Here is a 72,089-nt window from a genome sequence, read left to right as displayed (position 1 = left end):
AGACACAGCAACTGAAAAGAAAGTGATAAATTAAGAAAGGTGCAAAATTAACTAAACACACACACACTTAAGGGGCAGTGAAGTGCACGTGAGGGCCTAACACTGCTGAATCCCAACTCCCAAGGCTGCCGCTCACGTCAGGGGTGCTGGATCCCTCAAGAAAAGACACAAAGCACAAGAGTACATCAATTCATTGAATAAGATTCATTGAGATAATAAAAACACAAATACTCTTGGGAGATTAGGAATTGGAGCAACAATGTAAACAAAAGCATCAAAACCAACAACTATAACAAACCAAAATAAGGGAAACAGAACAGTACAACAAAACAGCAGTGGCGGACAATCTATAAAAGAACAAAGCACATGTTACAGAAATGTTGCCATAAATATAGTCTTTGTAAAAAAAACATGATCGCGCATACCTTATGTCCCTCGGACGGCGCAGCCCCTCACACACTCAATACCGCTGGTGTTGTCACCGTCACGGGCAAAGCTACAGTCTGCTGGAGTAATGTGTAAAAGTCGAACACCCAGAGCCTAACATGACACTAACTCGATAATTGTGGAGACTTACCGGAAACGTCTCGGTTGAACGGGAAAGAACTATCGGGTATCAGCTGTATAAATATTCTTTACCAAGTGAAGGGAATGCGGAAGTGGGCGGTACCTCTGTGGCGCAATACTACGGTGGCCGAAAAGTGTTTTATCTCTATGGTCGGCTACATTCTACCCCATGTTCTGAAATTGGCGGCCCGACAATTGACTAAAACCAAGGTCTAAAGTAGGCTAAGGTAGAACTGCTTGTGCTAGGTAACTGGGAAGCTTTAGCCCCACTTGCTCTATTCCCTACTGCCACTGGCAAATGGTGAGGGTTAGAGTGTCTACCAGCCGTATCACGTGCAGATCTCCTTGCCACATCAGGACTGGGGGCTGGGCCAGCGATTGTCACATGGGGAAACTCTGCAGGAGTTGCAACAGCTGGAGTTGCAGTCAATGTTGAAGGACGAGCCATTGAGGCAATCCTGGGCAGGGTCTGCCTTCTAAGAGGATGAGGGGCTCTTTCCTCAACAGCAGGATGAACCACAACCACCAGGTCTCCTTCCTCTTCATCCTCGATACTTCTTGTCCGTGAACTAGGGGCTCTTTCCTCCACAGCAGGAGGACAACCAGTAACAGGCTTAAGCATAGAGCGATGAACTCGAAGTACCTCGGTTGGCCTCTCTTGTGGTGCAACAGCATACACTGCACCTCCTGGCTCAGGAGGTCTCACCACCTGAAAGACTCGAGGGGCCCAAGCATCTTGGATTTTGTTCCTTCCTCTATGGGAATGATCCCGCAGGTAGACAGGCTGTCCCGCTGGTAACAAATCCTCCTGGGCTTGTTTATTTGCTCTCTCCTTTCGCTGGGCTGCTGCATGTCTCATCCTGTCACGGGCACCATCGACTGCTACCTGGAGCCGTCGTTGATGCTCCCGGACCCAGTCACAGACCTCTCCTGCCGTAGGCTCTTCCACACGACCTAATAGGAAATCTACTGGAAGCTGGGGTTCCCGGCCAAACATCAAAAAGAAGGGGGATTGACCTGTGGTTTGATGTGGAGTAGTATTATAGCTAAACACGACCTGTTGGAGATGTTCTGGCCATCGGCTCCTCTGTTCAATGGTCAGGATGCGTAAAAGGTTGTGCAGAGTTCTATTAAAACGTTCACATTGTCCATTACCTTGTGGATGGTAGGGGGTGGTTCTGGACTTTTTAATGACGTAGAAATCATACAGTTGCTGGACGACTGTGCTCTCAAAACTGCGAAACTGGTCAGAGTGCAGTCGAGCTCGGACACCATACTTGTCGAACCACTCCTTAACAAGCACCTCCGCCACTGTAGCAGCTCACTGGTCACAAGTAGGGATGACCTGGGTAAATTTAGAGAACACATCAGTCATTACCAAGACTTGTTCTCTACCATCCCTAGCAGGCTCTAAGAAAGATAAATCTATAGCCAGTATTTTGTTAGGTCTTGAGGCTAGCAAATGGCCCATGGGGGCTTTGACTTGTGGCTGTGTATTTTTAGCAACACTGCATCTCTCACACAGTTGACACCAGTCTTTGATTGTTCATCTCTTACCTGGCCAGTAGCATCTCTGTCGAATCAGCTCAGTAGTGCGCTCGATACCTTGATGGCCATGGTGGTTGTGCAGCTGCTGAAACACTTCCTCCCTCAAGCACTCGGGAAGAACCAGCTGGTCAACACGCTCTCCCCCATCAGGCCGCTGGTATGTCCTATACAGGAGGTCCTGTTTCATCATGAGGCGGTCCCACTGGCGAAACAACCCAAGGGCTGCAGGGGGAAGACTCATCTTTTCCATCCGCCTTGGCATCCGCTGCTGTCTCCAGAAAGGAAGGACTGTGCATATGGTGGGGTCAGCACCCTGCAGTGCAACCAGGTCAACAGTTGACCTCTCAGGAACGGCAGAGATAGTGGATTGGGCTGCAAGCACAGGGTTATTCACAGCTGCTTGTCGCACAGCCTTTGGAACTGGGGTTCCTGGTCCGACTACCACTGTCGTTTGAGGGGCATTGCCTGGACAGGGCATCAGCATTTTGGTTGGTGCGTCCTGGGCGGTACCGCACGGTGTAGTCAAATACCGCCAGCTCAGCTACCCAGCGATGCTCTGTGGCCCCCAATTCTGCAGTCCCTAAATGGCTGAGGGGGTTATTATCAGTCCAAACTACGCATTTATGACCCAGCAGGTACTCACAGAACTTTTGTGTCATGGCCCACTTCATGCCCAAAAACTCCAATTTCATGGAGCTATAGTTTTTCTCAGCTGGGTGTAGGCTGCAGCTGGCGTATGCAATGTGTTTGACTTTCCCTTCCTGCTCCTGGGATAAGACAGCTCCCAATCCGTCATGGCTGGCATCCACTTCTAAAATAAAGTTTAAAGTCAGCATAGGTGAGTACAGGTGAGGATATCAGCATTGCCTTGAGGTCCTTAAAGCCGTTTTCACACTGAGCTGTCCATGCATCACTCAGATCAACATCCCGACCGCGGGAATTATTTTTCCTCTTCCCTGTCAGCTCCGCCACTAACTTGTGGAGAGGTGAGCCAACTTGGTAAACCCCTCAACAAAGTGCCTATAATAGCTGGCAAAAAAACGAGGAAAGACCTTAGCTGTGACACAGTACCTGGTTTGGGCCAGTCAGCCACAGATGTCTCCAGTACCGATAAAAATAATTCAGCCCTGGGGCCTGTTTAATACCGGGGCTGGGTACCCATCCCTATGCAGAAGTATTATTTTAAGCAACACATTAAGTCGACGAAACACTTGAGTCAAATGTAATTAAAGTCAGATCCACTCGTGTCTTAGACGGGGGGCAGTGATATCATAAACCTGTTAATGTACGCATTCAAACACCTTTTTTTGTACAAACAATATTCACCTTGCAGGTGCAACTATGTGGCTTTTATCCTGGATAAAGTGTTTAAGTCATGGATATTTAAAGTTTAACTTATTCATATTTGTCTAATATTATAGTTTACTTTTCATTCAGGAAGTATGACGCTGCGCTGTCAGTACACTTCTCCATGTTTGTGATTGGTCAAATGTTGCTAACCTCGCCCCTTTCATGTGAACGCTCACTCAGCCGGACAGAGGAACCCTGGCTTGAGTTACCGAGTTGATAACCAGCATCGTAGGACCGCTTAGCAAGATCGCGTTTGTTTTGGGTTAGTTAAGCCAAATAACTCAAACATATCATGGGTATGTTGAACTGGATTCGTAGTACAGGCCTCAGGTGTAGGTGGCTTTCGGTATATTTATATTTTTGGTTGCTGTCTTTTGTTGCTCCTTTAATTGTGTATTTGTGCTGCTGATCTCTTTTTACTGTTTTCGCCAGTTGCTAGCCTCATGGCCTCATCTGCTCGATTTTGCTTCACGGTCCCTTTCTCTCTCTGCTGAGTGTTTTATTACTCTTTTATTTGAATACCCAACATGCTTCCCCTCTATGAACAGGCTATTTACCTCCCCAGGCAATCCTTATAAAAAACATTGTGCTTTTTAATCTGTGTGCCTGTATGCTTTAAAGTTTCTAAATGTCTCTCAATGAAAACAAGAGCTGAATTAACATCTGCCACTTTTCTCTAGACAGGTGTTATAGCCCACACAGATGCACAGTCAGGTCTTCTACTGTGCAGCGCCAAGCTACATATTCAACAAGAGTGCTGCTGTTATTCGATTGCCAGCTGAAAGATGTAATCATATTCCACATAGCATCTTGTATTTTTCTGAGCTCTTGTTGTTCTGCACTAATAACAAAGGCAGAAGCAGCTCTTGCTACACCTATTTCACCAGTGAGGGAAACAATCCTGCATTGAATGTTCCTGTTACACAAAAGTCATAAAATCACAGGTTGCCAAATGATTTCTTGTCATGGCTGAAAAGAAGACGAGACAGGGCCACAGTTTGAGTTTTAGAAAAAGGAATTGCACAATAGAACAGCAGGTATGAGATGGAAACATCTGAAATATTGTAGGGCAAAATTATTTAACGATACAAAACACAGCAAAACTGTGTGTAGGTAGTTTAAGAGTTGAACTGTTAAATCCCCAGAATACAAACTCACCAAGAATAAAGGTTATACTTTTAAAATCATGTCAGATTACATCAGTAAAAACCTGGGTCAATAATTTTATAATAACAATGTAAAAGAAATCTCTCGCCATGACAAACCTACATATGTGTAAAACCAGGGCTTTGAAAGCAGTGTGGGCATAATTGAATATGTAGTACTTTTATGTTGCAATATAATTGTAACCGTGATCTCACCAGCATTGTATCTTATGCCCCGTCCCTAGCTGAACAAAAACCGACCAACAAGAAAACAGACGAAGGTGAGACAACACTGAATGATGGATTGGAAAAAAGAGTGATCTTCAGTTTAGATTATAAATTATTTAACACATTACAATACATGATAACGATAACATCATAAAGTATCTACGGCTCAGGAAGAAAGCCCACAAGATTATCAAAGACCCCCACCACCCCAGCAACAAACTTTTCTGTCTGCTGCCGTCTGGCAGGCGGTACCGCAGCATCAGGACTAAAACCACCAGACTCAGAGACAGTTTCATCCCACAGACTATTAACCTGTTAAGCCCTGAGCCTGTTTTTCAGCTCTCAGGCTCGAAAATGACATTCCCAGAACAAATTGCTATATCTTCCCTTTTAAAAAGGGGTCAATTAATAATCTTTTTTCTCAAAGCAATGATAGACCTGTGAGTTGGATTTAGAAAAGTCAGAATCAATATAGATCGTTTTTATTTTAAAGTAAATTCAGATTGAACATAGTAAAAAAGTCAATTATAGTGTCTGTCCAAAAAAAAAACATTACTTATAGTGAAAACCACCCTTGAATGATGGGATAGTAGACTAAAAACTTTAGGAATCCAAAAACTTTAGGAATCCAAACTATATAACATATAATAAGTACCCTGTATCAAGATTTATGCAAAACAAGTGAAATTTGACCTTTTTAGAGAGATTTAGAAAAAAAAACCCACTTCTGGGGTCATTTGGGTGCATTTTCCATTTCTCTGACCGCTGCCGGGAAAGTCAGGGGGCCGGGCTCGAGTGCGAAGACCGCGGCACTCAGAGGGCCAGGCTCGAGGGCGAAGACCGCGGCCGGGAAACTCAGGGGGCCGGGCACAAGGACGGGCAGGAGCTGGTGGAACCCCTGGCGGGTCAGACGTAGACGAGACCCTGGACGGAACATGGGCTGGTGTCAGTGGGACCCGAAACAGGACAGGACACGGTGTTGGCAGGAAACCCGGCGGAGCAGGTGTCGGCGGGACCCCCAACGGGACAGGAAACAGAACTGGCAGGACCCCCAGCGGAACCTCCAATGGCACAGGACATAGGGTTGGCAGGACCCCCGGCAGGAGAGTAGTCGGCGGGACCTCCAACGGCACAGGACACAGGGTTGGCAGGACCCCCGGAAGAAGAGCAGTCGGCGGGACCCCCAATGGGACAGGACACAGGGTTGGCAGGAGCCCCGGCAGAAGAGTAGTCGGCGGGACCCCCAACGGGACAGGACATAGGGTTGGCAGGACCCCCGGCAGGAGAGTAGTCAGCGGAACCTCCAACGGCACAGGAAATAGGGTTGGCAGGACCCCCAACGGAACCTCCAATGGCACTTGAGTAGGGACTAGAAAAGGGACTTGAGTAGGGACTGGAGAGGGGACTTGAGATTGAACTCGAGAGGGAACTCGAGAGGGGACTCGAGAGGGAACTCGAGAGGAGACTAGAAAGGTGACTGGAGAGGGGACTGGAGAGGGGACTGGAGAGGGGACCAGAGAGGGGACTTGAGAAGGAACTTGAGAGGAGACTTGAGACGGTTGGTTCGCCGACAGAACACGGAGGGCTGGATTCGGCTGGAATGCCGACAGGACACAGGGAGCTGGCGTCGGCCGGTACGCCGACAGGACACGGGGAGCTGGCGTCGGCCGGAGAGCCAACAGGAGGGCACATGGAAGCATGGCTTGGTGGGCCGGTACTGGTGCACGGATCCATGGCTTTGTGGGCCGGTTCTGGAGCTGGAACCATGGCTGCTGGGGACGGAACTGGGGCCGGAACCATGGCTGCTGGGGCCAGAACTGGGACTGGAACCATGGCTGTGTGGGCCGGTTCTGGAGCCGGAACCATGGCTGTGTGGGCCGGTACTGGAGCAGGAACCATGGCTACTGGTCACGGAACCGGAACACGGAACCATGGCTGTGTGGGATAGTACTGGAGCACGGTACCATGGCTGTGTGGGCCGGCACTGGAGCATGGAACCATGGTTGCTGGGGCCTGTACTGGAGCCCAAAGCATGGCTTCTGGGGCTCGGGCTGCTAGCCTGGACCTGCAACTCCTTCTCTTAGGAACCTTTTGGAGGCTCAGTGGACCTTCAAAAGCCAGACGAGTACCCGAGAACGACTCCTGGACAGGAGCAGGAAATGGGGAAGAAGCAGGGGTTGACTCCAGACAGAACACACCGAGACGTATGGTGTCAGGTTGGGAATTGGGAGGCAGGGGGCTAGTATGCATGGGGCTAACAGGCCGGGAATCACATGTCTGGAGGAAGACCATAATCCAGCCAGGTAAAAACGTCACTAAAAATGGTTTCTCTGTTGCCAACCGGTGCACCTCTACCAGAGCGGCCCTCTTCTGCCGAACACTGGACGCTCCCTTCCACCAATCAAAGCAGCAAGCCAAAAAAAAGGTAAAATTACTTAATTCCACCTCAAATGGATTATCTGCTGGGTCCATTTCTGGTTGGTTCATTTTGTTTCAATCAGGAGAGAAGTTGATGTATGAAATACATATTTATTACTGGGACACGTCATATGAATGAAATAATGATTGCCAGAATTGAGACAGGAGAATGGAATGGTGTTTGGCGATTAGGCCCCGGTTTTCAGGATTATCCTTCAGGAGGGGAAGAACCGCTCCGAAGAAACCCCACGGGGTCTAGACACTGGTGGTGGTGATAAGTAGGTGGGACCGGTCTGGAGGGAGAAGGATTAGCTTGGTCCTGTAGGACAGTGGTTCCCAACCTTTTTTGTCTTGTGTACCCCCTGAGCCTTTTGTCATACCATGAGTACCCCCTCACTCATACGTGCTGATGATCCTTCACAAGTAGAACGTAACTGATTATTGAATGAAAATAACTTTATTTCATCTCCTTAATTTGAACATCTAATTCTCAGGCATTTTCTTAATTTTAACTTAAATCACTCAATAAAAATGAATATGTTGCCTTGAAAATAAATAATATAATCAGATAAATACATATGAAATCAAAATAATCAACTTATCTTTGCTATATATCTTGTAACATTTAGGCTTAAACCTGGAGCCCCTTTGAATAAGTCCCCTTTAAACAGGCATTTAAACTTTAATTCGGGAACAAAACACTTAGCAAAATAATATCCAGAATCAGTATAGGCCTAGCAGTTTCTTTTCACCAGTCATGTGAGCTTTAATGAGACACTTGAGCTTGCTTGTCGTTCATAAGCTTTGATAGTTCTGGAGGCAGTGTGGAAACAGCTGTGACCAGGCTGGTCTCCACATCCAGTCTGTTCCTCTGCTTGGTTTTGATGTGTGTTAAAGCTGAGAAGGTCACCTCACACAAATAAGTAGAACCAAACGGCAAACGTTCAATCAGTGCATGTTTTCCCAGTTCAGGATATTCCTTCTCCACATCACACCAAAACTCAGTCAATGACTTCTCAGCATATGCCATCTTCAGACCACGGTCAGATGATAATTCCATCAGAGGCTCCTGCAGCATTGCTGGAAGGCTGTTGCTGCTCTCACTCAGAATGAATGGGTTCCTCACCCAATCCAGTCTTTCTGACTTATTTTCAATGTCCTGAAAATAATGGCTGAAATCAGTGCAGAGTTTGGACAGGTGTGCTTGCACCAGTTTGACCACTGGACCCCTGGCAACAGCAGTTGTGGCAAGATGGGCATTGAGTAGTGGGAAACAGCTCACGTCTCCCCATACTTGTCAACCCTCCCGATTTTCGCGGGAGACTCCAGATTTCATTGCCCTCTCCCGGTTTCCTCCCGGGGTTATATTTCTCCCGATTTCTGACCAAATCAGATTTACACACGACTGTTTCCACTCGGACTTTAATACAGCTACACCATTGTTTGGTTTCCATGGTAACACGTCTCTTTAGTAGCGCGCGCAACTCAAAGTCTGAGCGGGTGAGGCAGATATTCACAGAAAACAGAACAAGAATCGACAACTACTCTACTCTCTGCTCACTCCTTTCCTGTAAAATACAGATCCAGCCCACACATATGCTCCATCAAGGACGGTGCTACAGGCCGCAAGGCAGTGCACTTACAACTACAATAAGCATGTTATGTTAATCTAACAGCTCCGGCGATCGACTAGCACCCCCCCCCCCCAATTTTGCATTTTGAAATGGTCCCGATTTCTGAGGTCTAAAGGTTGGCAAATATGCCGTCTCCCTCATCACATTTCCTCTCCCATAGTTAGAGCTTTTTTGTGAATCCTTGAACTTTGTCATACAATTTCAGGATATGTGACTGCTTGCCCTGAAGTGATAGGTTGAGCTCGTTGAGTTTGGTAAACACATCAGCAAGATATGCCATGAGCGCCACCCACTTGTCATCCTCAAGCTGCCCAGCAAGAGGATGCAGATGCTCCCTCAAGAACACAAAAACTTCATTGCGAAGTTCATAAAGTCTCATTAGCGTTTTCCCACGAGACAGCCAGCGCACGTCTGTGTGAAGCAATAGCTGATCGTGCTCTGTGCCGTTCTCATGACAAAGAGTTTCGAACAGCCTGTGATTCAATGGCCGAGATTGGATGAAGTTTATCATCTTCACAGCATCATCCATAACAGCACTTAAATCAGGGCTCATCCTCTTGCTAGCTAGTGCTTCACGATGAATAATACAATGCATCCATTTAATGTCGGGATTTACCTTTCTTACGTGCCCAAAAAGTCCCTTTACACGCTCCGTCATCGCAGCTGCTCCATCAGTACAGATGTGGCTGCAGGTTTTCCACTGCAAATGATGTTCTCTGAAGAAGCTGTCAATAACCTGGAACAATTCTTCCCCAGTTGTCTTTCCTGGCAGCGTTTTGCAAAATAAAAGACGCTCGTTTATGTCCGACGCATCTTTGTAACGCACGAAGGACAGGAGCTGCGCTTCTCCACTCACGTCTGTCATTTCATCCAGCTGCAAAGCGAACTGACCGGCTAGTTTTATTTTGTTCACCACTTGTCCAATTATATTAACAGACATATCATTGATCCGACGGGATACGGTGTTATTCGACAGGGGAACTTTCTTGAGTGCTTCGGCTGCTTTCTTGTCTATCATAATTTCGGCCAACGCAGTCGCTGCAGGGAGAATGAGCTCCTCAACAATAGAGTGAGGTTTTTATTTATTTAGCCACAAGCAGAGACACGGCGTAAGATGCCTCGAGTGCTTTCATTGACACATTCGTGGCTTTCATCATTACTGTCTGGCTCGACTTAAAGATTCCGACAGCTTTCGTCTGTAAAATTCTTCACTTTTATCGACACTTCCCGAGTGTTTGGTGCTCTGGTGTCTCTGTAAATGCGCTGGCTTCATCGCACTATTAGCCAGGACTTCACCGCAAAAGAAGCACTGAGGCTGCGGTGGGTCCGCAGAAGTAGAAATTAATCCAAATAATATATATGTTTCACTGTACTGCCTTGGTTTCAGTTTGGCCTCTTTCTTACGTTTCTCTGCGGGCTCCTCCTGGCCTGAATCCAGAGCAAGCGGACGTTTCAGCCATTTATCCATAGCGCAGACCTACCAGTATTTTTCTGGCTGCAGGTAAGCAGCTTTTTTCATTGTGGGATTTTGGCGCGGTTTTGCAACAGACTATTGTCTCCCTAGGGAAACTAATCGCGCACTATCATTTTTGACGGGATTTTTTTTTTTTGTACTTGTCACCTTGGAATTCCACGTACCCCCTGCAGTTCCCTCGCGTACCACTAGGGGTACGCGTACCCCCGGTTGGGAAACACTGCTGTAGGAGACGGGAGGCGAGAGGGGTGGAGGAGGGTTGCGTATTGTCACCTGAAATGACAGCTGACAAGAGGGAAGAGCAGATATAAAGGGATTAGCGGGTGCAACGATAGGCTTGTGAGAATGGAGAGAGGAGTGATTGGTTAGCTGGGGAGTGACGCCCCCGATCACTTAATGAGGGAGGAGAGGGTAAAGAAGTGATGTGTAATATGGATGCAGAGCTTGGTCTTCCTGCTTGAACTTGCGCTAAGCTTCATTTCAATCAGGAGAGACGTTGATGTATGAAATACATATTTATTACTGGGACACGTCATATGAATGAAATAATGATTGCCAGAATTGAGACAGGAGAATGGAATGGTGTTTGGCGATTATGCCCCGGTTTGCAGGATTATCATTCAGAAGGGGAAGAACCGCTCCGAAGAAACCCCCAAAGAAGTGAAGTATGACATACTGAGATGTAATGAGTTTCTTAACTTGTTGGCTGACTGCGGTGATCTATGGATGAAATGAGAGATTAACATGTGGATTAAACAATCGGCCGGAATCACTGCCGGGTTTACTGTACATCATAAGATGCTTGACCCGAGAGCCGACGGCCGGAATCAGTGCCGGGCTTACCTACTACCACTAAACACGGCCGGAATTGCTGCCGGGATACTGTATATCATAAGATGCTGACCCGGAGGTCGACGGCCGGAATCAGTGCCGGGTTTACGTACTACCACTAAACAACGGCCGGAATCGCTGCCGGGCTTACTGTACATCCTAAGATGCTGACCCGAAAGTCGACGGCCGGAATCAGCGCCGGGCTTACGTGAACACTACCACTAAACAAACGGCCGGAATCACTGCCGGGCTTACTGTACATCATAAGATGCTGACCCGGAGGTCGACGGCCGAAATCAGTGCCGGGCTTACGTGAACACTACCACTAAACATTGCCGACACGAAGGTCGATGACCCGCGATGCGAGGTTAAACATTACATAATGAACACTTACCACTAGGATGCATAAATACCAGGTTTAGGGTTAGAGAGATCTTTGGATGGCCAGCACGGCGCTGATGTCCGGGCGAGTGTAGGATGTGAAGGCAGAGGAGGACCGCCGTCCAGTTGTTGTAGGGAAGAGGAAGAAATACCTTGATTGGCGGCAGGGTTGCTGCACCTATCCTGAACGAAGCCCTGAAATGCTATTAAGACACCACCACCAGTTATATGCATGTTTACCATAGGTAAACTGGAGAGATCTTGGATTGCCGGCACGAGCCGATGCCCGGGCGAAGAGGGAGATGTAGACAATGTAATGCAGCTGTTAGCATGAGTACAGTGATGCATGAATATCATAACCTGGCTTATCGCAAGCCATGTGAGCATGAAACCAAATATAAATGAAGTGCAATATGCAGGGTTAGGGTACAGGAGGCATAGAGTGAGGGATCATTGTCCACAAGTTAATTGATCTCAGATGGCGTCGTGGTCGCGGACGGATACAAAATAAATAATAATAATAAGACTAAATGGGTCGCGAAATATACTTTGGCGGCTGTTAATATACCTGGGCGGCCCACCCAAGTAAAGTCTAAGTGTGGGAAACCCTGATGTACGTTTCTAGGAGGCAGACCACAAAGATGCTCTTGTAGCTGCGTGTTTTATATTGTTGCTACCCATTTACCACTTAACTGACTAAAGGGCTCTCAAATCCTGATGGAAAATAATAATAAGAAACATTCAAAAGCAATGTTTTCATCTAGAAGGTAAAAGCAATTCAAGTGCAGTATAATTTTAGGAGAAACCAGAACTTAATGTCGTTTTGAGTCTGGTACAGGCAAAATAGGATAAACAATATATATAAAAAAGCAATTCTAACATATACAAGTTTCTGAATCAATAACCATTGATAAAATAACAGGAACATTTTTAACGGATCTCATTAATGATACGAAATAAACAGAAATAAAATAGTTTATCAAGTTTAAACTGTTCAGTTTTTTTGAGTAAAGCGGTGAGGGAGTTTAATACAGAGTTTTTTTTTTTTTATACCATTAGCTTGTGGCCAATAACCTTAGTCAGATATTACGCTTTATGAATTGCAGGATATGAGACAAATGAAGAATCACACTTGTGGGACTGCTGAACTTGTCATATGGCTAGAAAGAAAACTTCAATAGGATAGCGATATTTCTTTGTTTCTTTTGGAGTACTAAAGAAGAGAGAATTGTCTATCAATAACTTAGCCGTAACAATTCATTATGCTAAAGGGTAATTGCTGCGAGTTTTTATAAGAGACTCTCTACTCCTTATAGAGGAGGGAGATTTATTAATGCAAGTTCAACAACTAAAATCAATTTGCATCTTTTCAGCATTTGGACCTTGCCTACATCATTTTACCAATGATTGGAAACCTTCCCATCACAGCTTTGATTCACTTTTCAGCATGCAGAACTTTGTTTTGTTCAGCTGCAGTACTAAATTACCCAGGGATGTATTTTCAACACCAGTATAACGAAGTTCTCTGTGATTCTCATTTAGTTAAGTCAATCTTCTGCTTAACTGCTCTAGAGGACTGTGTAGTGAATTACTGAAAAATGATTGGCAGCACAGTGAATGCTGCAGGCTTGATTTTTTGTGTCTGAAATTCCACAATGTTTAGTTTTTATTGAGTCGGATTGATGGCTCCCGTGGAGCTCGATAAGTCCAACATGGCCTTGCTTGAGGGGTGCAGGCAGCAACAGAAGAGGCATCCAACAGACTTTTAATTATGTCAATACCCCTGCCTTTGTACTTTGGCAGGCACTTTCTCTCTTCCTCTTTTTTCAGTTTCTCTTTTCAAACTCTCAAATGCTTGTAAACATGAACATTTCTATTAGGTATTCATACTTTCAGTCCGTTTATGTTGGTCATGAGAAATGTGACACTGATTCAATTAAAACATGACCTTTAAGAGGCCACAGCACTCTGAAAGTTCACAAAATGTGTCAATGTAGACAATGGCATTACATTGTAAACAAAAGTTTATTAAAGAAAATCAATGCATGTTTTTTTTGCCATTACAATTACGAGAACAATACAAATCTGTTAAAAAACACGGTCACCTTGATTTTATAATGAGCCCCCAGCATTCGGGTAAAACTATATATATATATATATATATATATATATATATATATATATATATAAACAAGGTTAAACATTTACTTTTCAATCATACACAACCACATTTCTTATTAATTAAAATATTAGAAGAATCAGAGAGGCAGTTAAAACAGGCGGAGAGAGGGTAAATAAACCGATTTATCATGATTTCATAAACCTAGAGAAGGGGAGCATGAATGCCTCTCACGTATATCCATGTGCTCTGTCCCTGCTCTGTTGGCTCTGCAGCACACCCAATATGCTGTTTACCATATAATGAGCTTGTTGTGGTCAGAACATTTTCTTGGATCAGTGAGGTGGAGATCAGAGGAGAGAGGGTTGTTGTGAGCTGTGGGTTTGGCAAGTACTGTATATAATATAAAGAATGTGTCTGGAATAATGATTGTGCAGTTGAAGATCTTAAGGTATTGTGAAGTGACACTGTTTTAGAAAACAGGACTTTATAGAAATGATTTACTAAGTCAGATTTTTTCATCAATGAAGTCAAGTGAGAAGGCACACATGTAAAATGTAAAAGGTTAATTTTTAAAGGTTCTGGTAGGTGGATTTAGTTTTGATCCAGATGGACCTTCCTACGCGAGCATGTGTGCTTCTGCCTGCTCATATTCTGCTCACAGTTGTTTTCTGATCCGACACCTTTAAGGCTGAGGGTTAGTTAGAAAATAAACTTTTCAGCACAATTCAGCACTCACATGAACCTGATACAATTTTGTTATAAAATAGAGGTGTTTCAATAAAGTTCCTGGGACTTTAAGACAATTGGCGCCCATGGCGTCTTACGACCACGCAGCCTGTGAGACAGACCAAACTACCTCTCGGGTTGAGTGCTAATCCAGGACTTTAGGATTTTCCACTACCAAGCACTACCTGGCTTATGTCGGATCCCAAGCAAAACAGACTCAGCCAGTGAATTGTTTGTTCACATCAATAATGCTTGGTGGACAACCTGATGTTCCCTTTTTCAATGTTAAAGATGTTGGCCATATTATCTGCCCAGAGAATTCATCATTGACTTTGTTTGTTTACATGTTTCTTGTTGAAAATTAAAAACATGAACTTCAGAAATGCACCACTACAGTCCCACCGTTTGTTATGTTCTGTTTTGTAATGCTGGATAAACGTTTCACTTGTAACGCTTTCATCCAGATTCGCCACACAGCAGCTTACAGGCCAACTGTCCCGATAATGTTTGTTGGAGTAACCAAACAAAACAAATCAACCCACAACAATTCAACAAGCAGCTCCATCAGACCCGCAGGATTGAATAAAATGAGAGTACAGAGAGACATTCAACCAGTGTACATTGAATGCATAAGATCCCTTTAGGATTTCACCTGGAGATCCAAAATGATCCAAACTACTTAAATAACATACGCTAAAAAGGCAGCTGGTTAAAAATGTTTCTTCTCTGTACTCCACATAGTAGACCTTTCATCATCAGCACAAATATGATCATACACTTACCTACAACCACTCGGTGAAATGTGAAGCTCTACTACCAAGTTATTGAATGAATATGAAAGAATAATACCAGAATCTAAGAATAAAGATAATTGAATGATTGATTATGAGGAATCCAAAGAAAAAGCTTGTATTTGTGTGAAATTGTTCATGTTGTTACAGAAAATGTATTTCTCATATCAGCTTTTCAACAATTACTGTACCTATTAAGAGATGTATGATCAATCTTTCTTCATTCATACCAGTGGCGAACCGTCAGGGCCTTCAAGGTATTCAGAGAATACACTGGAACACTCAGATAAAACAAACAAAAAATCGATTTAATTATATAAATAAAATGTGGTAACACTTTATATTAAGGTAAACAAATGTACCATCAACTAGTTGTTAATTAACATGCATATTAGCAGTATATTGGCTCTTTATTAGTCATTATAAAACACTTATTAATGCCTTATTCTGCATGACCATATTCTACAAGTAATAGGCCATTAGTTGAGAGTTTTTCCTCAATGACCCTCTAATTAGTGCTTATTTATTGCAAGTAAGGACGTTGTTGTACATGAGTTTGGGTCTTAATATGCTCTGCTCAATATGGGCCTAATAAGGCAGTAGTACCACAAGATTAGTAATTCTCCCATAATTACACTTAACAAATATGATCTATTCTTATGTAACAAAACATGAAACAATAAGTGTTAATTGTGTCTAAATAACTCAAAATTAGGTATTTATATCTATATGTTTTGGGGTATTGACAGTTCAGCTACCAATAGCAAGGTGATATTGACCTGTATGTTTAATATTTGTACATTTATATGTTTGTAAAATGTTTACTGAAGATTATACAGGAAACCGGGTAGGCCTACAGGAAGTAGGAGAAAGTGAACTGAATAGTATAGTAGTAGACATCCATGAGTAGACTGCCACTAATTTTCCCTTTGCAACCTGAAGAGTAAAAGGGTCAAGGCGCGGCGGCAGCGGAGGGTATGTGTTTGTCTACAGAAGGTCCAGTTGTGATAGACACGGTTCGTTACTGGTATACATACAGGGCCACCCCTCCCTACAGGCCAATCACGCAGGCTGCATGGGGCCCCGCCTTGCGCAGGGGGCCCCGCTCAGAGAGCCTCAGCTGCTGTGCGCAGTTCTCCGCTCAGTTCTCCGCGCACCACCCGCGAGAGTGAGAGGTGAAAAGGGGAGCACGTCTGTAACCCGACACCGTTGCAATGAATCGACATCTGACCAATCACAGCTTTGATAAGGCCACTAGTGCAGGTGAAGAGATGTCGGTGAAAAGACAGTTTCAGTCCGAGAGGGAAAAAAACAAAACATGAAGAAACTAGAGCAGGGATCACCAACTACATTTGTCCAAGGGCCAAAATGTATCCAATAGACACTATCGCAGGCCAGCGATTTTTTTTTTTTTGCGAGAGGAGGCCAGCCGAAATTTGCTTCCCTTGGTGAAAAAAAATGGAGGGGTTGACCAATCAGATGAGGCTCACGTCATGCCCCTGCCAACCTGTGATTGGTCAGGGCCATGCCAAGGGAAGCCAGAGGCGGCTGGCTTCCCTTGCCTCACAATCCAATCAAATCGCATCAACTTAGTGTTGCAGTGACGCGACCCAAAAAGCGGAAGTAAGCTGCGCTCGGTTTCCCTCGACAAAATAGCAATGGGATTTCTCCATAGGATTTTGGAAAATAGCTCGAAAAAAGGTCAGTGGAAAACGAACCTGTTAGGTAAATGCACGTTTTGTTCAGTCGGATAATATCCACATGTCTACCCTACTTTTATAATTTTCGAATCATAAATCTAATCGATAGAAGATAGATAGCGTCACTGCATCACTCTCACCGCCGTTAGAAAGTAGCAAGCAACTGAAACAAGTGCAATTATGGAGGGTGGAGATTTTGAGTATTTAATCAAAAATAATTGTACTAAACTTCCGCTGCAGCAGCAACAACAAATACAATCTGATGACAGGCCAATGCCCAAACTGGAGCTGTGTACAGCGAAGAACAAAGGAGCGAACCGGACGTAAAACGTTAAAGGTCTCCTGATTTAGTTTGTGAATGAATGCTTATTAGAGTTTCTGCTGGAGAGTGCGTGCGGACCTGTCGGTCAGATAACAGGCGTGTGTAAGTCCTGCATCTGTATGATACAAATGTGTGTAAAATGATACCGGGCGCTGTAATCACTCATCTGGTTACGTTATTACATTGACCACCACACCCCCCCCCCCCAACAACCCCAAAAGAAAGGACGTATTATTGGCTTCCCCTTATTTTTTCCCCACGCCACGCTACTGAGCCTACTTAATTTTTGTATTCTGATTACGTAACTCCGTTACCTATATTCCGTTACAACCCAACCCTGCTTCTAGGCTACTGTCCCGCAGCTCCTGCCTCACTGTTGGACTCTGTCGCAGCGGGGCTGCTGCTGTGGAGCGCACAAAGCAGACTGTTCACAACGAAGGATCACTTCTTCTTCAAGGCAGGGGAGGTTTCGCAGTAGGCAGTCTACTGTCCCGCAGCTGCTGCCTCTCTGTTGGACTCTGGTACTGCACCTTACTCACGAGACGTTGTAAAAAAATAAATGGGCGGGGGGGCGAACGCAGTAACCACTCCGCCAACGCCAAAGTCACCCAAGTCGCGCGGGCCGGATGAGAATGTCTGGCGGGCCGGATGTGGCCCGCGGGCCTCCAGTTGGTGGTCACTGAACTAGAGCATCACTCGAAGGTGGGTTATTGTATGAGTCAAATGTACAACTTGCGAATGTTGTATAAGTCAAATTGCCAATTAATTAATTGCCATATTAAAACATCAGCTGCAATTCACGACATGAAGAAGGCAGTCTCTGCATAGTATAGGCTAATGGAGAAGCAGTTATTTCTTGCATTCTTTATCATTCATTCAAGTATGTTATGCCTTTTATCTGCTAATGTACAGGAGGAAGAGTGATAAACTGTCTGTCTAGTTGGCTTACATAACAATTCAAGTTTACAGCCTAAAAAACATGGAGCACTTTTTCCCCTTTTATTCATTTTTATGTCAATTTGCACATTTCATGGTGATGCTCAGCCTCTCCCCTTAACTCCTAACAGTCATCATCATGTCAACCACAACACAGAGAAATACTGATAGAAATGTGTGTTTAGTTGTTGACACATTGCTGACAGAGGGAACTACATTTGAATACAGATTTAAGAAATATCAGTTTTTGAGCATGTCATAAGCATGTTCTGTCTTGACTATATTAAAACTATATTATAATAAAATAATATAGTATTTATATTATTGAATTGATTATGATTATTATTATTAGCAGAAGTAGTTTATTTGCATTAATTATATTTTAATCTTTTTGAGGCTAGTATTTGGCAGGAAAGGCAGACGTATTCACCTGTAAATGCATACTGAACGACATACATGTACCATTTACCTCACTGTATAAAAAAGTAACTGTATTGATAATGATAATAAACAGGAATTTTATTTGCAAAGTAGCCTGTTTTCAAAACATTTTTTTTCACTCCTGTCGGTTGGGGGGCCCTCATCTCACAATGTCGCTTGGGGCCCCAAGTTGGCCATGGGCGGCCCTGTATACATATCACATTATGCTGTTGTGGAGCACAGAAAGCTATGAAAATAAATGTTTTATGCATACTTTTCTGAAATACCACATACATAACCACATCCCAGATATTCCAGGAGAGAGCTTTGTGTGTAAGCCAACTGTGTTTTCATTTAGAAGGCGTTGAGTAATTTCATGTTTAGTTGTTGAGGTGCATCTCTCACATAATAAAATACGTTAAAACAAAGAATTTATCTCTTTATCCTCCTTAGGATAAGAGGTGGGCTGCTTGGCTTTCTGCCAGAGCCCTGTTCAGACAACATCTCTGACATCACACATATGGATATAAAAAAACATATTCCGCATGTGGGATGAGTATACAAAGGATGTACTGTACAGAATGTAAATGGAGATCTGGGTGGAGATAATTTAGGAGAAAGTGTTGTTTACCCAATCGTAAATACTGTATCATGGGGCTTTTACAAATGATAATGCACTGGTTTCTCCTGTTTGCATATTGATAAAAGATAATGATGCATCATTTCATCCCTTTCATGCCGAAATGTATAAATCCTAAGGCAATTAGCTGGAACTTTAAATAACATCGAAATAAAGTGTGAAATATTGTATTGCTTTGTTGAAAATGTGTTGGATGCTATGTTTCATTGGCCTCTGATATCTCTCTTACTTATCAGTGATGTTGAGTACACTTTAACCCTTCTTTGTTTTTAGATCATGACATTTTAATTCACCTGTGGTCAACCTGAGGGAGAACATTGACGGAATTATAACGTGTAAAAGAAAAATTGGTAAAGCGCTGAAACATTCGTTCTCACCGGCACTGAATAAACTCCTCATTTGAAGTAATGAGTTGTGTGGTAGTACTGTGGGACGCATGTTGTCTCCAGTATCGGCATTCATTTTCAGCAGCTGACACTTTGATTCCCTCATCAGTATTAAAATGTCCTTTTCAAATTAATATGACTTTTTTAACTTTTTCCAATGTTTTTAAAAAGAAAGCATTTGCAAATCAGAACAAATTTATTTTTTCTTCAAATCACTTCTTTCTGATAGATAGATAGAATATGAGGGATGAAATACAGAGCACACAGCACACACAGTGACATTTGTTCTCTGCTTTTAACCCATCCTAGTACCAGGAGTCTAGTACTAGGAGCAGTGGGCAGCTATTGCACAGCGTCCGGGGAGCAATGATATCAATAGTGTAAGTGTTATTGGCCTGTGGTAAGTGGATCAATAGAGCAAAACACATTACAAAGCAGGATGCCATAGTGATTTACGATCATTGCTGAGGATTGATGACTTTTTTCATGGTTACAGCTGTGAATCTCACATCTGTCACCATATCTCAGGGTCCTCTGCACTGACATAACTTTAATATGTTCCTAAACCCACCATATAGGCAGCCAGGAGTTTTTTTAATATACTTTCGGCATATGAAATGTTCTGTTATTTTCTATTTTAACCTAAAGAGATGTATGCCCCATCTGCAGTTCTTGTCACATCTACTGTATAAATCGTGTTGCAGCCCATTGTTTTGAATTTATATCCTTCAACTTTACAGTTTTGGTTCAGTCTAACCACTCTTGTTGCCGCAGTCAAAAAACCTCTAAACACCCACTGTGCACTACCTGCACCGGACCAAAAGGCATGCAGTCACACAGTTGGAAAATAGCTGGTAAATATAGAGGAATTTCTGAAGAAATGTGCAGCTAGAGAGCCAGATATTTCCTTCAGGCCAAACAGAACAATAGGAAAGTGAATATGGTTGCACACAGACAGTTGAATGCAAATAGATGATAATGTTCCTCTATATCTGCTGCATGTGCAAATAGGGTTTTCTTTTAACCCCACTTTAAATATATTTGCCATGCTCATTTTATAGTTGAGCTTCAAATGTGCTATAAAACTGTTAGCAAGTTTTGGTTGCAAAAACACAACCAAAAGAATAAAAAATCAAGGCAAGGCAAGTTTATTTATATAGCACCTTTCAACACAAGATAGCTCTGCTCTGAAGCACATCCTGCTATCCTCAATTTGACTCTAAATGAGACAATTACTTACATAATAAAAACACATTTATTGTAGGAGACTTGAAACCAGCAAGACCATAAACTCGTCAGTAAAATGTGTACTGAGGTAATAAATCAAGTGAGATTAAGGGTCATTTTGTCATTTTCTATTCTTAGCTGTCAATCACATGTTGTTGTACTGCATGTACAGAGTGTAATATCCTCTTCAGGATTCACGTTGTTGCTCACATGGGACTTAACACCTTATAATCATGCAAGGCCATAATGCCAGCTCAGGAAGCCTCATGACTCCTATAGAGATGAAGTAATTCATATGCATTCACAGAGGGTCCTTTAAAGAGGTCAAGGGTTAAGTGACTGATGGGTTATATTAGTCAGATTTCATGACTCCCACAGTTACATGTCACAGATCCAATGATGCATATATGAGTTCATGCCAAACTCATCTCTAACGTTGTTAACCTTTGAAAGCAGAGGCTAAGCTGTGCTCCAAGATGAAAACTCATAGCCCTGAGCTGATCTGTCCCGCACACTTTATACTGAAACTGCCAGACACTGCAGACAAACCCATTCCCCAAATTGCCTCCTCTATCTGCTGTGCTGCCTTCTTTTTAAATGTGGCTCATGCCAGACGGCAGTCTATCTTTCTCCATCTCTTACACAGTAGGAAAACTGAATTATCAGAATTAAAGAATCGCGTCAGCACTCAGATGAATCAAAGTTAGACTCAAAGTGTATGCACAAAGAGGTAACCAGGGACTTTAACTGCGCAATGCTGCCTGAAGGAGTATTTCCATTCCTCGCTCACTACAGGTATGGGATAAGGTTTCCATGACAATGATGCACTTTTGAGGTAGAAAATAAGAAGGAGCTTTATTCAGATACTCATCAAAATTAGTTTTGTTGCTGCGTGCGAAGGGAGAGCAACTATTAATTTAAAATCATGATGACATGTAGCCTCAAAGGATTTTATGCTTTCCATTAGTTATCCTGAACAACTGATCCTGTAATAAACTCATACACGATGCCTTGCTTTATTTAACAATTGGAAATCAAATTGTTTAAAGCTCCTAGTTAGGAATCGGAAGAAAATGTAGACCTTTACTCTACAGTTCCCCTGAGCTCCCCAGTGTGCTTTAACATCTTTTAGCTCAATCTTTAAAGTTTACCTGCCCCGAAATCTAATGCTTTGGCTCATTTTCCTGTTTTCCGTCGCCATTTACTCTATTTGAAAAAAGCATAATATTTAAATGTTCTATTTACAGCTTTTCCTGCTACACCAAACCCCCCAATAAAATCACCTAATACTTTTTAACAAATTGGATTTACCGAGTTCACAACGTTTCCTTAGCAAAAGAGGAACTATGTGTTGTTATTTTTTTTGCAGGGATTCTAAACAATGATGCACTTTGTTATCCATTGCAAGCTACTGTAATGTGATCTTTTGGGAGAGGAAATTCTGCTGGAGTACTAAGAAAATGAGAAACAGAAAGAACGGGTAGCCGTTTTTTCAGGAAAACCATCTACCAGTATTATGGGGTAAGCGAGAAACTAAACATAATTAGTGAGAGAAACGGTGCGAAAGAGAGAAAGACGATAAGGATAAAGAGCGAGAGAAAAGCATCTTCAGTTTGCCATCAGGTGTAATTTCTGTAGGCTATGCTGCCAACATTTTCAAAAGATTAAGAATACAACAGGGAAGATAAATAGCTTGAACCTGTGTGTGTGTGTGTGTGTGTGTGTGTGTGTGTGTGTGTGTGTGTGTGTGTGTGTGTGTGTGTGTGTGTGTGTGTGTGTGTGTGTGTGTGTGTGTGTGTGTGTGTGTGTGTGAGATTGGATGATGGGAGACCAAGAAGAAAGATAAATGCGGGGAGATAGGAGAAGAGAGGGAGATACTCTGTTCATAGGTTGGGAAAAAGATGGAAAACACAAAAGGAAAAAGACACACAAAGAATCAGACTGAGCAGGAAGAAAAATGGAAGCAAAGTCTGGAGGCTAATAGTCGCCACATTAGCTGATCATCATCCACCTCGGCTGACCACACAAGTCCCTCCACGGGAGCGGTCATTAAACCCTCCCTACAGGTGTCTGGGTGAGTGATTTAAACCAGAATAAACAGAACAAGATTAATGGTGCGAAATAGCACACAAGGATTACAGAGCGGGTGGCACAACAGTGAACGTGTCAATGTAAAGGTTATTAATGTTTGGGAAGGTGCAGATAAGGTTTCTGTTGCTCTGCTGCCCATTGTTTTTCCTGTCAAATGTGCACTGGATGAAGCATGTAGATGTGTTTGTATGTGTAACCATGTGATTTATTAGGAATACAACCAACAGGATGAAGCCCGGTAAACAACAGGTAAATGATTTACATGCAGCCATTGTGGGGGAAACCTCGGAAGCAATCGGCAACAGGACTCAGAGAGACAAGAAGAGAGCTGGAGCTTAGATGGCAAACACTGACGGTTTATTTGGAGCTACGGCCGGAGAATTCACAAGACATGTCATGAGCCACGAGTTGACCACAAGTAGAGATGCCAAATCAATTCAGAGGGTTCTCCTCTCTGGTAGGAGGTTTTAATTAGTTTGCTGAGGGTAATCAACATTCTTCAATAGATAGTCTAAACAGCTGAGGAAACTGAAATCAACTTTAGTTGTCGGTTATGGCTCGGGCTCATCTACACCCCGAGAAGGATGTGTTCCAGATGTCCAAGGCAGGGCATCTGCGTCAGAGGGCGAAGGAGGACATGCAGCGCAAATTATTCCCTGACAGCCATGACTTTTTTTCGTTTATAAAAGCAGGAAACCCAAAGAAAGAAATCAGTTGATATGGGGAAATTAATCAAAACCCTTCATCATTGGTTCCTTCCACAAACTTTAAGTTTTACAGCAGTGGTCCAGCTCATGCCGATGTGTCCAAATCAATAGCAATTTTGGGATGTCGGTGTCTAGCCTGCAGCTCATTATATGGGCCAGCGTTATTTACTAGCTTTGGGCTGCCTCCTCCTCCATCCCTCCTTCTCGCCTCTTCCACTTGTTCTAGGATAGTATTTCATACAAATACTCCACTAAAACCTGCTCCCACTCGGTGTCACCAGGAGACAGTACCTCTAGAAACCAGAGCCAACCAGCCAGCAATACCAAATTAGACATGATACTGTCCAAATCATACAGCCACTTTTGTCCACTAACTAATATGTCAGTTACCAAAACATAAGGGATAGGAATCTCAAATATTTGCACTATTCATATAAACCAGTAGAGTAGCATAGTTGAAAGGGACACAATAAATTGGTTGTAGTAAAAGACATATGGCCACAAAACCAGCAGTGGCCCAAGCAAATATGAAAAAGCGGATCAACCAATCTCTTTTTTTTTTAATTGAGTCCAAGGTAGAGGAGTGCAGTCAGCATGCAGTTTAGTGAGACCTCATACAGCAGCAGGATCAGACTCCTGACTCAAAAAGCTTTTCAATCAGTTATAAAATACATCATCTAAATTAACATCATGAAATTAAAAACATCTGCTTGTTTTTCTTTTTGCCACTGCTTTTAATTGAACTATTCATATCTTAAACTGCACTGTAACTTTTATTCATCTATTTTTTCTTTTAATGTTTATTTTATTATCTTTTCTTTTTAATGACTGATTTTAAATGCCATTTTCTTAATGTCTTTCATTTCTTTAAAGCACTTTGAATTGCCTTGTGTTGAAAGGTGCATATAAATAAACTTGCCTTGCCTTGTTTGGAAAGGTACAGCATTGTGATACTTCTCTATGCTCCAAAATGATAATCATCTTTTTCTGGGTCCAGTCATTGTTTCCCCTGCAAATATGTTTTGATCATATTTCAGTAACTCAAAATTAAGAAGTTGAGAATGTAACTATCAACCTACTTAATTACAGCAAAGAACAGACTCGTTTTCAGGCTAGTTTAAATATGGTGTTCTTATCAAACACAATTAACTGCTGTAGTGCAACAACAATAGAATAAAACAAGTTTAAACTAGCTTCACTTCGACCAGCTACAAATTATACATCAACAATCCAATAATGTAACACAGGGGTCATTCTGCAATGAGTACTTTTATCAATTTTTGTGTGCATTGTGCTTATAATACTGTTTGTCTTATTACTTTGGTAATTGCATGCATTTACTGCGATTTATTTTTTGGGTACTTTCACTTTCATATGACTTAATTCTGTTTTCACTTAGATGCCAAGCGTCAGACACATTTCAAGAACCATGGAGATCCATTATCATCGAACATCCCCGTTTTCAAAATAAATAATCATTCAACTATACTTTGAAATCAGTTTTATTTAATGATGTGAAATAAATAATTATAATAATAATAATTATAAATTGTAAGTAGGGACCTATTACAGATGATTGTGGATAGCTGCTTTATAGCTAGATATCATTTTTGCATTTTTTAAATCAAAGATATTATCAGATATTAGATAAATCCTTAATGCCCATCAGTAGTAGGAGTACAAGCTTTTGTTTTAGCTCAGCAGCTCATTGCCTTAGCTTAGCGGCTCCGCATGATGGGTGCTGAACATCCAAACCTGAGGAGGGGTCGGCCTCCTTTGTGTTTACCTACAGCTGTTGAGATAGGGAACACCGGCGGCTCTGCAAAGAGTGGCGGGATTAGTGTGCGTCTGCTAAATGAGGCAGAACGGGGCTAATTCTATTTGAGCTTAAACACTTGAATCAACTTTACGGCCCAATTAGCTTCCTGAAATGAAGGGAAAAGGAGAGAAGGGGTGTGTCCCCAATGTCCCCTCTTGGTGGCACAATGTCACCAAGAGGGGTATAGATTCTAGAAGATGATCTCTCTGTTGCTGCACTAGTTTTAATTCAGCACCTTCGTTTTTGGCAATATTTGAGAATTACCTTCTCATTATTATGAAAGACGCATGCTCAAGAAATATATATATATTTTTAACAAATATTATATTTTTTAACAGAGAAATATTAAAGTGCTACTAACCATGTTTTGATGAGAGTCAACCTTCTCTGCACTTTGATGGTTGTGCTTGAAGCGTTAAAAAATACATTTGAATAACTCTTCTTGTTGGTTAATGATCTGATTAGAATCCTCCACTAAACATGATGTTAACAGTTTTAAGCAGAAACTATTTTCTTTCCACCATATCATTGCAGAGAAGGAAGCACACATTATTTATTCAAAAAGCGACTTACATACATCCAGTAGGGGAGACCGGGGCTGGTTGTCTCACGGGTTGGTTGTCACATTGCTTATTCCAGGCACACTAGGTGGCGCTGTGGTAAAATTTTGATATCAAACTGTTAACCTTTGATAGCTTAATCATTTGTACTAGGAATTTTGCTGAGCAGACACACAACATTGAGGTGAGGAGACAATTTTTAATTTTCATGGGTCAGAGTAAATTTTCATGTTTTTGTATTGAGATTTTGTAGGATATTAGTCATTCAAAAACAAAACACTCATTAAAAAGCCAAAGGTAGTAGCTTTATTTTGAGTCATATTTTAGCTATCAAGTTAAAGCCATGTGGCAGCTAGGTTAGCATCTTTGTCAAGAGGTCAGTTGGGGATGGTTGTCACATAGTTCGTGGGGTTCGCTCAAGTACTAGAATTAGGTTTTTTTTTCAACTTAGGATGTGCAGACAGTGATATCTTGTGTCTTTGTTGGTAGAATGGTCAGGAACTTCAAGAGAAAGACAGAGAGGGGCAGAACACCAGCAGACATTATGCTTTTGGCTGTGAGGCAGGTGAAGCTAGAAGGCAAAAGCATACGTAGGACAGCTAAATAATTCAATATTAACTACAGGACATTGACCCGTTACTGCCAGAAAATGTCAGATGAAGACATCCAGGGTGGCGCTACCACTCCCTCAGTGCCAGTTGGATATAGAAAAAATCGCCAGATTTTCAACAGTCACCAAGAACAGCAGCTGAGAGATTACATATTAAAGGCCTCTGAGATCTATTATGGTCTCTCTCCCAAAGAAGTGCGCTGTCTGGCTTACCAGTTTTCTGTGTCACAGCAAATTAAGATTCCACAGTCCTGGAGTGACACTAGTCAAGCCAGTGCTGACTGGTTCAGTGGCTTTCTCAAGCGCCATCCTTCTCTCTCCATCCGATCACCTGAGGCCACAAGCTTGGCACGAGCCTCAAGCTTCAATAGGGAGAATGTTGCCAAGTTCTTTGACAACTTGGAGAGGGTCATGCAGATGTACAAATTTGGGCCTAATGATATTTGGAACATGGACGAGACCGGTGTCACCACTGTACATAAGCCAAATAAAGTTGTGGCTCGGAAGGGCCACAAACAAGTGGGCAGCCTCACATCCGCCGAAAGGGGAACACTTGTCACAATCGCTGCAGCTGTTTCTGCCACTGGGAACAGCATCCCCCCTTTCTTTGTTTTCCCAAGAGTCAATTACCGAGATCACTTCCTTAAAAATGGGCCTGTTGGAAGTAGAGGTGTAGCAAACGTGTCTGGATGGATGAAGGAGGAGCATTTTGTGGATTTTCTGAAGCATTTTGTCAGCCACACGAAATGTTCAAAAGAGAAGCCCTCTCTGCTGCTTTTGGACAACCACGGATCACATCTCTCTGTGGATGGCCTTGACTATGCCAAAGAAAATGGTGTGGTCATCTTGTCCTTTCATCCACACTGCTCACACAAGCTTCAGCCACTTGACAGGTCAGTGTATGGACCTTTTAAGAAGCATGTCAGCTCTGCCTGTCACGCCTGGATGATGCAAAACCCAGGGAAGACCATGTCAATTTATGACATTCCAGGCATTGTCGCCATTGCCTACCCACTGGCTGCAACCCCTACCAACATCCAGTCAGGCTTCAGGGTTTCGGGCATTTACCCATTTAACAGGGATGTGTTTGAGGACTATGAGTTTGCCCCATCTTTCGTTACAGATCGGCCCCTAGCCCCTCCCACCACTGTGCAACAGCAGGACCTGTCCCCTCCCACCACCAGTCAACAGCAGCCACTGGCCCCTCCCACCACCAGTCAACAGCAGCCACTGGCCCCTCCCACCACCAGTCAACAGCAGCCACTGGCCCCTCCCACCACCAGTCAACAGCAGCCACTGTCCCCTCCCACCACCAGTCAACAGCAGCCACTGTCCCCTCCCACCACCAGTCAACAGCAGCCACTGGCCCCTCCCACCACCAGTCAACAGCAGCCACTGGCCCCTCCCACCACCAGTCAACAGCAGCCACTGGCCCCTCCCACCACCAGTCAACAGCAGCCACTGTCCCCTCCCACCACCAGTCAACAGCAGCCACTGTCCCCTCCCACCACCAGTCAACAGCAGCCACTGTCCCCTCCCACCACCAGTCAACAGCAGCCACTGGCCCCTCCCACCACCAGTCAACAGCAGCCACTGGCCCCTCCCACCACCAGTCAACAGCAGCCACTGGCCCCTCCCACCACCAGTCAACAGCAGCCACTGTCCCCTCCCACCACTAGTCAACAGCAGCCACTGTCCCCTCCCACCACCGGTCAACAGCAGCCACTGTCCCCTCTCACCACCAGTCAACAGCAGCCACTGTCCCCTCCCACCGCTACCTGTTCAACTATTTGGTCAAGCCCAGAAGATATCCGTCCATTTCCAAAGGCGGGCCAAAGGAAACTGGTCCAGCATAGGAGAAAAATACTCCTGTGAAAGCCCAAATTGAAAATGAGAAAAGGTCTGCTGCTGCTAGGAAGAAAATTGTTGTGACCAAAGATGCTCCTCAGCTGTCAAAAAGAAAAGCCCCTCTTAAAAAGAAGGCAGCCAAGAAGCTAAAGCTAGAAGAGGAGTCTGAGGAGGAGGAATGCTTCTGCCTGGTCTGCATTGAGCCATACAGCAATAGCAAGTCCAGGGAAGTATGGCTCAGATGTGTTCGCTGCCAAATGTGGGCCCACAAAGGTTGTACCCCTGGCAATCCATCGGCATACATCTGTCACAACTGTGATTCTTGTGACTCTGAATGAAGCACAGCCTGTCCTGCGCAGGGTTTCCTACTTTAGTTCAGTAGATTGTTGAGAATATTGTCTTGTAAACCTTTTAAGACTGTTGGTCTGCTTGTTTTTGTTTACTGTTATAACTTACATAATGAATAGCAAGTCCAGGGAAGTGTGGCTCAGATGTGTTCGCTGCCAAATGTGGGCCCACAAAGACTGTACCCCTGGATATCCAGGGGCATACATTTGTCACAACTGTGATTCTTGTGACTGAATGAAGCACAGCCTGCTAGTTTAGTTCAGTAGGTTGTTGAGAATATTGTATTGTAAACCTTTTAAGACTGTTGGTCTGTTTGTTTTTGTTTGCTGTTAGGCAACTTACATGCTAATAAAGAGGTTTTAGCACTGAAAATGATTTAATTTTATTTCTCAACACAGTAGACAATTCAAGTAACTGATCACCTCCTTTAATCCCATTGTTTAAACATAAGGGGCATTGATGACAACTATCATAGGGGTGGTATTCATATTAAAACTTATTTGCAGTTTCTAGCTTAAAAAACGAAAAAGTTACACATTTTTTAACATCCCTTTTTATCACTGAAATCCCGTTGAAACTCTATAGGGACAACCAACCCCATACCCTGTGACAACCAACCCCGTGATGGGGTTGATTGTCACATTGTGTCAGAGTGTCTTTGAGGGTTAATTGCTCCCTGTTACAATACATTCTAAAAGTAAAAATGATACACATTTAAAGCCAAGACCCCAATCTTTCATTTCATGTAGGAGTTACTGCTGAAAGAGTTTTTGAAGATGAGCAATTCATGCATGAGTAAAAATTGTGACAACCAACCCCGGTCTCTCCTACTGTGGACAACCCCCACAGGAGCAATTTAAGGTGAAGTGTCTTGCCCAGGGACACAACGACATGCTGACTGCAGTGGGACACATCCACTCATGCATTATTCTCACACACACACACACACACACACACACACACACACACACCAATGACAATCTGCTTGGGCTACACAGCAGCTTAATATATAGCACAATGTTTACGACATAAACTAAAAGGTGAGAGAAACCGTGTATTATATATTTTTATTTTGGCAAAACAGATTTAAAATAGATTGAAACATTTGTTTAGACACCTGTTTAGGACTATTATGGTAATAATTTCACCAGACCCAGCAATGAGGAATATGTTCAATAATCGTCCATAAAGAGCAGAAGGTTTAAGACTCAGTCTATGAACCATAAACCTTTGGTTTAAGCTCTTCCCCTCACTCATTTCCTGTCTGCACCCTACTGCGTGTAACAAAAGAATAAACAAGCCCCCAAACACTTATTTCTGGACAGAAGAGAAACTGCATCTGAAAAGTTGGGGTACAATTACTTCACTGCCACCTCTGCTGCAATTGTGAGCAGAAACGTTTTTCAGAAACTACTTTGTGAATGCATCAAGGAGTGTTTGATATCGGAAAATGTTTACATGTCTAAAAAAAAGTGTTGTATTGATTAGCTATGACGTAAATCAAAAGTAGAAAACATCATCAAAGAAACATTGTCAATGTTGTTACATTGCGGACTTGTTTTTCAATTCGGATAGGAACATTTGCATACAGTAGAAATTATAAAATTGAGCAATCAGAAAGAGCATTTGCATGACAATGTAGTCTGTCGTACAAAATATAAACCATTTAAAATTATTTTTTAAGAGGAAACAATTTGTTCTCAATGAGGTTTTCCACATGAAGCCTCATTGTCGATATTTGTGAACTAAAAGGCTCAATGTAATTGCAGTTAGAAGCACAATAGACAATTACAAAAGGTCTGCAGGTCAAAGCCACAGAGCCCATATAATGGACAACATTTTGTGTCACTTAAATATAATGTTAATTGTGCCATTTTTCTGTTCGCTGTTAGAACCACAAAACATATTTTTGAGCATCCGAGGAAGAAAACGGCAATAAATTGTATTTACCGTTATTCTCCCACACAGTGTCCCAGCTTCGGTTGTTCCACCTCAACATTTATGTTTGGGAATGGAGCCGGGCAGGTCAGCGAGGAAAAATAGTTTTCTGCAAAAGTGGTTTACCACATGAATGATAATTGAGTTGCCATGGTTGCTTGGTTACCCTCACTTGAAATAAGAGGTTGTGGAGGGACAGGATAGGGAGTTTTTAATTCTATTCAACTGGCGGCCCGCGGGCCAGATGCGGCCCAGAACCAACTCCTGAGTGGCCCAGCCTCCCGTAGCCAAATTCCTACACTAGTACAGACCATGAAAGCAACACTCCACGTTGCATAGAAACCACCAAACCACAACGCAGCACGTTTTTTGAAAGTGCATCTAGTGGTGCTAGTAACGGTGGTCCTATCATAGCAACTCTAAAACATGTTTCTCTCAACTCTGAAGCGTAAACAGAGACAAAACGTTCATTGATCTTGTGGAGCAGATCCAAGTCAAGCTGGGCCTTTTCGCGACCGACTTGAGCACGGGTCGGATGCTGCATTTTCCGACGCTCCCCAAACACATCACATCTCCGGCACAAATCACGGATGTGATGACAGATTTCATTACGAGGTTGAAAGAGAACTTTGCCGGTCGATTGAATGGACTTGCTCTGCCCACAGAGGTGATGATGGGCTTTGCCAGGGACCCCTTCACTGTTGCAATAGAGGGGGACGTATCAACCAGACCAAAGGAAGTGGTCCCCTGCATCGACAAGGGGAAATATACACTGGAACTTATTGACATGCAGCGCACTAACGGGCCAGCAAAGTTTTGGAGTGATGTCAAAAAACAGCAGTTCCCTAACGTTCAGAAAGTAGCGATCTGTGTGCTCAGTATGTTTGGATCAACATACACATGTGAATCAAGCTTTTCACACATGAACTCAATCAAAAGTAGCACTCGCTGCTCCCTGACTGACAGCACTCTTCACCAATGTCTTAGGATTGCATTGACATCCTATGAGCCAAAAATCACTGCTCTTGTTCAAAACAAAAAATGTCCCTTCTTCCATTGGTAAAAAGTCAGCGATGAAAAATCACAAATGAGGTGATAGTAAGCACCTAGTTTACTATAGTAGACGTGTAGTGTAGTATTCATTCATATAGTTACCCGTATCCCTTGTTATGGGTTTGTGCACTGAAGGGTTTGACAGTTCTTTCTGTAGTCATTTAAATGCACTTGTAATGTGTCTGGGACAAATGTGACCAAAACGTATGATTTTTTTATTATTACTTGAAAAGTGAAAAAATAGTATTGCTACAGTACTACCTCTTTGTGTTGCATTGGAGCTCTTTAGCTGTTTTTTTTGTATGTGAGGACATTCATTAAGACTGCTATTATTGTATTCAGTAAATGCACTTTGTGATGTGCCTGGTTCAAAAAACATAACCTGAATATTTGACTTCTAAAGCAAACAAATGTAATGCTACAACTGTGCACTTTTTTTCAGATTCTGTTAAATGAATGCTAATTTGTTGTGTTTTTATGCACTTTTTGACCTACCTTTGTTAGATGAACAATGAATAAAAATTGCATGTTTTTCATCGTAGTAATATGTGTTGGTTTAAAATGTGTCACTACCCGCTTTTTACAGGCCGCTGAATGTCTGGCCCAGCTGAATTTTGTAGTTATAAAATCTGGCCCAACTGAATGTGTAGTTGAATAGCCCTGCTCAAGAGGTTTGTCTGCTCTGCGGCCAAACGTGGTGCTTTGCATACGAACAGCCTCGCTTGGACTGAGTTCTCCTTCTATTCAAAAAAAGATATCAAATCAAAATACCCCGCTCCCTGTAGGCTGATATTTCAATATTTAAAAATCCCAGTTTACATTTACAGCTAGGAAAGTAGTGGCTGCAAGGAACACACACATCAATGACAGATGTTGCACTCCTTTGACAAATCAAACACACACAAGCAAAGTTTCAACCAGGCAGAAGGTGTTGAACTTTATTTCATGTAGGATGATGTAACAGCCTGAAGACTAAGTAAACTCTGAATGAACGTCATCATTTAACTATTCAGAGGTATTTATATTCCTCAACCTTCAAAGAACCATGAGTTTGTCTGCTTTTTCTCAATAATTGCAAAGTTCAATAACAACCAGATAGAGAGCAAAACATAAAATGCCAAGCACTGAAGAGAGAACAATGATTTTTGCTAGATATCTATCATGCTTTAGATTGTATTAATTAGTTAAAGAAAATACATTCAATATGGCCAGATTTTATTATTTACTGATCAGAAAGTCCCCAGTCAAAATATGACAGTGGATTGTCAATCATCATCACATTGTGAGGACTGGAGGTAGAGGAGTGCTGAGATGCAAAATAAAATGGCACAGAATAACAACACAGGCAAATGTATTGGTGCGACAGGTGTAGATTGAGAGATCTAGGGGTTTGAAAGTTCATTGGATGCACAAACTCTTCAGAACAATTAATTAATTTATATATAATTAATATTAATGTTACTAGTACAACTCTGGGAACATATCTCAAACTGTTTTGTCTATAGTCTCGAAAATATTAGAAATGCAGCACAGGAATGTTTGCTTTTCTTTAATTTGCCAAAAAATACTTGATAATGCTGCATTATGTCCTTGCAAAAACTCAAAACCAAGTTATGATTCCTGGGCAACTCTGCATTTTGTTGGCCTGAGCCTGAGTCAATGCAATAGTCTCAACACATGAAGACCAAATGATTATAGGTCTTCTGAACAGCCTGCAATCACAGGTTTTAGAAGACATTTTCAAATGGGGATGAGGCCACACTTTTGTTACACTTCTCCTTCATAATTTCATCTTTTGAAATCAGAAACAAAACGTTTTGGAAAATGTGATTGTTGAAAATGCAATTATTGCATTCTGCTTCCCTTGAGAGTCTACAGTCTTGATGTGCTGTTGGAAATGTTTCGTTTCTATGGTTCTTTCTTTTCTTTTTAATCAGCATAATAAAAATATTTGATTATCAATAGTAAGATTGTGTTGTGTCTCGTCAAATTTGTTAGGTATGTTTATGTATTATGTCTGTAATTTCATGTTTAGTCAGGTATTTATGTTTAGTCAGGTTTTCATGTTATTTCACGTCATTTCATGTCTGTCTATTTATGTAATTCATCTCTAGTCAAGTCCCTGTGTTTCATGTCATGTCTCGTTTTCCATTTCCTGTTTTATTTTGTACTTACCTCTTGTCTCTCATTTCAGCCCCTGTAACTTCCTCCCTTTGTGTGTTTTCCCGCCATCGTCAGCGTCCGCCCCGCCGCTGATTGTTTCCACCTGTTCCCACTCACCTCATTTATAAATAGTCCTGTTTCCCCCTCTCCCGTATCAGTTCCTCTTATTCGTTTCCAAGTATAGTCGTGCCAGGCTTCAGCACAGAGAGGATCGATTCAAGTCAAGTCAAGTTGTGATATCTTGCCATTCTTGTAAACGTAACATTAACCACTGAGGGTAAGAGTTAATCTTAAATTATCTTTTTGTTACATTTTGTTTTTCTTCCTTGTGAGCGTTTTTTGTTAAACCAGTTACCTACTCTGTTAAGAGGTATTTTTGTTCATCGATATTAAAGATATTTTTTGTTACATTCAAGACTGTGGGTGTTTCTCAATGTCGAGGACGCTTGCTTGGTAGCACATGTCTTCCGAGTCACTTGCTTCAGAAGCGAGGCAAGAATCCTTCCTAGCCTTGGAAAACGAAGAATTGTGGAACAGGCTTACAGGTTTGCGTCATATGCGAGGCCTTGCCTAAAATGGAGCCCGATTTCCGCCAAAGATTTGGAAATTGGTGAGTGCGCAAAGCATTGTGGGGACTTTAAGAGCGCGGAGTCTACACATGTGTAGCCTCGAAATGTCTCGCTACGAAGTACGCCGGCCACGGTAGAATTCCCAGTAGGCTGGACATTGGAACAGTCCTTCGGCGGCACTCGATGACGTAGTATGCTTGAAATAGTGGCTCTGGAGCAGCCTTCCTCGACATTGAGAAATACCCTGTATCTCTGGGTCGTGCATTTGGGTTCTCCAGTTTGTGTCGAGGTCGTGACAGATTGTTAGTAACCATTGACGTCAACTTTCAGGTAATAGCAAATTAGCAATACAATAATCGGCACCAACATCCCCTCTCATGTGCTTAACTGATCTTTAGCAACTGGATCCTCTGTAGAGTTAAAACATGATGATACCTTCGGGAAATTAGCAATTAATTTTTTTCCCCGTGCTTTATTTGCTTTTTTTTTTACTGTTCCACTTATCTGAATAAATGCGATTCACTTTTGTGCCACAATTCTCCTTTTAACATTAATTATTATCCGAAAGTTACAAAGATCAAATAATTACTTTTAGGGGTCTTTTGTGCCTTAATTACCTAAATTACCCATGTTCTTTGTTTATTTGATTTGACATTTTAGAGCACGCTTGGGGGCCTTGACCAGTGCAGGAAACATTTGCATAATAGAAAAGATCACCTCTGATTAGAAAAGGTTCAAACTCAGCTGACAAATGAAATTTGCACAGCAAAAATGTATTGTAGTCTTTTAACTCTACAAAAGATGATCATTTGCAATAATAGGTGTGTTGAGTTCTCCTCTTAGTGTTTAACTATTGGGGACATTGGCATCATCCATCTCCCTAATCAAATGCTGCAAATGTTGGGATTCTGTCATCTTTTCTGCATTTACTTATTTGGAAGGCAGCCAACCTACATTATGGTAAACAAATCTACTCTGAAAAGTGGCTGGTGAGCGTGTAATAGTCACCCTTTAAAGGATGAGGCTTTGTCTTATTGTCGACAATCAACATTGAACTGGTCATATGAAGAAGATGAAGATGAACGTCTATTTATCCCCCTTGGGGAGTATTCAGTTATATAACTAACTATTGTTTCTGTTAGTCAAATATAATGTTGTTGTTCAGTGACAATAAAACACAGTTTCACTGCCTGACATGTTCTTTTAATTAAAATGAACACAGTATAATGATTTAAGAATAATTTCAGTGGTGTTGCTGTTACTGTGACTCATAATGTGTGTTCATCCACATCTGAGAATAGTCCTAACAAATGCAACATCTACTCCTGTTTTTTTTTTTAAATGTATGTAACTCTCCAAAGTGGTTGAGGAAATAACAATACAAATCATGAATATGGTTGTTATCCATCAGTCATTAAAGATCCTGTGTTATAAAACAGAACAATATTGTCAAACCCAGCACCAACCAGATCCTGTCACATGTGGCTAAAAGTCTCTGCAGACAGCCTGAGTTAGGTAATGTGTTTTCTACCTTAAACCATTTTGGCAGCGATGAGATACCATTGGCTCATGAACGTCAGTATCCATTAGATTCTGATTGGTGAAAAGTTTTTTTTGTCATGAAAAGTTTTTACATGGATTTAGTATATAGTTTTGTTTTTGATCTACTTCAGTGAGTCGCATCTGCCTGTTGCGCAACTGCTCGTCTGACCATTAAGTAATGTAAACATTCAAAAGACTTAAAATCAATGCAGTCGCTTTTCTGTTTAAGAAAGAAAAACACTTTAAACAAAGGTACACAGACTATTCAGTATCACTCAAAATCCAACATTTTAAGTAACAAAAACTGAAAAAAGTTTGAATCACAAAAACTACATGGTCAAGCATAATCAATGAACAAATAGCATTTTAAAATAAAGTTAAGTTTAACCTGTTAGGCCCCAAGCCTGTTTTTTAGGTTACAGGCTCGAAAATGACATTCCTAGAACAAATGACCATATCTTCCCTTCTAAAAGGGTTACATTAATAATATTTTTTCTCAAAGTTATGATAAACCTTTGAGTTGGATGTAGAACAGTCAGAATCAATATAAATGTTTTTTATTTTAAAGAAAATTCAGATTGAACATGGTAAAAAACTGTAAATTATAGTGTCCGTCCAAAATATATTTTGTACTTATAGGGAAAACTAACCTTAGACGATGGGTTAGTAGACTAAAAGCTTTAGGAATCCAAAGTACAACACATAATAAGTACCCTGTATCAAGATTTATGTAAAACAAGTGCTATTTGACCTTTTTAGAGAGATTTAGCAAAAAAACCTCTTCTGGGGCCATTTGGGGGGATTTTCCATATCTCTGGCCCCCCTTGTTCGATTTTGACATGTGACATCTCTCTCCGACCGTTAGAGCCAATATAATACTAGGGAAATCGTCCTGCACACACTCATGTAAAAAAAAAAAAGGTGGCGTCCAGTGGCGGATTTAGGATTGTATGAGATCCGGGGCTTAGCCCAGGAGTTGTTGTTGGGGGGGGGGGTAAAGTGTTATTTTTTTACAAGTGGGGGGTGGACCGAACATCCTTTAGGGGTGTCGTCGTCGCCTCCTCTAGGGGGGTCCGGGGGTATGCTCCCCCGGGAAGATTTTTTTTTTAAATATTGAAGTTAAAAGCATCAATCTGGTGCAATTTGAGAGCAACATTAACCCTACCTTAATAATACCTTAAAGCGGACAAAAGGCACTGGAGAACACTTATTCATTAATTCCCTTTAATGAAGCAAACTAATGCCTTAACTCACTCAAACAGTCGTTTACTTATTTTGGTGAAACGAGTGTGCGTAGAGTTTTAAATGATGCGGATAGTCTCACCTTGATTCTGGCGCATTGCTTATCGTTTTATAGATCTATTCTCATTCACCATCTTTGTTTGTGACGTAAAGAGTGTAAGAGTCACGTTTCTGAATCGGACACTCTGAGTGGATGCAGTCACAGCCAATCGGAGTCTGATTCAGAGGGTTGCCTGTCAGTTCCGTTGCTATGGTTCCGTTGTTATGTGTACTGAAACAAGAGCCGGTATAATTCCAAGCGCGAAAACAAATAAAAAATTGGAATATGTTATTTTAGTGTCTTAAAAGTAGACTGAGGTATGAAGGGTTAACGTTACATCTTAGGATAATTTTTTTTCATGTTCTGTATACATCCTAACATATAAGGGTATACTTAGTGTGGTTACTCCATGTTTACTAGCTATACAATTAACGTTACATCATTCTTTTTCACTTCTTACTCAGTCAGCCAGAGTGCAGATATCACCATTAGATTGACAAACCTGAAACATCATTGTTGTCAGCTTCTGATACTGCTGCTGCTGCTGCTGCAGCTTTTGGCGCCTGCTTCGATGAAAATAACTTTCTAATATCCATAACTTTATAGGCTATTAGCTTAAAACTTGTCAGGCACTAGGAAGGATCACTTCTTCTTCAGGGCAGGGAAGGCTACACAGTACGCAGGCTAATGTCCCGCAGCGGCTGCCTCTCCGGTGGACTCCGGTACTGCACATTACTCCAGAGATGATTTCAACCAAAAAAAAGTTTTTTATTTATTTATTTTGTATTATTATTATTTTTTAAGTGAAACATTCGGGGCTTTTCAGAAAACATCCGGGGCTTGAGCCCAAGTAGCCACCCTAGCGCCGCCACTGGTGGTGTCTCTGCGCATGCTAGCTTGCAGCAGAGGGGAGAAATGTCCCTGCTCTGATATCAAGCAACAGAAAAACTGTTTTATTGCTTATGGATTATCAGAACATTTCAAAGGGGACGCAGTCACATTGGATATTAACCTATGGATTAACTACAGTATTGTTTTTATCGTTTTAATGCCATTGAAGACCAGTTTAGACCAGACAAAGACGAAGGTACGCCATGTTAGCGTTGTGGGCAACCTAGCGCCACTTGTTTTGATGTACGTTTTTGTTGATAACGTCGCGAGTTTGTATCTTTCAGTGTTGAGGTGGGCACCGTTAGATTCTGTGTCTCCTTGCGATCATAAACGATGTGTTGGATGTGCACCTAGGATACGTAATAAGGGAGCTAGGAGTGATTATCGGTGCAGTAATAGGTTATAATTTTTCGCTCAGGGGTCATTTAGATGCTTCTTATGAGACTTGTGTTATGTTTTGGTAAAAATGGTTTTTATCGTCAGTTAGCTGAGATTATTCCCCTTAATCTGGTATAAAACATTAATAGGTTCTTAAATATTAAGATCCCCTGAGACACAGTGTCGTGAAAAAAAAGAAAAAAAGTACCCGTCGGTGGGGACCTTGGGGCTTAACAGTTTAAGGGGTGAAGAGTTTGCAGCTTTGTAAGAGGCTTGAAGAAATAGAGTAGATGCATTTTTGTTTTGTTCCCTATCCACTGTAAGGCCACTCTGCAGGCATCCTATGACTTGAAAGACCCTGTTAGCTAGGAACATAAATACTGTGGTGGCCCTGAGAGGAAAACACTCCTACCTCAGACCATCTCTTTCTTATGTCTGTGAAGAAACACATGAATGTTGAAGGAATCTGATCACATCTTTTCTGCCTTTCCTGAGCTTAAAACTCTGCACCATCTGTGGCTGGATTGCAAGTGCAGGTGGGAGATTTCCCTGTAAATGCTAGTCAGTTGTCTGCAGACCTTTAGCGCGCTGCCAGGTCTCACTGTAGAGAATTTGGCTGGTTTATAACCTGCATATGTATGCTGTTCTGCTGTGAGACCGGACACCATCTGCGGAGTATCGGCTATCCTTCTGTTTGCTGTGTGTGTGTGTTTTCAGTGATGAGACTCTCAGTATGATGTAGAGTAGGAGGTAGGATTTGAATTGGCTGTATAATGGCTGTTAAATTCCCTACGGATGGCGGTATGGCATTCGTGATCTCATTATAAATGAGAGCAAAGTCCGCTTGTGTCGTATTTATATTGACTAAATGGGACATTTTATTCCCACTTCTGCATAAATTATATGAAGAAGTTTAGGTTGCAGAGAGGGGTGGTGGGCTTATGCATTTAAACAGGCATAGGCCTATATTCCTGAGTATTAAGCAGTAACAGAACACTTTTATTCCGACACCCAGGCTAGACGCCAGGATCAAGTGATTGAGGTAGGTTGATAACAATTCTAAATGGGAATATCATTGATTTAATTATGCAATAAGCTTAAAAAGCATATAAATAACAAAAAAAAAAACAACAAGATAGAGCAACTGTTTTATGATTAAAAAGTAATATTTATTAATAACCAGGGAATAAGAACGTAGCAATATCAGAGCGTAATTGACTAACAAACCAGCATGTTTGGTGCATAGAAACAGCTGAAGTCCACGAAACCAAACTAAGAAACCATGTTCCGTCTGTCTGTCTATCGATCATGAGTACCACGGACAGCGCAGCTCCAACACATGTACTACCGACTAGGGTTGGGTATCGTTTGAATTTCCACGATTCTGATTCCGATTCTACTTTTCAATTCCGGTTCTTAACGGTTCTCAATTCCGATTCTTTGAGGGGCAGGGTAAAAAATTGGTACATGTTTCTTCCACCAAAAAAATAACATTTATTCGAGAAACTTTTACACAGGTTAGTTTACAGTAATATTCACATTAATCAGTCTGTTTAAATTCACTGATATGTAACTGTAACCTGAGAACCACTGAAGCTACAACAGTGCAACAGTCCAACTTTTAAAGGGAAACCCCCCCCCCATTTAAAAAACAGTTCTTGTTGAGAAAAACAAGCATATCTGCCTTCTCAGGCATACCGGGAATAAATGTTTGAACATTTTTAAAGTAAAATGCTTCAATCTGGTGCACTTTAAGCAGAATTACTAGAGACTAGATCTAGGGGGTACAACTCTAAACACCCATATGAAAAAGATCGGTTTACATTTGAATAATTAAATAAGTATGTGAACATAACCAATAACTTACCATAGCCAATAACAAATACATGTAATGTATTTTATTTTTGTTGTTCATTCATATCTTATTTTATTTATGCATATTTTTTTATCTCCAGTTTAAAACGATATGTCTGGTTTACTGTCCTATAGTATACATTGGAATGATTTCAAACCTGTTTTATCCCAATAATTATAAAGGAGTGCCTTGGAAATATGTGTTTACATAAATTGTGATCAAAATGTTTGAGACCCACTGAGTGAACTATCTAAACACTCCTTTACCTCACTGAGCTGTAGTTATCAGCCTCTCAGTCTGACTGGAGAGGACTCTCCCTCCACATTATTGTAGAAACATCTTCTTCTAATATCCGTCAGAGCAGCTAGCACCAGATGCTAATAACAACAGCGCTGGTACCGGTGCACCCTCCCTTTATCCCTCGCTCGCTCCCACGCTCACTCGCACTTTGGCTGTGAGCTGCGGGTGCCAGATAAGCCAACATCCCCCATTTTCATCACTTACAGCGCTCATCGTACAGGGCAAATGAAAAGTGTAACCGGGATGAAAAGGGTGTTACATTTACTTCATTGTGAATGTTGTTACATCAAGGCCGAAAATTAGGATGAGCACCAACGGTCCAAACTTTTTTTTTCCTGCCAGAGTTGTCAGCGCAGCGCCTCCACAGATCTGGCTACGGAGAGTGGCGAGAAACATTTCCTCAGGCATCGAAAAGCGGAACCGAAATTTACATTTCTAAATGATGCCGTTGGAATCGAAATGTTGGAACCGGTTCTCGGTACCCAACCCTACTACCGACACACAACAAACTGTCCATTGTTCCAAAAAAACGTTGTAGATGTCAAAGTGATACAACAACAGTCATCATTTGGCTTGTTTAAAGGTCCCATGTCATGGACATTTCTACTGATCATAATTCCATTGTTGAGGTATACTAAAATATTGTGCAATTTTCCAAAATCACATTGGTTTCTCATACAGCATCCCTGTATAGTATGTGTATTCATTCTCTGTCCTAAACGGCTTGTTGGAGCTCCTGCCCCCCCCCCCTTTCCCTATGAGCCCAGTGGCCGAGACAGCGAGACACAGCGAAACCCAGCCCGAACACACACCCGCAGCCTGGCTGGGAGTTTGTGTGTGTGCTCACACACCGACTCACAGCCTCGCCGCGTCCCACCGTCTCAGGGAGGAGAAATCGGCGGAGCTGCAGCTGAGAAAAGATTGAGTGTGTGTGTGTGTGTGTGTGTGAGGAAATCCGCGGATTGGTCCATTTGGACCAATCCACGGCCTTAACGTAACGGCTCCACGGATTGGTCCATTTGGGTATGGGCACGTCACTGTACCCAGGAAGAAAAAGGGAAATCTCCAACTAGGCGTTCTGGGGCAGCATAGACAGGTATTTTCTGTGTTTTACTCGCTACAGGGTGTACTTTGAGGGTTTGTGACTCTGCAGACCGTTTACATGCATAAAAACCTTCATAACACACAAGGGGACGGGTAATAACCGGAAAAGCATGACATGGGACCTTTAAAGTACACGTTTTGGAAAGAAAACCCAGATCCAATTCAAGCTTTTATTTATGAAAAATAAAATAAGACTCCAAAAGTTTCCCCTAATAAAGTGAGTTAATTTAAAGGCATATAACCAGATTCTGTTATTAGTTTGATCAAAGGCTGACGTGAAGTACATATATACTCCCACATGCGTGGCCAGTATAGCTGGGCATTTCAAAATGTCAAGCAAACATACCATTCTTAGATTCTCAGATCCTTCTCATATTTATAAATGTACATATAAAATGGATATAGAAAGCACTGCGATCACTGTGACAGTCTGTCTGTTTTTGTCTCACCATCTGTAATTTTCGACCACATACCAGCTAAACTTCCTATGGATGCCTTGGCCCATGTAAAGACTTCATAGCTTTGCAGCGATCCATCAGGACATTAGAGATTAATCATACATGAATCGTGCATGAATCACTTAAACTAATGCATATATGAAATGAACAATCTCATTGTGGATTTCACAGACACTTAAACAAGACTTGATTCGACCTTAGAAACATTATTAGTGAAGGTCCAGGAACGCAGTGAGCACAGGTCATTGAGAAACCCGCTGATAGGCTCTGGATCAACCCTCATACGCAAGCATATAATGGACGTATATAAAAATACGTCATTGCATTGGAGAACATCTGAACAAAACTGGTTGAGAGCAGAAGCATTGCAGGTAATGGAGGTCACCCATTCTTAACCTGGCTCCCTATTACACATCCACTCAGCGGGCTATTTCAGCAGCTGCATGTATGGGGACAAACATCTACGCACAAAAACAGAACTTGAAATGGATATGTGAGGACTAAAGAGTGGATGATGGCTGTTTTTTTGATGGGCTGGGTCCATTATTTCTTCCATCATCTGTTGTTGTATGTCTGCAAAACTGTCTCCGTAATGGTGGGTGTTTTTATTTTTGTACTAGGGTCCTTTACTGTGGGTCTGGTACAGTCTAGTCAGCTAAGATGAAACCCAGCTTTGTTTGTCCTTTCGCATTATAAACAGCTCCTGTTGCATCTGAAAGAGCTATTTTGTTTTTAAAAAAGGAAAGATTCTGAGATTATTTGAGTGGTTTATGTTTAAGCCCGTGCCCTACGAATGCCAGATAATTCACATTACTACCAACTGATTTACAAAGCATAGTGTAGGATCTTGGTCTGAGTTGTGTGAACCACTATTGGTTTGCGCTTATTTCTGTGTATGTGAATACACAGCAAATACAAACTTCACAAGGGTAAAACAATTAACTAGTTTTATCATTAATTGATTTCAAAATAAATGTGCACATGATGTACGTACATTATAATGATTTTCTCCTCCAACAACCAAACTCTGAGGAGGATATAGCTGTTGTAACTTTAGTTATATTCAATACCTTAATGCTTGCATTTGTCATGTCATTTAATTCAGCCCCATCTAGAACAATTGCTGTGACAGTTTTCATATCTAAAATGTTGAAATGCAATTTACAAGATAACTCATAACTAACTATGTACTGGCTGAGTGGAGTGCATAAATGGCTTGAACAATGTAGACAGCTATCATCATGAGTATCCATGGTAGTAATAAAACAGAATCCTCCCACATGATCAAACAAGAGAAATCATGCTCAAATACACTGTCCCTTGCAAATATGAAGAGAAACCAAGTGCAGCAGACACACACACGCATGCAAACAATAGTCCCATTGAAGGTTGTCATTTGTTATGCAGCATTGACAGCATGAGTGATGGGCCCTGGGTGACGGATGCCGAGCCGGATCTGTAACCACCACCGTGTGATACCACTGTCAGCTGAGTAAAGGAGCATAAATCAACAGAAAGTCTGCACCGTGTGAACCAGAGACCACACAGGTTAATAGTGAGTTGCAGAGCAAAGTATCTGGACCATGACCGCACAGTGTGTTCATTTGTTTTAACTAGTAGACAGTCAACATTGACTGCCACATTAAATACAGAGTCTCTGTTATTGTGTGAAGAGAATCTGAAGTGAATGAAACAGGTGGAGAAACAATATTTTTTTCTTTAAGGAATCTGTGCTTTATAAATTGTAATCTCTCATGACCAATACAAAAGACTACCTGCTTGCCTGATTGCTCTACCTGCCTTACAATTTAGCTGTGACATTTTTAATGGCTTATCAATGACTGTCTGTGTATTGGTGTCTGAGTGTCATTTAAATAGGGAGCAGAAAAAAACGTTGCAGTAATGTTTAATATCAGTAAAAACAAGCGTAATATCTGTTCCACTCTCTGATGTGTAGGTCTTCAGAGATAAAAGGCTAGCGCATTATACATCATGTATGTATTAGTGTCACCAGTGTAGTGGGTTTATTTCATTTCCTTAGCTGCTATGCCCTGGCACTTGCACATGCACACACTTATGCACATACACAATCTGTGATACAGACCTCTCCAGACCTGCAGTGTGCCTCAGTAATTACACATCTGCCTCTTTTCGTGTAGCTACAGCTGATTTTTACAATCAATTAGACTATTCATTTTGCTTGTTTGTATCTGCTGATGGTGCTGGCATGCCTATCTGTTAAAGACAACAGGTCAGGGCCAGGAGCCCATAAAGCAGTGGTTCTCAACTGGTTTTAATGAACCACTCGAAACGGGTCCGCGCCCACCCGTTTCGAGTAGGTCGCAGATGTGCAAACTTTTATTTAGATGGCCTCATTTTCTAATGCTGAGCATGCAGTAGGCGTTGGACTGAAAGTACCGGAGACCATAAACGGTTTTGAAAACTTCTGTCACGTAGTGATCATCTTCTCAATAAAACATCTTTGCTGATGTTTTTTCAAGTCTCCTGGCACCTTCCCTGGTAGAGGCACGCCGCCTAACACTCCGGGTCCGACGACATCGAATAACGGCTACCGGCTTGCAGCTAACGGCCGTCGTCAACAGCTAACAGCTAACGGCTAACAACGACAGCTACCGGCTAACAACGGCTAACAGCTAACGACAATGGCTAACAGCTAACGACGACAGCTAATGGCTAGCAGCTACCGACGACTAACAGCTAATGGCTAACAACGACAGCTAACGGCTAGCAGCTAACAACGACTGACGGCTAACGGCTAGCAGCTAACGGCTGACTGCTTCCATATGTTAACATCTGACTGTTAACCCTTTTTTGGTTGTGCCGGAGAGGAGGTTCGACCAAGCCTGGTTGACCTCGTGTGGATCCTCTCACAATTTCGCCCATCTGTTTTTGATCGTGGACAGGACGACCTTTTTGAGCTTTTTCTGGACCCCGTCTCGCCTCGACAGTTTCAGACGTCGCCCATGCTTTCATCGGCCCATGGGTGGCGCGCTTCGGGACCCTGTCTTCTCTTCCCTCGCCAACAGCAGGGACGTGAACAGACATTTGGAGGGGCTATTGCTCTAAACTGGAAAAAGGGCCTCCCCCGAAAAAAAACATAAGACCTTTTGAAAATTATAACTTGTTTTTAATGTCAAAAGACCAAACGAGGCTTCTATAATTACCTTAAATAAACTCACAAATTAATGAAACCAGTTCAATACGCATTATTCTATTCTTATCATTCTTTATGAGCGCAGTGACGGTAAGGTATCTAATTACTTATTTATTTAGTATTTGTGACGGCCCCTAGGCCTTAGACTCATGTCCCTGGTTAGCCACTCCCCAAATCAGGAGAGATTGCTGACACCTGATTTGGGTTGAGTGCTCAGCTACAAGTATGGGTGCCTGAGCAATCAGTCTCGCTCTCCTCTTGGGTTGCTTGGCTCTACTGGACCTTGTTTGGTTGGTTGGTTGGTTGGATGGTTGGTTGGTTAGTTTGTTCTTTCTTTATATACTGATGCATGTTCACACACGCAAACACTACACACATTACACTATAAATCTTAATAAGTTGACTTAGGAAACAGATTGCCTCAACATTTCCAAGTAAAGTTAATCATTCATTTTTAAGTTGTTTCAACTTAAATTACTGAGTTCAGGCAACTTATATCATTACAGTAAACTTGAGTAGACCCAACTCAAGATCATTCATTACGATGACTATAAAAAGTTAGTTTAGACAACTTAAATATCTGAATTATGTTGAATTAGCACAACTCATAATAAAAAGTGAACATTACTTGTCAAAGCAGTTCACTTTACTAGGGTAATATAAGGAAACCGATTGCCTCAACATTTTCAAGTAAGCTGAACTTAAAATGTTAAGCTGTTGTAACAAACAAGACATTTCAATGGTAATGATATTCACATTTTATTTGTTTTGTTAAACATATTTTGAGAGGCTGACTCCTGTGCTTTCATCAGAAAAATTTACACATTTATACAAAAATGTATACAAACAGAGTGCCTCTGTGTGTACTACAACGCGGCCCTTGAAAAAGAATAATAATTACAAAAAAAATCTCTTTTCCAAAAGAGAAACGGTCCCACTGCATGGCAAGCCGATTTAGCTTTTATTCATTTCTGAAGGATATCAAAAAGTCAATTCTTACTAGTAAGAATGATAATTCTTGATATCAAAAATGCAATTCTTACTAGTAATAATGTTTATTTCTGATATCAAAAATTGAATTTTCACTAGTTAGAAAGCGAATTCTTGATATCAGAAATTAAATTGTAACTAGTTGTAATGTGTATTCTTGATATCAGAAATGAGATTTTAACTAGTGAGATTTGCTTTGTTTTTCTCATTCATTTCAAGGGGAGTTGGAATTTGAACTATAGTTCAAATCCCAATTTCTGATATCAGGAATTCAATTCTTACTAGTTACAATTACATTTGAACTACCGTACTTTTCGGACTATAAGCCGCGCCTTTTTTCCAATTTTTCGAGCCTGCGGCTTATATAACGGTGCGGCTAATCTATGGATTTTTACAGCTAACGGCCACTAGGGGACCTCCTAAATCTATGGATTTTAAAGGTTACAGTCCACTACCTTTAACTCTATGGGCTCTATGGCCGGTCCGCTCCCCCCACCTTTAAGCGGCGGGCTCCAGCAGGAAAAGCTGGAGGCCGGAAAAGAGTGAGACAGGTAGCGCGAAAAAGTAAAAGTGGAACCGAGAGTGGTACGAGAGACAGAACGAGAGCAAGACAGTTTGTGCAAAGGAAGTTTTCATGCACAAACCCTCATTATGGAAAACAAACGTAGAAATGCATATGATGCAGCTTTTAAGTTAAAGGCAGTCAATCTGGCAGTAAAAGAAGGAAATAGAGCTGCTGCACGTAGCCTTGGCATCAATGAGTCAATGGTGAGACGTTGGAGACACCAGCGGGAAGAACTGTCTCAATGCAAAAAGTCAAAAAAAGCTTTCAGAGGTAATAAAAGCAGATGGCCCGAACTTGAAGACTTTCTTGAAGATTGGGTGAACACACAGAGAGCAGGCGGCCGAGGTGTTTCCACCGTGCAGATTCGACTGAAGGCCAAAACCGTCGCCACCGAAATGAAAATTGAAAATTTTAGAGGTTGACCATCCTGGTGTTTCAGATTTATGAGACGAAAGGGACTGTCCATCAGGGCGCGGACGACTGTGTGTCAGCAACTCCCTCCCGACTACCAGGAAAAAATAACAAACTTCGGCGAATTCATACAAAGAAAGATAGAGGAATATTCCATCGGACCGGACCAGATCATAAATATGGATGAAGTGCCTTTGACGTTTGACCTGCCTCTCACTAGGACTGTTAACAAGAAAGGTGAATCGTCCATCACGTTGAGAACCACTGGCCACGAGAGAACGAATTTCACTTGTGTTCTTGGCTACACAGCATCTGGATTAAAGCTTCCGCCAATGGTGATTTTTAAGCGGATTACAATGCCAAAAGAAAAGATCCCGAACGGCATCTCCTTTAAAGTCAACAAGAAAGGGTGGATGATGGAAAGCGTAATGAAGGAGTGGCTGAATGAGTGCTACGTCAAGCGCCCTGGAGGATTCTTTCACCAAAAAAAAGCGTTGCTCGTTTTGGACAGCATGAGGGCCCATATAACAGATTCTGTGAAAGCAGCCATCAAGAGCACAAACTCAATTCCAGCTGTGATTCCTGGGGGCACAACGAAGCATCTGCAGCCACTCGACATCAGTGTCAATCGTGCGTTCAAAGTGGCACTACGCGTTCAGTGGGAGGCGTGGATGACTAGCGGCGATAAATAATTCACCAAAACTGGTCGCATGCGAAAAGCAACTTTCGCTCAAGTTTGCGAGTGGATCCTGACAGCGTGGAGGAGTGTCAAAACATCCACGATCACCAACGGGTTCCGAAAGGCTGGACTGCTGCGTGATGAAGAGGAGGACGCCGCCACAGCTGAGGCCCCTCAGAGGCTGTTCGATTCCGACAGTGAAGAAGAGGAGTTTGTTGGTTTTGAGAGCGACAACGAAGGAGAGAGGAGAGTGGCTGACGAAGCCACCCTGAGCCTGTTCGTTTCCGACACTGAAGATGAGGACTTTAGTGGTTTTAGTACGCAGGAATAAGACGAATATGAGGATTAATGAATTGACTTTTCTGGTTACAGCCGTGTACTACTGCACCTTAGCCTAAAAGATGAAGACGAGGATTAATGACTTTTCTGGTAGGCTGATTACCGTATATGTTAAGCAGCCGTGTTACTGCAACTTTAGGCTTACGCGCTTACTGTCGTGTTACAGGCACTTTATTTTGCACTTTTAAAAAAACACATTTAATTTAGCCATTGATATTGCCTCGTCAAGCGCTGTAAGCTTTGTTTTTTGTTATGGTACTACTGTAGGCTATATGCAACTTGTTGAAATGTTAATAAATGGGAGCTTCCTCAAACAGCCATCTCTTTCCCGAAAATCCCCTCTGTGCACGAACCCTTACATATGGTAATTAAACATTCAAACACCTGCGGCTTATAGTCCAGTGCGGCTTATATATGGACACATCATTCAATTTAGCTGCTGCGGCTTATATTCAGGTGCGCCTTATAGTCCGAAAAGTACGGTAGTAAAAATACCAATTTCTGATATCAAGAATTCAATTTGAACTAGTCAAAATGCCAATTGTTAATATCAAAAATACAATTTGAACTAGTTCAAAATCGTTTTTTTTATATCAGGAATTTAATTGTAATTAGTTATAAATAGAAATTGAATTATAACTAGTAACAATTGAATTCCTGATATCAAAAAGGATTTTGAACTAGTTCAAATTCCGACTCCCATTGAAATGAATGAGAAAAACGAAGCAAATCTCACTACCGGTAGTTAAAATCGCATTTCTGATATCAAGAATACACATTACAACTAGTTACAATTTAATTTCTGATATCAAGAATTCTCTTTCTAAGTAGTTAAAATTCAATTTTTGATATCAGAAATAAACATTACTAGTAAGAATAGATTTTTTGATATCCTTCAGAAATTAATAAAAGCTAAATCGGCTTGCCATGCAGTGGGAGGGGCTCTGACTCACTGCATTTTTTAGGCTGACTTCAGTGCTTCCATCAGAAAAATGTACACATTTATACAAAAACAATCTCATTCTTGCAACGTGGCCTTTGAAAAATAATAATAATAACAAAGAAAAATCACTTTTCCAAAAGAGAAAAAGGTCCCAGTGGGAGGTGCTCTGATTCACTGCATCAGGGCATTTTTGAGTGATTGTAGTTTTGGTTTAAGGGACTTATGGCCAAGTGAGAGCATCACCCTTTGAATAAATTCAAAAGTGTTCTTAAGTTGTTGAGGGTATTGCAAATTGAGGGCGTAGATGAGTCCAAAAAGTAGGCACATGGCATCTGGGAGAGAATTGATGCCGTCCATCACCATTTTCCCTTCCAATATGATGGCGATTGCTGACGGTGCAAGGTGGAGTGAGCAGGTGAAGCCAGGCTGTCTTCAGGGATGACTGTAAGGATCCCGATGGAGCTGTTGGAGATGTCTGGGTCATCAACATCCTATAACATAGGCAACAGTACAATTACAACCACAATAACATTTGAAATGCAGAGTTTACCTTGGCCTGCTGAAGGCCCACTTTTGGCCAGTATCATAACAAAAGCTAAAATATATTTATGTAACACAAGGGACAGGATAAAATAGATTGGGCGTCCTGTGGCGTAGAATTTAAATAATGATGAAAAAAGACTACTTACAAAGCAAGTCTTGAAGAAGTCATTGTTTTCATCACCCAGGATGACAGGAAGGCCTCGGAGGACTGCTGTTCGCTTGCCACTAACATCTGTACCCTGAAATATATTGAAACAAACATTACTCATAAGTGGTCAAGAATAATTTGTTAACAGAAAACAAAAAAACTGTTTCTTTCTTTCTTGAAGTGCCCAGAGGATTGGCTATCTTAAAGTCATCAATGTAAAGCCCAAGGACAATCCGGAGGGTCTCAGTTTTAAAGAAAGCCTTCTCACGATAGTGTGTGCCATCTCTATAAGTGTTGTATCCATCAACAGATTCATCTTGACTGAGAAGTTTTTCTAAAACATCAGCTCTGTTTAACAATTTTTTTAACATTTTGGTTCTTGTCCAAGCTTGTATTGAACTGGCATCACTAGAGGGAATTCCTTTTCAAAATATGATGCTCTTTTACCAGCTGTGGAGAGTGACCGGCCAGCATCAGTCATTTTCAGGAACTGGTTATTCTCTTTGACAGCATTTGTAATCTCCCTCAAAACAGAATCACTGTCAGTGTCACCATGTTCACCAAGAATGTTTTAATGGCATTATGCAAAAGAGGCTCTGATAAAAGAACAATCTGATTCAGATGTTGGATTACCTCCTGTACTGCAATGTCAGATATATGCAAGATTGCCTGCAGTTTTAGAAATACCGAGGCTAAATTGTGTTCCAGTTGATGCTGTAAATCATCCAGATTTTCAATTTGAGCCTCTTCCTCATTTTCCTCTTGATAAAAACGATAGGATCATTGTAAAGAGCCTTATCTTGTGGTGCATCTTGAGACAGATTCAGATCTGAATTGTAAGCTGCACTGGTCACAGCAATGTCAGGCTTCAACTTCTTCTGTCTTGGATGACTATGTTCTTTACATTTATGAGCATTAAATGTTGAGTACACATTGCTCTCAAAAGTGCAGTTTTCAAATGGACATTTCACGATTTCCTGTTTTTTTAAGATGTTGGCGCAAATGGGTGAAGAAAATTACTTCTGTACAGGGTTCTTCAAAATCGCAAAGAGGACAATGGTATATAACAGGGAGATCACCAGCTTCGCTCATCTGCATATCATGGGAGTGATATCTTGTTAAATTGACTTTTAAGGCATTAAATGACTTGAATGAACACAGACAATCTTTGTAGAGGCATGGAATTGGAGTGGTTCTGGCATAGCTTCCATGTTTTAAGCGATAGTGCTTCAATAGCTGAGCTCTCTTTTCAGAAGAAAATAGGCAGTACTTACATTGCCAATGCATGTTTTCTGTCTCTGAAGATCAATACCTACACACAAAAAATAGAAAAACACAATAAGTTAAACTACATTCAAACTATACAGGGTTTCTACACAAATTCTGAAATCAAATTTCATGCATTTCCAGACCATGACAAAATATAGAATAACACTTTACCAAACTAATAATGCAAATAAGGCCTGCAACTATGTTATAAATAATTTACTCGTGGAGGTCGTAAGCTAACAGCGAATACACCATTTTTGACGATTTACATGGCGCAAATTGCTCCAAACTGCTCGCATATAGTTTTTCCGATATTCACGAAACGCTGTATACACATTACTATTGTGATTTCACACATATTTCAAATTGCCTTCCATTAGCCCCGCCCCCCAGGAAGTCGGCCATTTAGAAAAATGTGTGTTTTTCAGCCATTTTAAGCACATTCTTGCCAACTCCTCATAGGGGAATGATCGAAAAAATTCCAATCCAGGACAAGTTCAGCCCCTATCCAATATGATACTTAATTGCGGAGCACATTTTGGAAAAATCACTCATGGAGGTCGTAAGCTAACAGCGAATACACCATCTTTGATGATTTACATGTTGCAAATTGCTCCAAACTGCTCGCATATAGTTTTTCCGATATTCACGAAACGCTGTATACACATTGCTATTATGATTGCACACATATTTCAAATTGCTTTTCATTAGCCCCGCCCCCCAGAAAGCTGGCCATTTTGAAAAATGGGCGTTTTTCATGCATTTTAAGCACATTTGTGCTAATTCGTCATAGGGAAATTATCTGAATAATTCCAATCTAGGGCAACTTAAGCGCATATCCAATGTGATGCTACATTGCAAAGGAATAGTCGATCGCTTGAACATGGATCTCGTAAGCTAATGGAGAATGTACCATTTTTGACCATTTATGTCACAGCCTACCTTAAGCTACTGAGACCTGCCTGTCTGCCTGCACCATCAACTCACCCTCACCCACACCCACACCCACACACATTGTACAACAAACACAAACAGCTCCTAAAGCATAACTAAATATCAGGCTACAACCCTTGTATATTTTATTATGTGAAGCACTATATGGTTTCATGGAAAAATGTGTAACATGTTTATTTGTAGATATCTCCTTAAGCCTACAAATAAAGTGTGAAATGTAGGACTGTTACATATATTATTGAGCGATATATATTATACACACTGTTCTGCTTTCTGCACTGACCTCAGCAGCTGTTCTCACTGTAAACATCGCCTCACAATGAAAGGATAACCTAACATCCAGGGGAGATGTGATTAGTGAGTAAACAAACAAACGGTAAAGGGCAGAAAGTCTGATGCACATTTGATCATCTTGAATAACTTATAATCACAACGGGAACAGTTTGCAGAGCTGTGCTTCGTTGACATCCAGCCATGCGTCACGCCTCTTTTAAACATCACTGTTGGCTGAAATCGTCTCCGGAGAATACTTCAGTGTACCCTCGGTTATAGCTCCTCCAGAGACACTCCTCTCTCCTCTAAATCAGTGTATCCTCGGTCACGGCTCCTCCAGACAGCTTCCTCGATAATCGATCCTCGACGAGCCTTCAGAGAAATTAGTTTTCCTTCCAGACCGCGCGCCGACATCCGTTTCCGGGTTGCTGCTGGAGGACCTGGGACGCGAAATTAGAGAAATGACAAACGGCTCATTTCCGAGGACTCACGCGCGTCTGCTTGACGCCGGGACGACCGGCCGCCCTCCCCGACAGGCGCACGGACGCGAGGGCCCGCTCATCACTGCTCGCACAAGTGCGACCGCAGTTTTAATTGGAAATGTTTTTTAGGTGTTTTTTTTCGTGTTATTTTACAATGTTTGAAAATATACAATCCGCCCATATATATCAGTATGTAGTTAAATGGGACGTTTTTGAATTGTAATTAAATTAATTCATTTATAAGGCAGTTTGTATTAAAATATTGCATGTAAAATATCAGTTTTTAGTGTTTTAGGACACGGTAGGGTTGTGCGGTATGAACAAATTTAATATCACGGTATTTTTCCGAATTATAACGCAGTGTTTCCCCTACCATTGTCTTGGGTTGACAGTGTGTGCTCTTGTGTGTGTGACGGGAGGGGATCCCCGTCCTTCAGAAACAGAGCTGAGGAGAGAACGTCTTTTTTAAATTAATTTGTTATATATGCCAAATTGCAACTGAAGTAATCTATCTACGGTCACCTTTTGCATTGAATATGTGCTCTTTTATTAAATAAACTAAAGGCTTATGTTATTTATCCAATTTATGTGCATGTTTCAGTGTCCACTGCATTGCTTTCCACGTTCTAGCTCTGTTTCTGAAGGGCGGGGCTCCCCTCCCGACACACACACACACACACGAATGCACACACTCACAGTCAGAGACCAGAGCAGAGGAAAGGCGGAGAACAAAGTGTAAAAAGTCAAACAACTCTGCATTATAGCCCCTTTCAAATTAGTTTATCATTATTTGTTTAGCCTCAAGCCGTCATTGTCACAGAGGAGCAGGGCACACAGCCTGCTTAAAACGAACGTAGTGTGCACATTCTAAAAATAGCTCACTGATGATGATGATGAGCAAGTAAAAATGGTAAATATCGTATGTTAGCTGAGTTTATTCCCGTGAAGTGGTTGCATCATTAATAGGTTCAGAATGTTTAAATGTTAAGAAGCTCTAAGATGCGGTTTTTTGCAAGACGTTGCGTCCCGCGAGGGCAACCAGGCTTAAAAGGCTAAAGTGAGAACAATAGCAACGCCTAAAATGGCGGTAGAGGAACGTGCAGCAGTGGCTAATGTGTGCTAACAGGGAATGCAGCAGTTGTCAACCGTTAACGAACATGCTGCTTTTGCTTTTACACAAGTTTTCTTCCAATACATGTATTTAACCGGAATAAATTCCACGCCATATGCCTACATGACGGGCTAACTTCATTAGCTTTAAAGTTAGCTCTTACCTTATAGCCTTACCACGATTTTTACTTAAACACGGTAAAAGTCGGTGTTCATCTGACGAAAGAGGATGACTCATTACAACAAATAACGATAGCTAACCCTGAAGGATTTTGGCTAACTTCCCAACTCTGTAGCAAAATATTGTTTGTTAAAACCATAGACTGGGTTAACACTTACCTTCTCATGTCTCAGACTCTCGACAATGATTTCTTTCTTCCCGCTTCGTTCATTCCATGACCCATGACGTCGGTCTGACGTCTCTGTGGCAAACTGCGCATGCGTATCGTCCACGTGTGTTCAAAGAGAGCTCACTAATGCTTTAAAGTAACGGTTACTTCAAGCTGATGAGTTAAATAACTTCTCTCACAAGAAAGTAATTTTAACTTGTTGTATTGAGTTAAGTTAACAAATAATGTAGATATCAGTTGATGTCACTATTTTGTTTAAGTAAGGGGCACTATTACAATTTACAACTGACTTCATAGTTAATGTAGTTTCTTTAAATAAATGCACTTCAATTGGATGAATCATGTGTGGTCTCCTTCCTTTGTCCGTCCTTGAGCCAGGGCGTGACATGGGGGCTCGTCTAAAGTCAAACATCAAATTTTGACATATATTTTGTTGGTATGAATTTTCTGTGCTAATTTAGGTTGGAGTATCACACATGGATGTAGTTGTTTTGGAGAGCTTTATTATAATCTAGTTTGGGCCAGTTTTCTTTGAGGTAAATACGGTAAATGTTTGGTGTGGCATGTGACGTGGTGTTCTCCTCTGTGAGGCCAAGCAGCAGGTTCTAATAGAGAGTCTGTTGTCGGGGGTTGGGTTTAGTGTGACAGAGAAAGCGGCTAGAGCAGTTGTCTCGGGATCACGTCCATGGTTTCTTATGGGGTCGCTGTGTATACAGTTGCCTTCCAGTACCACTGGGTTTCAGTGAATAAATACCCACCACAAGTATCTGTACGAAGACTAGGTACGAGTTTAGTCAGATAAGGGACATACTCTAATTAGTTAGTTGAGCATGGGGAGTTACCAGTTGTTGTTGTTGTTGTTGTTGTTGTTGTTGTTGTTGTTGTTGTTGTTGTTGCCACTAGTTGCATAGTGTAAAGGTTTGGTGTATGTTACCTCAATTTGGTTATCGAGGTTGCTAGATTTTTGTGGTTTGATATGGCTAACATTGTGGAAGATTTTGTTCAGTGTCCTTCGGATGAGTTGTTGGAGCAATGTACAAAGGAACAGTTGGTGAAGATTGCTCATTATTACTCTGTTGATTTGAATTCCAAACAAACAAGGGAAACCCTGAAAAGTGTTATAAAAGCTCACTTGCTAGACTGTGCGGCACTGATGGACAGGGGAGGTAAGAGCATTGTCCCTAATTATGTGTCTGACTTGACATTTGAACAACAGGAAAAATTGTTGATTTTGAGGTTAGAACAAATGAAACTGGATTTGGAACTACAAAAATTGGCTTTGATTAGGGCAGGTAAAATGTCGGCAGCGGCTTTGAATGAGGAACTTGTAAGTTCACGCTTTGATGTTGCAAGTAATTTACTGTTGTTGCCAAAGTTGAATGAAAATGATATAGACACTTTTTTTGTCTGTTTGAGCGTGTTGCTGAATCAAGGAGCTGGCCTGATGAGGACAAAACTTTAATGTTGCAGTATGTGTTTACAGGTAAAGCACAAGAAGCCTACTCCGCTTTATCTTCTGACGCCTGTAAAGATTATGATACGGTGAAATCGTCTGTTTTGAAGGCTCATGAGTTGGTGCCTGAAGCGTACCGCCAACGTTTTAGAGACTGGTGAAAGAGTGGTAACAAAACACATGTGGAATTTGCACGGGATTTGATCTTGCATTTCAAGCGCTGGTACTCTTCTTCTGGTGTAAAAACATTGGATCAGTTATGTGATTTAATCATTCTGGAGCAGTTGAAACAGTCTGTCCCTGAGAACATTACAACCTATATTAATGAACATAAAGTCACATGTCCTAGGGAGGCAGCAGTACTGGCTGATGAGTATGTGTTGACGCACAGGCGCATCTTTGGTGAGCGTTATGAAAGGAATGAATCTCAGAAAGCAGGATCTTTGTCCCCAAAGTTTGCACAGCATCCTAATAGCACAAGCAATGCAAACGTGTGTCATTATTGCCATCAACATGATCATTGGAAAAAAGAATGTCCTTTGCTAGAGGGGAAAAGCAACAATTTTCATGTGAAGTCAGTTGGTTTGGCTACAACTATTCATAATCCCAGAGTTGGTGAAACAGAAGTCTTGGCTCCATTGCAAATGCAGGGTAAGGCAATTGATATCTCAGAGGTTGAGTCGGGTTATGCTTCGTTTATGTCTGACGGTTTTGTAACTCTAGTTGGGAGCGACAAGAAAGTTCAAGTCAGGATTTTGAGGGAGTCAGGCACTTTGAATACTTTTGTGAGGGAGGCCATCTTGCCTTTTTCTCCAGATTCAGATATGGGGCGCTGTGTTCCAGTTAGAGGGATTGGTCTGCAAACCATTTCTGTGCCTGAGCATAAACTGTTTCTGTCCTGTGATTTAGTCCAGAGAGAAGTGGAGGTTGGTGTTCGTCCAGAGTTGCCCGTGACTGGTGTGGACATAATTTTGGGAAGTGACCTGGCAGGTGGTTGTGTTTGGCCAGATCATGCAAAGCCATTCAGGGGTAACAAAAGAAACATTGCAGGAAAGAGTTTTCAAGTTTGAGGCTAGGACTGGTTTTGTCCTGATAAGTGTGGAATGATGAACTTTGCTAGAAGAAGCAGTTGTTACAGATGTGGCAGGAAGAGAACCATGAGAGTACAGATGATGAAAGCTGGAGGAACAGATAGTTGGAAAACTCTGGCTGGGAAGAGCAGGGGTCTCTTCAGTGTAAATGATTGGAAGTGCAAAACATGTGGCAATGTCAATTGGGCTAGAAGGTCAGAGTGCAACATTTGTAACACACGGAAGTATTTGAAAGAGAGCTATAGTAATCTCTTTGGGTAAGATGGGGCAGGCAAGGGGAGCTTCGTCCCATTCTTCTTGAAGTTTTGGCCGTACAGGCATTCCCTGTTTCGTCCACTAAGCAGCAGTAGTTGTTTTTCCTGGGGTTAGGCTGTAATGATTGCGGGTTTTGTGCACATTTCGGTAGTCACCTCATGTACTTTTTGTCATAGTTCCTTCTTTGCCTAGCATCACTTTTGATAGGCTTATAATGCAGTTTTGATGTGCTCTGAAACGTGTTACTCGGATTTATGAATTGGAAGAAAATATTGTGTCTAATGTTCTTGTTTTGTTTCAGGATCTGAGGTGCTACCTCATTCTTAAGGGGGGAGGTGTGACGGCCCCTAGGCCTTAGACTCAGGTCCCTGGTTAGCCACTCCCCAAATCAGGAGAGATTGCTGACACCTGATTTGGGTTGACTGCTCAGCTACAAGTATGGGTGCCTGAGCAGTCAGTGTCGCTCTCCTCTTGGGTTGCTTGGCTCTACTGGACCTTGTTTGGTTGGTTGGTTGGTTGGTTGTTTTTTTTGTTTGTTTGTTCTTTCTTTATATACTGATGCATGTTCACACACCCACACACTACACACATTACTGATTAACTGACTTCATAGTTAATGTAGTTTCTTTAAATAAATGCACTTCAATTGGATGAATCGTGTGTGGTCTCCTTCCTTTGTCCGTCCTTGAGCCAGGGCGTGACATATTCCATAACTTAATAACAGAGATGGCCAAACTAAAGTAGAGACATGGCAGAAATCCTACAATGAAGCTGGACATTGAACTGTTCACCCGTGAGAGGGTGATCAAGAAAAGAGAGCGAGCGGCCCCGTTGAGGGAGTTTACAGATGAAAAGACACAGAAAAACAGAAGCACAATAACAACAAGTAGGCTATATTTAAGTGTTTTTTTGTAAATAACCGACGGTATCAAGAGGAAGTAAGTCCCCTGGTTTGTCCCTTATAGCCTAACTGCCATGAGAAAACTCAAAATCAAGTTTCCAAAATCCGACACTGAGGTGGTCTTAATGCACCGGCAAATGACAGCGTTGACAAAGTGTGTTTCCCGCAGCGAGACGCTACAATACTTATTGTGGGCTTATCATGTTGATTCGGCCACAACACAAAAAAGAAAACAAACTCTCGCTCTCTCAAGAGAGACAGGTCAGCCAAAAATGCCAAACGGGCCATTGCCTGGGCAACATTAGCCCGTACCTGTGCACGTCCCTGGCCAACAGCTTCGGACATCGCCCACGCCTTCATCGGCCCGTGGGTGGCGCACTTCTGGACCATGCCTGGCCTCTCCTCTAACCACAGTACAAATCAAGTACAAGACCTGAGTACTTGTACTTTTACTCAAGTACAAGATTTGATTATTTCTACTTTTACTACTTTTAATCAAGTACAAGATCTGAGTACTTGTACTTTTACTCAAGTACAACATTTGAGTATTTCTACTTCTACTACTTTTAATCAAGTACAACATCTGAGTACTTCTACTTTTACTCAAGTACAATACCTGAGTACTTCTACTTTTACTACTTTTAATCAAGTAAAAGATCTGAGTACTTCTACTTTTACTCTAGTATAAGATCTGAGTACTTCTACTTTTAATCAAGTAAAAGATCTGAGTACTTCTACTTTTACTCTAGTACAAGATCTGAGTACCTCTACTTTTACTCAAGTACAAGGTCTATACTTATACCACCTCCCTTTATAGCCTATGAAAAAAACGATTTGAAAACGAAGGCTAAAGCTAACGTTAGCAAATACTGTGGTCACTACCGAAACAGTGGATGTTTTGTAAAAAATAAAGTATATTGAGTTATCAACTAAAATGATATGATACTGATTGGTTTAATGTATGTTCAAGTTCAACAATCATCAACTCTGGAATCAATATGATCAGTATTATGCATTTTAAAAAGAAAGTTTGCATTGTGATTTTTATGAATGGTATAAATTGAAGTTTGAAATTTGATTAAAATTAAATTTGATTGATTTAATTGTGAAAACCCTCAAGAAATATGTGTTAAAATACTATTTAGAGAAGGGAAGGTTTAAAAAATCTTAAAAGGTTAATATAATGCTTTTTTACTACAGTATATTTACTATGTTTCGGTAGTGACAATTTTTGGAAGAACATTCCAATACAGTCGGAAAATATGATATACAAATGTACGGTTCTTTTACTAGATATTTGTAATTTAGATATGGTACAAAATATATATGGACAAAGTTTTGGGGAAAAAAACATACAACATTTCAAAACATTTCCAACCTGACTTTGAACCAATTCGGTAGAATGGCCCATATATTACAGCACAATTTTTTGCTGAATAGATTTCAGTGGTTCAAAATTTCGGGTCGCGATTTATTGACAAAGGAAAAAAGTGGGTCCCGAGGCCTGACCAGTTGAGAAACACTGCCATAAACCACTGTAATCAGTCGTGAGCTGTAAATTAGGGTTAGTCCTGCAACCTGGCCAGTTCCCTCACTGTGGATCTAAAAAAAGTGTGTGAATAATTTTATGTGGAGAAACAATGAAGGGGTTTTAAACTAGAAAGGCCCTCGGAAAGATTACCTCTGACAAGACAGTTCCCTTAAGTTAAAAATAATACATGTAACGTTGGGTTACGTATTGTAACCCTTGTTATATTAGCACAGGCTGAGCCCTCTACTGGACTCTAGGGGTACTACCTTACCCTGCGAGCATTCTCCGACTGAGACTTCTATAGACGTAGCCGGCCTTGGGCGGGCCTACCTGAATGCACGCGAATCACACTGTATAAATAATAATAATAATAATAATACATAATATTTATATAGCGCCTTTCACGAAACCCAAGGTCGCTTCACAAGTCGGGCAGGGGGGGGGAGTAGGGGAAAAGAGGCAGACAGGTCAGGGAGAGGGGGGGGCAAGCAAGTAGCGGAAAAATAAAAATAAACCTATCAAACTAACTATATAGTGGGGAAAGCCTTGGTGAAAAGGTGCGTTTTGAGGGCTTTTTTGAAAGTGTCCAAGGTTGGGGCGCTGCGGATTTCGGGGGGGAGAGAGTTCCAGAGGGTGGGGGATGCTACACTGAAAGCTCTGTCACCGAAAGTCCGCAACCTGGTGCGGGGGGTAGAGAGGAGATCCTGTCCAGACGATCGGAGCCTCCGGGATGGAGTGTGGTGGCGGAGAAGGTCAGACAGGTATTGTGGGGCGAGGGCATGGAGGCATTTGTAGGTCAGAAGAAGGAGTTTATATGTGATACGGTGCTTGACTGGGAGCCAGTGGAGGTGGATGAGGGTGGGGGTGATGTGCTGCCAGGGCTTGGTGTGAGTGAGCACCCTGGCAGCCGAGTTCTGCACATACTGGAGCCTGTCCAGGGCTTTACTGGGAACCCCGAACAGGACTCCGTTGCAGTAGTCCAACCGGGAGGAGACGAATGCATGGATGAGGGTCTCGGCCACGGAATCGGAGAGTGATGGTCGTAGATGGGAGATGTTCCTGAGGTGATAGAAGGCAGACTTGGTGACGGATTTGATATGTGACTGAAATGAGAGAGTTGAGTCAAGGATGACACCCAGGTTACGGACTTCGGGAGACGGGGAGATGGAACAGCCGTCAATGTGGAGGAGGAGATCCCCAACCTTCCGGAGCAGTGCCTTGGGGGCCACAACCATGAGCTCAGTCTTCTTACTGTTGAGTTTGAGTAGATTTGCTGTCATCCAGGTTTTTATGGCATGGAGACAATTGACCAGAGACTGTGGAGGGAGCTGGGCAGATGGTGAGGTGCTGAGATAGAGCTGAGTGTCATCAGCGTAGCAGTGGAAATTGAGACCGAAGTGACGTATGATCTGGCCAAGGGGGAGCATGTAAATGGTGAAAAGTAGGGGACCAAGCACGGAGCATTGGGGGACACCATGGTTGACTGGGGCCGGGGGGGAGGATGAGCCGCTGATGCTGACAAACTGAGACCTGGTTGAGAGATAGGACTGAAACCATGACAGAGCTGTGCCAGTGATGCCAAGGTTGTCGGAGAGGCATTTCAGGAGGACTGTATGAGAAACGGTGTCAAAGGCCGCAGAGAGGTCGAGGAGGATGAGAATACTGATTTGTCCGGAGTCAGCAGCGAGAAGGAGGTCATTAGTGATCTTGAGGAGGGCGGTCTCTGTGCTGTGATGTGCTCTGTAGGCTGACTGTAGGGGTTCGTAGAGCTCATGGTTTGACAGATGTTGATGAAGCTGGGCGGCGACTGCTCTTTCCAAGGTCTTACTAACGAAAGGAAGGTTGGAGATCGGTCGGTAGTTGTTCAGCTCCTCAGGGTCAAGACCAGGCTTCTTGAGGATGGGAGTGATGGAGGCGGTTTTGAAGCAGGAGGGAACTATTCCAGATGACAGAGAGGAGTTGATGATGTCTGTTATGATGGGGCAGAGGGTGGGAAGGCAGGCCTTGACCAGCACCGTGGGCATGGGGTCAAGGGAGCAGGTGGAGGCCTTAGCATTGGTCACCAGCTTCAAGACCAGTGGAACATCCACTGGGGAGAAGGAGGAGAGAGAGCATTGGGGATTGAGGGGTTGAGCTGGGAATGTGCATTTCTGTGTCAGGGGCCACTGCAGAGAGGGGGAGGGGGCGGGCACCAGGAGTTGTTGATGAATGGAGATCACCTTAGCCTAAAAAAAGTTGAGGAATTTGGAGCAGAGGTCAGGAGCTTCAGCAGTGTACGTGGCAGGGAGGGGGCGGAGCAGTCGGTTGATGGTGGAGAACAAGGATCTGGGGTGATTTTGTTGTGAGGTGATGAGGGAGGAGTAGTAGGCGGTCTTGGTCTTGGAGAGAGCCTCCTTGTAGGACCTCACATGGTCCACCAAGGCCATACGATGGACGGTGAGGCCAGTTCGTCTGGAAAGCCGCTCCAGCCGACGACCAGTTTGCTTCATTGTGCGAAGATCAGAGGTGAACCATGGTGCCGGGCGGAGAAAAGACACCGTCCGGCTTCTGAGGGGAGCCAGAGAGTCCAGGCTGAGAGAGAGGGCAGTGTTGTAGTGGGCCACCAACACGTCCGGCTGAGTGTCGGAGAGAGCCGGGGCCATGTGGGTTATGAGGAGGTCTGATAGGGCTGATGCACTCACTGATTTGGTGTCTCTAAAGGTGATTGTGCGCCTGGGGCGCTGCCTAGGCAGGGGGATGGGGATGGTGAAGATGATGGCATGGTGGTCTGATACTGCCAGGTCTAGGCGCTGCAGGTGAGAGGGGGGGGCACCAGTGGAGCAGACTAGATCCAGCGTGTGACCTTTGGAGTGGGTGGGGCCCTGGACATGCTGTGTTATGTTGAGGCAGTCCAGAAGTGACAGAAATTCTGCGGCAAAGCTACAGCTGGTGGAGTCGACGTGGATGTTAAAATCTCCCAGCAGATAGGTGGAAGGTGATTTAGAGCAGAGAGAGGACCGAAGCTCACTCAGCTCGGACATGAAGGTGGTGGAAGCTTTGGGGGGGCGGTAAATCAGGGCAACCTGGAGTAGAGGTGATCCGGAGAGCGAGAATGTAATACACTCAAATGATGTGATATGCGGAGAGGGAATCTCCCTGACCCGGATGCCTGCTCGGTGGATGACAGCCAGCCCCCCGCCGCGGCCCGTGGAGCGAGGTTTATGGAGGTAAACGTAGCCTGGGGGAGTAGCTTGGTTGAGAGCGAAGAAATCCTGCTGGTTCTGCCATGTCTCCGTTAAACATAATAAATCAAGTTTCCTATCAATGATGATGTCATGGATGAGTAGTGCTTTATTGTTGAGGGAGCGGGTATTGAGCAGCATGAAGGTGGCTGCAGAGGAGACAGGAGGAGTGCTACTGTCAGAGCAGGCCAGGGGCTTCAAGCAGCTGGTGCGCACGTGACGTGTGTTTAGATGACGTCGACAAGCAACACGGAAATGCAGAGCCGATTGTACCACAGGAATACTAGAATTTGTGTGAATAAATTTGTAGCGGGATGATCTGTGTATGTAGCGGGGGCGCTGCAAGAGTCCTGATGATCTGATGTCATCCAGGCAGACTGGTGCAGTAGAGCTGAAAAAACTCTGAAGTTGGAGAGCAGAGTATTGAAGCACCATATCCACAGCAGCTAACCGGCTAGCGACCGAGCCTCGAGCAACAGCACTCCGCGGTGCAATGATCGGAGCTAACTCACGGACAGTTCGGCCCTCAAGGCAACAGTCAATCCGGTTTAGGGACAATCCAGATGGCGAGAGAGGTGGAAGTCCGAGCCAAAAACCCAGGGGAAAAATGGGATTCGGCGGCTGTCGATGCTAACAGCTGACAGGTAGCTAGCCCCAGACAGCTGATCTACAGAAATGGTGAGTAGCCAGATGAAAAAAACTGAACAATGCGATCATCACAGTTGTGACAGAACAGTAGGCTATATATAATCCAGCAGTCAAAACGAACACTTTTTACAAGGCAAGAAAAGTTAAAACGCAGACGGAGAAGCGGCGAACAAGCAACGCCAGCGTCCTCCCACGTCAAGCGAGAGATGAGGTCGCCATGATCCTTGGGTGCCGATAACCTGAAGGATGATAAAAGGATGCCTCGCCTCCTGACTATCATCCTACACCTCTCTTCAGCGAGCGGAATAGGACAGACAGTGCCCTGAGTAGAGGGCTCCGCCTGTGCTAATATAACAAGGGTTACAATACGTAACCCAACGTTATATCTCTCACAAGCTCCGCCCTCTACTGGACTCTATGGGTACAGTGGGTGGAGCCCCGATGTATACGCGCACTGTCGTCCAACAACAACATTCCACCCTACTGCCCCTGACCGGCTTTTCTGGTCAGCAGTTGCTGCCCCACATTCTCCTTTAACCCGGTTGTGACCGAGGAGAAATCTGGGCTGTGGCTGACAGAGCGCACCCTGCTGCGCTTACCTCGCAGAAAGTGTGCTCAAAAAACAAGAGATAAAACCTTATGAAGGGGCCTGGCATCGACCAAGACGCCGCTGTGCATATATCCTCCACACCGTTGAATAAGGCTGTTGACACAGCTACAGCCCGTGAGGAGTCCGCATGAATCCCAGGCTCTCCCTGCCTGTCCGTAGGCATGTGCAATGCACTCGCAGAGCCAGACTGCCAGGCGTTTCTTGGACAGCGCTTTCCCGATCGCCCCGCCCCCGAAGCACACGAACAGCCGTTCGGTGCGTCTAAGGGCAGCCGTGCGCTCCACATAACATGCTAGCGCACACACAGGGCAGAGGAGGTGAAGTTTAGCTTCCCTGTCCCCACCATGGGGGGGAAGACTAAAACCCCCTAACTGAATAGCCCTCGACCTGAACGCACTCCTTAGGTTTTTGGGCACAAAGGAGGGGTTCGGTCTGAGTGTCGCGCCACTCCGGTCACCCCGAATCAGTAAACAACTCGGGTGCACCGACAGAGCAGTTAACTCGGACACCCTTTTGGCTGACGTTAAAGAGCATCTTGCAGGTTTTTATTTTTTCTACATTTATGCTTAAACTTGCTTGAAAATTACACTTAAAAAAGTGAATGCAGGATTTGATATGTTTTACGAGACAGAAGGTCAGGAATTCAGAGGGAAAGGAGCAATTTTGAGCTCTGCTCTTAAAAACTGCTTTTTTTTAAGGTCATACGTCAAACGCGTCATATTACATCACGCAGGGGAAACATCTCCGCTCTCTGACCGCGGGTATAGTTGAGTTGCGTTGAGTAGAGCGGTTGTGTTTTAAGGAGCTGGTATTTTTTGGTAGTTTTACATTGTATTTCACCATTTGTAATCATGGTGCAGTATTGTGTTTGTGCAGGTTGCACAAATACCAGCCTGTCAGGACATCGAGTCCACAGTAAAAAGGACCGGAGCTAGCGTTCGTTCCTGGGTGTGTTGCGCATCCACCTCCCTGCAGCACATACTCTCCAAAGCTTTATCAGGAAACCGTATTACTTCTATCTCCCCCCCCTTCGCTGCTCTCTCTCTCTCCCCTCCGGTACTGTGTTGTTTGCTCCCGGCTCAACCTCCACCCACCTGCTGCAATCAGCTGTGCACCCTCCCCGACTACACACCTGCTTTCCATCAAGCCATTTACAACGACATACCAACGGAGGCTCCACAACCTTTCTCCGCCAGATCGTCAAGTATCAGCCGTATCTCGCGTCTCCCCTCCGGTACACAGCACCATAGTGTGGAGTTGCATTAGGTAGGCCTAACGCGAGATACGGCTGATACTGTACTTGCGCATTAGTTTCTGTTATGGATCAGTATCAACCAGTGGCGGCCGGCCCATAGGGGTGGTAGGGGCGCCGCCCCACCTCTTCCCACATACAAAAAAAAATGTAAAAAAAAATTAAATTAAAAAAAATATATTTAAAAAAATGTATATTTCTAAAATATATATATTTTTTATTTTTAATGAACAAGGTAAATATCATACAATTGGTATCAGTAAAATGTATAATCTACAATAAAATCTTGTTTAAAATTGTGTTACGATGTCTAAAGTTACTGATACTGTAAGTCACATGTTTCCTGCCTGGCCTTGCCCTTGGCATTAGTTTATCATTACGGGGCGCTGCCCCCGAGCCAAACAGCAGCAACCAGCACGTTGCAAAAGTCTCGATAGTAAACTGTGCCGCCGAAACATAATTTCAGCCAATCAGCGCCGTCAAATATTTTGGTCACGAGGGCGCTCACTCGGCGCCCACGTTGCTTACGTGCATTGACGTGAGTTGTTTTTTTAGACTCGTGAGGAACTGGGGTAGTATCGCATAATATAATAGTTAGTAAAGGATTTATTGATGTGAATGTTTTGAACAGTGAATACTTATTGTAAATTGCTTTGCATAAAAGCGTCAGCTAAATGCAATGTAATGTAATGTGATGTAACAGGCATCAACACAGCGACTTGATTTATTGTTCTCTGGTGATCTGTTAGGACGTGTTGAATGGAGAAGTCTTCATCTGTGTTAAACCGATCCTCCCAGGAAACTGGGACCCGCCCAGGTTAAAATGTGACCCGCCTAGATTAAACTGTGACCCGCCCATGTTAAACTGTTACGATTTCTGTGTTAAGTGTTCACTGTTCAAAACATTCACGTCAATAAATCCTTTACAAACTATTATTGTTGTCAGTCTTACATTTGTATCATATATTATTATTAATATGATGTCGAGTCGATTTTATACCCGTTTATACTTTCATACGGTCTGTTAGTGAAACATACAATTGAACAACAGGTGTACAGACTTAATTAATTAATTAATTCGCACATGGGTCCAGTCTATATAAATTGGATTAACATTTCGCCATGTTATGAGGTTAGTGAGGAGATAGCGAGAGACAGTGAGATACAGAGATACAGAGATACAGAGATACAGAGATACAGATATAGAGATATAGAGAGATAGAGACAGATAGATAGATAGATTGATAGATAGCGAGATACAGAGATACAGATATAGAGAGATAGAGAGATAGAGACAGATCGATAGATAGATAGATAGCGAGATACAGAGATACAGATATAGAGAGATAGAGGGATAGAGACAGATAGATAGATAGATAGCGAGATACAGAGATATATAGAGAGATAGAGAGAGATAGTGAGTGATAGTGAGTGATTGAGCGTTGGCTGTGATAGAGTGATTGTCCTGGTGAGTGATAGTGGGTGAGTAATTGAGGTGCGAGTGTGTGTATTTGAGAGAGGCTGGTATTGTAGGTTTGCGTATATTTGCCACTTTGTTTGTTTGTCTTTGTTGTATTAATTTGTTTGTGTGTGAATAGGTGAGGGTAAGTAGGTAGGAAGTAGTAGGAGTTTAGGCGAGACAGGTGGAAGTAGGTGGAAGTAGGTGGAGTAAAGAGGGACAGAGAGTTGAACATGGATCCCAGAATTGTGAGAGAAATTCTGGATCTAAAAGTCCACCACCAGTATCCTGAAGGGTCAACAAAGAGGGACAAATATGTCATTAAGAGGAGGGCTGACACCTTCAGGATAAAGGGTAAGGATGCATGCCATATGGAGTCTAGAACACAATGATAATATGCTATGGTAAAACTAATACATCTAATATTATGACATATAAACACCAGATGGAGAGCTGTACTACATCTGCAAGCGCAGACAAAACAAGACTGAGCACCTTGCCAAAGTTGTCTCTACTGCCGAAGAAGCAGACCAACTGTTCAAGGAGTTTCACTCCAGCAACATTGGTGGACACTGTGGAGTGGAGAAGACACACTGTGCGCTTATTGCTCGCTACTATTGGCCTGGCATGGAGAGTGACATACGCAAGTGGGTGAGTTAGTATCTTCAAAATAATGAGGTGGAATACACATTCAGGTTCAAAAGTAGAGCACAGAGGAGTGTAATGTCAAGTGTATTTCAAAATTGCGTATACTGTATGTGCTAACATCCTATCAGCAGGATGATTAAGAGGTATGACTTTCAGGTGTTAAGCCATCATTGCTCTTAAGACCTGAAAGTCATACCTCCTGCATGTGAAATAAATGTGACTCTGTATATATATTTATATTTATTATTATTATTATTATTATTATTATTATAAATACATACCTACTATTATTATTCATTACATTTTCGATTGTATACCCCTGCAAATAATTACTGCACTTTATTCCTTATAAGCTGCGTGTATTTGTTTTCTTATGTTGTGATGTGTTTTGTTTTGATGGCACCTTTTCAAAGGGAGAAGTACTTCTTTCTTTCTTTTTCTGTATTCTAGTTTAAAATATAATATAGCACATTTATTTGCACTAAACATTAGTCATAACTTTGAAATGATGTTTGTCTGTTTTAGATTGCTCAGTGTCCACAGTGCCAGGCCAAGAGAGCCAACATCAAGGAGAAGCAGGAGTACAGTCCGATAGAGGTAAAATAAACAATGGCATACTGGTATAGTCAGTGTAGAAACACGTCAACAGTGATTTACTGTAATGCTCATGTATTTCCCCCCCCCCCCCCCCCCAGGTTACGGAGCCTTTGGAACTGGTTGGGATGGACTTAGTGGGTAAACTCACAGTAACAGATGGTGGCAACCAGTACATATGTGTAATGGTTGACTATTTCACCAAATGGGCAGAGGCCTACCCACTAAAGACTAAAACAGCAGAAGAGGTGACCAATTGTATCATTGATTTCTTTTACAAATTTGGTGCACCTCAAAAACTGCTAACAGACCAGGGCTCAGAGTTTTGCAACAAGGTACAGTGTTGATGCAGTATGAATCCCCAATATGTAACTGTAGTTGCTGTGCTAACCTATTGCTTGTCTGTCCTAATGATAATTTCAAGGTCAACTCTGCCCTGTGTGAGAGGCTGGACATCAAGCGAAACCTGTGCTCCGCCTACCACCCACAGACCAATGGCCTTGTGGAGAAATTAAACGGCACTATACAGAGGTATTGGTTTTCAATACCTGATGGAATTCACGCTCTAGATAGAATAACAAACACATTTCCTGTTCCTATGTGAACAGGTAATCGGTAATGATATGTTGCTTTATCATACATGAGAACCCATATGCTCTCCTGCTTCCTCATACCTATACTTGAATACTGCATTTTAAGGATGTTGAACAAAATGGTGGCTGGTCACCCCAAACGCTGGGACCAGGTGCTCCAGTCCACCATGTTTGCTCTTCGGACCAAAAAACAGCTGACCACAAAATACAGTCCATATTATTTGATGTTTGGGAGGGAGGCTAGGTATCCTTCAGAGGTGCCAGAGGAGTACGTGGTAAGATGTTCTAATGTTGTCATCCTTTTCAAACGTTTTCATTTGGATCATCTGCCTTCTAAAATTCTAACTGTCATTTGTTGCAGGTCAAAGAAGACAAAGTCAGCAAGCTGGTCGAACGGGAGGAGATCCATGAAGGCCTGAAAAAACAGGAGGCTGTATTCACAGAGGTAAAAAAGAATATGAAAACAAGTCAGGACAAGGTCCGCAAAAGAAAAATAGACAGGGGCCAGGAGGAAAACTTCCAAGTAGGAGATCAGGTGTTGCGGAGGAACGCCAGACAGGAGCAAAGGAAAGGGGGAAAGCTGGAGGATGACTGGTTGGGACCCTACAGCATCCTGGAACTAGAGGGGAAAAAGGCCATTGTTGGTAAGGGCACCACAAAGTTGCAGACCAACATTGACCATCTAACACATTATTTCCAGCCAGAGGAGAGGATCCCTGCCAAACTACAAAAGTTGTCCGATCCCTCTCCTCTGGCTGGTCCACAACACACAAAGACACAGACACACATCCACAGCACACAAACACCCACCACACAAACACCCACCACACAAACACCACAAGTGGCACCTCCATCTCCATCTGACTGCGAGGCCCAAATGGCACCAAAAGATCCTGAACTTTGTAAGTAAACAGACAGAAAGTACATACCAAATTATGCATTTCACAAATAACTGCCATTGCTATATTTACAGTAATTCGACAAATATGGACAGGGAGGAGAAAACACACGCTCTGGTGCAAGTTTGGGCCATATAAAGTGTACACGGAGAACCTCATGGAGTTGGCCCCAGGGAAGTGGTTGGAGGGAGAGGTAAATTACAAAACAAGAGAATATTGGACTGATATTTATTTAGATTGTATCACAAGTTATTTTTGTACTCTTAGATCGTCAATTCATATTTAACCATGGTGGGAAGGAAAGCTGGCGCTCTAATGATAGACTCCTATGTAATGACGTCGCTCTGGGAGGGAACCCACAAAGGGTGAGTAGGACTATAGGATGATTTCTTTGTTTGTACATAAATATGCCTATGTATTTTGGGTATATGTATGTTTGTATGTCCATACACACAAATTCATACTTATGTTAGTGTATACATTAGTTGTTGTAATTATTAGAATTTGTTTTAGTTGGACCTTTTCAAACACGATGTGGCAGTTGGAGCAGTCTGCAGCCACGGACACTGGACACTGATTGTAAGTAATCTTCAACGTAAACAGATCTAGACGGAACCATGACACTATCTGATGTAGGGGTTGGTTATAATTAGTATTTGCATTTCCATAGATCATGTACCTAAAGGAGAGGCGGTCCCTGTACTTGAACCCATTTGGGGCCAGCATTGGTCTGCAAAAAGTGTCCGGGAATAGGGAGCTGGGAATGCGCAACCGTTGCTCACCCACAACAAAATGACTCATCGTCATGCGGGGTGTTTGTGTGCAAGGTAAACATTTGATTATATCTGTTGCTATTTGTCATTATTCAAAAGTCCTCAAAATGATACTTATCAGACACTTTTTAGCTTGCAGAGCAGATATTGTCTGGGAAAACCGTGGCATATCCAGTTGACGCGATGGGTGTGGCCATGTTGCGGATGCACATGGCAATGTCTCTGGTGACAAATTCAGGTATACAGAACTCTACCAGGTATACTTCAATGTGTCTATATTAGCATTAAACTACATTATCTTCTTTTTTGCAGATGAACTATCCCAGCTCTGTAGGGCTTGTGGGGAGCTCAGCTCGTTGGCTGAAGGGGACATTGATACGTGGGTATGTAGAGAAATTCATGTCCTTCTGCTGGAAGACTGGGATGCCCCTTGGATAGGTTACCTCAACATCACTGGGTGAACACTCACTATCACACAACTATTACAAATGTATAGTTGAAGTCACCTAACTTGCATGTCTTTGCACTTTCGGTTGGCACTGGAGCAGCTGAAGGAACATACCAACACAGACTCCAAACAGAAAGGACCACATTTAAGATTGTAACCCTATATCTGACACCCATTGCCATACTATGTAAAGAAATAATGTCTAAGGAAGTTAAAACGGCTTAATTTGACATCCTAATCAGTATGATTGATGTGGACCTGACAAAATGTTTGACAGTATTCTAAAGTATTTCTCTTTTTCCCTGTCAGATTGAGTGCACCACCTGCAATATGTGGTATCACTTAGGATGTGTGGGACTGGCCTCCCCCACAGAGGATGACTACTTTTGCCCTTCCTGCAAATCGTGATGGCAGAACAGAATATGTCTCCTTGGGAGGTGCGAGGTCCCAGACACACCCTGTCACCTGTGGTGTCCCTCAAGGGTCGGTCCTTGGGCCCACTCGGTTCACCTTGTACACTTTTCCCCTTGGCCGTGTCATCAGCAAGCATGGAATATCATTCCATTGCTACGCTGATGAAACGCAGCTATATGTAAAGACAGACCCTATCCCACATGCTTCCTCACTGTCACCATCATGCACTTTTTGCATATCATGTATTTTGTCTTTGCTATGTTTGTAAAATGTAATTTTCTTAAATGTTTTATGTGAGGGACTGCAGATGGAAATTAGCTCAAAGCTAAATCTGGCACTGTTATGCTTGACGAATTTTAATGTTTTAAATGTTCATTACTGAGCATTGTCCCTGCCAAATAAAGGATTAAATAAATGAATACTGAATCATTACTATTATTGTTGTTGTCTTTCCTTCTGTCACACTAATGAGTAAGTCTATCTACTATACAGAATCAAAGCTTGCATTGCATATTAGAACACAAATTTGGCCACTGTTATTATAGTTGCAATATGTAAAATTGGCCCTTAGCACACCATAGGGGACGTGATGCCTATGCTGTTAAGTATTTTATTTTGGGGAGTCTGTCACAAGACAGAAAAGACAGCCAGTATTGCTAGAATATAAACCTTCTTTTAAATTGCATTCTGTTTCTAGCGCAACACA

The 72,089-nt window shown here is 42.4% G+C and overlaps 1 protein-coding gene and 2 long non-coding RNA genes across 7 annotated transcripts in view; 1 reads left to right on the top strand and 2 right to left on the bottom strand.

Moving 5' to 3' along the window:
* Window positions 1-841, bottom strand: part of LOC307014783 — a 4,756-nt gene extending 3,915 nt beyond the window's left edge. The window contains exons 1-2 of the long non-coding RNA XR_013801315.1: window positions 426-841; window positions 1-146 (exon numbers count right to left, since the gene is read on the bottom strand). The exon at window positions 1-146 is cut by the window's left edge and continues 3,915 nt beyond it. This is a non-coding gene — a long non-coding RNA (uncharacterized lncRNA). The remainder of the gene's footprint in view (window positions 147-425) is intronic.
* Window positions 842-46,262: 45,421 nt separating this feature from the next.
* Window positions 46,263-54,645, bottom strand: LOC307024621. Of its 2 annotated transcripts, XR_013803943.1 has the most exons (4): window positions 54,583-54,645; window positions 51,430-53,091; window positions 50,154-50,246; window positions 46,263-49,955 (listed from the first exon to the last, which is right to left on the bottom strand). It is a non-coding gene; the product is annotated as an uncharacterized lncRNA (long non-coding RNA). The 2 variants fall into 2 exon arrangements; XR_013803944.1 differs by lacking the exon at window positions 54,583-54,645 and having other exon boundaries at window positions 46,265-49,955; window positions 51,430-54,570.
* A 12,598-nt stretch (window positions 54,646-67,243) lies between these two features.
* LOC307028190 (uncharacterized protein) lies at window positions 67,244-71,713 on the top strand. Of its 4 annotated transcripts, XR_013804877.1 has the most exons (12): window positions 67,244-67,665; window positions 68,188-68,259; window positions 68,358-68,787; window positions 68,956-69,124; window positions 69,211-69,751; window positions 69,823-69,941; window positions 70,016-70,113; window positions 70,262-70,327; window positions 70,419-70,575; window positions 70,654-70,759; window positions 70,834-70,904; window positions 71,279-71,713. XR_013804877.1 is itself a non-coding variant. In XM_079663006.1 (8 exons), exons 3-8 carry the CDS (start codon window positions 68,603-68,605, stop codon window positions 70,323-70,325), a joined length of 1,176 nt encoding a protein of 391 aa, XP_079519132.1. In that variant the 5' UTR covers window positions 67,244-67,665; window positions 68,188-68,259; window positions 68,358-68,602; the 3' UTR covers window positions 70,326-70,387. The 4 variants fall into 4 exon arrangements, 1 of the variants encoding a protein (XP_079519132.1); XR_013804878.1 differs by having other exon boundaries at window positions 70,834-71,713; XR_013804879.1 differs by lacking the exon at window positions 67,244-67,665 and having other exon boundaries at window positions 67,951-68,259; window positions 70,834-71,713.
* Window positions 71,714-72,089: the final 376 nt, after the last annotated feature.

Source organism: Notothenia rossii (genome assembly GCF_949606895.1).
Source record: "Notothenia rossii genome assembly, chromosome: 1".
In the NCBI taxonomy this organism is placed as follows: Eukaryota; Metazoa; Chordata; class Actinopteri; order Perciformes; family Nototheniidae; genus Notothenia; species Notothenia rossii.
This window is presented reverse-complemented; position numbering and strand designations above follow the sequence as displayed.

Excerpts from the sequence above, each read along its gene's own strand:
- LOC307028190 (XM_079663006.1), top strand. The coding sequence starts at position 68,603 with ATGCAGTATGAATCCCCAATATGTAACTGTAGTTGCTGTGCTAACCTA. Across the intron at positions 69,125-69,210 it reads AGGTGCCAGAGGAGTACGTG|GTCAAAGAAGACAAAGTCAG; the intron begins GTAAGATGTTCT and ends CATTTGTTGCAG. Across the intron at positions 69,752-69,822 it reads ACCAAAAGATCCTGAACTTT|TAATTCGACAAATATGGACA; the intron begins GTAAGTAAACAG and ends CTATATTTACAG.